The 72089-nt window shown below is 34.1% G+C and overlaps 3 protein-coding genes, 2 long non-coding RNA genes and 1 other non-coding gene across 7 annotated transcripts; 1 reads left to right on the forward strand and 5 right to left on the reverse strand.

Moving 5' to 3' along the window:
* Positions 1-2082: 2082 nt before the first annotated feature.
* Positions 2083-4974, forward strand: LOC141709409 (uncharacterized). The gene is made up of 3 exons (XM_074513011.1): positions 2083-2346; positions 2850-3476; positions 4366-4974. The coding sequence occupies exons 1-3, from the start codon at positions 2083-2085 to the stop codon at positions 4972-4974; spliced, it is 1500 nt and encodes a 499-aa protein (XP_074369112.1).
* Positions 4975-10751: 5777 nt separating this feature from the next.
* On the reverse strand, positions 10752-10858 carry LOC141681241 (small nucleolar RNA R71). Its single transcript, XR_012558687.1, has one exon. It is a non-coding gene; the product is annotated as a small nucleolar RNA R71 (small nucleolar RNA).
* A 24175-nt stretch (positions 10859-35033) lies between these two features.
* On the reverse strand, positions 35034-37595 carry LOC141669568 (large ribosomal subunit protein P1-like). Of its 2 annotated transcripts, none has more exons than XM_074476108.1 (7): positions 37375-37595; positions 37203-37280; positions 36768-36977; positions 36375-36444; positions 35888-36184; positions 35454-35638; positions 35034-35339 (listed from the first exon to the last, which is right to left on the reverse strand). In XM_074476108.1, the coding sequence occupies exons 2-5, from the start codon at positions 37269-37271 to the stop codon at positions 36156-36158; spliced, it is 378 nt and encodes a 125-aa protein (XP_074332209.1). In that variant the 5' UTR covers positions 37272-37280; positions 37375-37595; the 3' UTR covers positions 35034-35339; positions 35454-35638; positions 35888-36155. The 2 variants fall into 2 exon arrangements, with proteins under 2 accessions (XP_074332209.1, XP_074332208.1); XM_074476107.1 differs by having other exon boundaries at positions 37203-37277; positions 37375-37585.
* Positions 37596-40716: 3121 nt separating this feature from the next.
* LOC141709470 (uncharacterized) lies at positions 40717-42752 on the reverse strand. The gene is made up of 3 exons (XM_074513012.1): positions 41895-42752; positions 41655-41780; positions 40717-41538 (listed from the first exon to the last, which is right to left on the reverse strand). Exons 1-3 carry the CDS (start codon positions 42750-42752, stop codon positions 40717-40719), a joined length of 1806 nt encoding a protein of 601 aa, XP_074369113.1.
* Positions 42753-48687: 5935 nt separating this feature from the next.
* LOC141669594 (uncharacterized) lies at positions 48688-50733 on the reverse strand. The gene is made up of 2 exons (XR_012553868.1): positions 49323-50733; positions 48688-48983 (listed from the first exon to the last, which is right to left on the reverse strand). It is a non-coding gene; the product is annotated as an uncharacterized LOC141669594 (long non-coding RNA).
* A 1955-nt stretch (positions 50734-52688) lies between these two features.
* On the reverse strand, positions 52689-53299 carry LOC141721550 (uncharacterized). Its single transcript, XR_012574783.1, has 4 exons — positions 53278-53299; positions 53130-53189; positions 52868-52961; positions 52689-52752 (listed from the first exon to the last, which is right to left on the reverse strand). It is a non-coding gene; the product is annotated as an uncharacterized LOC141721550 (long non-coding RNA).
* Between the last annotated feature and the right edge of the window lie 18790 nt (positions 53300-72089).

Genomic DNA, 72089 nt, shown 5'->3' on the forward strand with positions numbered 1-72089 from the left:
ATATCATAAAACATGTCTAACTTATTCTCTAAAACATATAATTAGAGTAGAATATATCTACATTATACTTTTTCATTAAATAGGTGTCATTCATAATTTATTTGTTGGAGTAAATTGTGGTCAATGTTCAAAGATTGATAATTTCACTACTACCATGGTATGATAACAAGTCAGACAACGGTTTTCCCCATAGACAACGTTTTATGCTTATATAATCGTTGTACTAGGGGTTGTCATACAACAGTTTCAAAATGTTAAGATTTTAAAATTTCATTATTTATGTTAATCATTATGTCATAAGTTGTTAGACAACAGTTTCTCAGATAGACAACGTCTTATGATTATTGAACTGTTGTACTATGTTTAGTCACACAACATATTGACGACTTCATTTTCAAAAACCGTTGTAGATATAATATGAATACAATGGTTTATTATTACTGTTAAAATGTTGTGTAGTTAAAATTAATATTTAACGAAACAAAACTATGAGATTATATAATTTGACGAACCATTATCTCAGAATTAACGAGTTTTAACAAATATTTATAAATAAATATTTAGCGAAATGAAAACTAAAAAAATCTAATATCACGATATTAATGAAATTTTAAAAATATTTATTTTGAAATAACGAAGGTTTACTATTGTATATATGTATTTAAAAAATTATATTAAAAAACTAGCAATATTAATTAATTATCAAACTCTAAAAAAGTAATCCACGTGTTTTAACAATCCAATATTATTTAATTATCGAAATGTAAAAACTAATTAACGAGTTTTAACGAGTCAATGTTACTTCTTCATTTAATAATTAAATAGAAAATTAAATGCTCGGTCGTGAATCTTTGTCTGAACTCCATCTCCATTACTCCATCTCCATTTCTTCATTTCTTCCTCTACCTCCGTCATCTCTGTCTCTACAAGGAAGAGCTAATTTTATCTCTGCAAGGAAGAGTTTCTTTCATCTCTACAAGGTATTTTCACTATTTTTATGAAATTAGGATGAAATTAGGGTTCATAAATTCCCCCAAATTTTGAAACTTTGAAATTAGGTATATATCGCCTACATATGAGCTCATTATCTTAGTTCACATTAACAAGGAACTATTATATGCTCATTATCTGTGAAATATTCTATAAAATTGAACTTTAATTTTACATTACTAATATTATGATTATTTTATTCTTAAATTATACTTCTACTTGCTTATATGCTAGGAGTTTTTTGGTACAAGAAAAGTTTGATTAGATTTTTAATTAACAGTATAGTGGAAGGCTCTGAGAGTTTTGCATACATCTCATCTCATCTCATCTTAGGAAGATCCTACAAATTTTAATTAGACAATGCATATTGGTAGCATCTTGTGTTTTTGATTATATCTTTCGATCAAGACACATGTTGATCAAAAGTCATTCACAGGGCATGTGCTAATACAATGTGTTTGTACAAATCAACAACATGGGATCCAACTAATATAATGACCAAAATATATTTCTAACTTTAATATCCAACTTAGGGCCTGGTGTTCTGTTTCAATGTCCTCATATCCAACTTGTGTTTACTTGGTGGAACATAATTTTGACATATGTTAAAATTTGAAATTTTAGGTTGTGTTGCCTATTTTGGAGTAAGGATAGATCATGGATGAGGGCTGATAGAAGAACACAAGAATTTAAACTAGGTGTGGAAGAATTGTTGAGGTTTGCGTTATAGCATGGGCATGATGTAAACAAAATTAGTTGTCCATGTGTACAATGTGTACACAGTAAATCATGGAAAGCTCAAAAAGTGAAAGAACATCTTTTCCAATATGGTATCGACGAGACCTGCACGTGATGGATTTGGCATGGAGAGAATGATAGAGAACAAAGTCCAATTACCGCTGAACAAACCGATAGTTCATAATCTGTGGAACAGATCCCCATAGAAACAGATGGCGATGATGATGTGTCCCTGGATTCCTCAGATTTTTGAACCATCTGCAATCTGAAAATGAACCGCTATATCCGGGATGTCGAGGATTTACTAAGATAAAGGCTTTAGTGAAATTGTACAACTTAAAAGCAAAATTTGAAATGTCTGATTCGTGTTTCTCTGAACTGCTACTTGTAGTTGGGACAATGCTTCCAGAAGGTAACTGCCTTCCTTCTCCTTATAGTGAGGCTAAGAAAATCTTGTCTTCTTTAGGAATGGAGTATGAAAAAATACATGTTTGTCCGAATGACTGTCTTTTATACCGTGGTGAGATAAATGAAGACGAGACTAGCTGCCACATTTGTCAAGCCTCTAGATGGAAGAAGAACAAAAATGGAGATGAAATTGAAGGCATTCCGGCGAAGGTTCTTTGGTATTTTCCTCTATTACCGCGATTGAGAAATTTGTTCAATTTACCTAAAACGGAAAAGGACCTGACTTGGCACCACATGGAGAGAGTCAAGGATAATAAAATTCATCATCCGGCAGATTCAAAAACATAGAATGAAGTTTATGAGAAGTGGCCTGAATTTGCTTCTGATTCCAGAAACCTGCGGATGGCTTTATCATCTGATGGGTTTAATCCTTTCCATGGAAAAGGAACGGATCACTCCTCTTGGCCTGTATTGCTATCAATTTACAATCTTCCACCATGGCTATGTATGAAAAGGAATTATATAATGTTATGTTTACTGATATCCGGACCGACACAGCCCGGAAATGATATTGATGTGTTTCTTCAACCATTGATAGACGATCTGTAGAAATTATGGCATGGAAAGCAAGTGTATGATGCATATAAGCGCGAGTCCTTTGTATTGAGAGGAATATTATTATGGACAATTAGCGACTATCCTGCCTTAGGTAGCTTGTCGGAAACATTGTGAAAGGCTATAACGGTTGTCTAGTATGTGTTGATCAAACAAAAGCTACTAGGCTACCTAATTACCGAAAGACAGGAGTTATGAGGCATCGAAGGTGGTTGACACGTGACCACCCATATCGAAAACAGAAAGCGGCTTTTGATAACACTATTGAGAAGGGTTCTGCACCTATACATTTAACATGGGAGGAAGTGTTTCAAAGAGTACAATATCTACAAGACCATGTCTATGGTAAGACACAACGAAAACCTGGACGAAAAAAAGGAGATCCTCGACCAGTTTTGAAGAAACTTTCCATATTTTTTCAAGTCGAGTACTGGAAGTTCTTGCCGGTGAGGCATATCCTCGATGTCATGCATATTGAGAAAAACATATGTGAAGCTTTGATAGGTACCTTGCTAAATATACCAAAAAAGACAAAAGATAAGGAATATGTTCGTCTTGACATGGATGCAATGGGAATAAGATTGAATGTGAGGCCCGAAACGGCATGGAAGAAGGAGAAATTACCGCTGGCATTTTGGAATTTGACACATTCTGAAAAAAACTATTTGCTCATCATTTTTGGGAATGAGTTGCCTGATGGGTTTTGTTCTAATATTAGGAGCTTGGTATCGATGGAAACTCTCTGACTTACCAGAATGAAATCCCATGACTGCCAAATGATTTTGCATCACCTACTCCCAATTGCAATTCGATCGACACTGCATAAAAAGGTTAGGGACACCGTTATTAGATTTTGTCTGTTCTTTAATGCTATTTGTAGCAAAGTTATTGAAGCCGATAAATTGGAAAAAATGCAGTCTCAACTAATTATAACAATTTGCCAACTTGAAAAATATTTCCCCTTCCTTGTTTGACATAATGATTCACCTTTCGATTCATCTTGTGCGAGAGGTTGAGCTATACGGGCCAATTTTCCTTAGGTGGATATATCCGTTCGAAAGGTACATGAAAACATTTAAATGATATGTAAGGAACAGGGCTCGCGCGGAGGGTTGTATTGCTGAGGCATATATTGTTGAGGAGGCAGTTGAGTGTTTGGTTAACTTTGAGAAATCGACTGTCGGGGTTCCAGAAAATGGCAGATGTACAAAGGATACAATATGCAGACCACTATCTGGTGTAAGAATGATCACCCCGAGCAACAAAGATTTGCACCTTGCGCATTTGTGTGTCCTACAAAATAGTACGGATGTTGTGCCATATTTTGAGTAAGTATTTTTATTATCCTTCGTGCGTAATTTAGTTATAACCATACCTATATCATAATTCTTTACATCTGCCATTTTAATTGTAGTGAACACTTGTCATTTTTGATGGACTAATTTCCGGAACGTGGAAATGACGAAATCTGGCTAAAGAATAAGCAAAATGAAACTTTCCCAAAATGGTTTAAAGAAAAGGTTTTACGTTTGTTTAATTGTTAATATTCAGTCATTTACCTCCATTGTTATTATTGGAAACCTTGCAAATTATGTGTAATTTCATTTTTCACAGATTGTATCAAATTTACTAGATGGAGAGGAGGTACCGCAACATATAAGGTGGGTCGCAGACGGGCCTAAGAACGATGTGCCTACATTCAGTGGCTACAAGGTGCATGGGGTTACATTTAGCACCAAGTCTCATGATGATGCGCATCATGTTCCGCATAGTGGAGTGTTTGTAGATGCTCACACAATGGTTATGCAGGGTACGGATAAAAATATTCAGCATACATCACATACATACTACGGTGTTATAAAATTTATATGGGAGTTGGACTATAACAGCTTTAGGATCCCTCTTTTTCTCTACAAGTGGGTGGATATGAACAGAGGAATCAAGGTCAATGAATTAGGATATACATTAGTTAATTTGAATAGGCCTGGTTTTTTTAATGATCCATTTGTGTTGGCAACACATGTTAAGCAGGTCTGTTATATCGACGATCCTCTTGAAAAATTATATTCCGTGGTGTTGAAATTTCCCGAAAGAAAACACTATGATGATAGTGAAGATGAAAATGAGGGATCCGTGGAAGTAGAGCTTGGGTCTGAGTTTTTTTTATGCCCAACTTACCAGATGATGATTTTGATGATGATGCTAGTTACATCAGGGATGTAGATGACCAAATTCAACTAGATTGATTTTTTTTATATTTCATTATTGCTATGTATAACTTTAAAATTTTGGTTTGGTGATGTTTTTTGTTCATGATGGTTGTTATGTTTTCTCCAAAGGCATAATATGTTTGTTTTCCTATCCATTAATTGTTTGGCAATGAAAGGGATGCACTCTTTCTGTCAATTTTTTTAAAAAGATATAGTGGTATAGACAAGTGTTTTATATACAAAATCTTTTCTGAATATTTCATAAACAACAAGGCAAAAACGGTTGTGTGATTAAAGACAACACTTCCATGACTGTTGTGTGATATGTTAAACACACAATGCAAACACAACCAATTGTGTGAAACGGAATACAACAACGGAAATATAAAACCATTGTCTCATATTTTACAATGGTTTTATATTTTCATTATATGAACCATATTAAAACAATAGGTTTTACAAATTATTGTGCATTGTTTAACAACAGTTTTCTGAACTATTGTGTGAAATATCTACCAACAACAATTTTTTAAAACCATTGTCTCATGTTTTACAACGGTTATTTTTTCGGTTGTATAAAACATATGAAGACAATAGTTCTTAAAAACTATTGTGCAAACTCCTTTTTTGGTGATTTTTTTCACAACGGTTCATAAAACCGTTGTATGAATCTGGTTTACACAATGGTTATTGGCGGGTAAAATAAAACTATTGTCTGTTATTTCGGGACAACGGTTTTTTTTCATCTGTTGTCTGACAAGTGTTGTCTGATGCTATTTTTCTTGTAGTGATGTGTAAGTTAGGATAAGTGTATATTTGATGTATTAAGGTATGACTAACGAGACCATTGGAGATTATCAGAATGATGAGGAGAAAAATTAGAATCATATTTGATTTCGCAAGGATATGGATGTAGAACTTGGAGCTGAGTCTTCAGAGCATTTGGGGTAAAGACGATATTACCAACACCATATGTAAATTTTGATGACACGAGCCTTGTTACCTGTAGTTCTGTGTAGGTTGCCCATGAAGGGGCATCACATGTGAGAACCATAAAGTCTAATTATTAATATACAGTTGAGGTTATTGACCCAGACTAGTTGAAGGTGTCATTTTACCAATGAGAAGGTGAATATCGTATTAATAACGAATTCAGCAGAGGTAGTGTCTGATATACCCTTGAGGATTTTTATTCCCATTAAGGAAGATTTGAATATGATATACAAATATCATCGTAAGACAAGTACACTACATAATATTATTAGTACATTTAACATGTAAGGATATGATGGTTTAGATTAAAAATTAAGAGTATCGATAATCGATGGCATGTCTATAATTAAATGGCGTAAGATTTTAACGAGCGATGGTTTGATCTTAGAAACTTTTTAAAAGGGATAGACCAGTGAGTCCAGAGTAGAATTCTTCGGTAGATACGATGTCAGAGGCTACGTATATATACTCATAGACCTCTAATATAGTCAGTAACGTATGTTCAATTACACACACATGCCACTGAACTTATGGACTGCATTGAGATCCCTAAGAGATCTCTTTGATTTGTTCCCAAGGGGAACTGGCCACTTATAGTTAGTAACGGATGCGTGTAGCAGGCAACTATCGGCTTAACAAATGTTTTTAGAATATTTATGAGTGAGGTCTTTGAGGTAAAACACCGGAATGAAAGATATACGTGTGATAGTCAAGTTAGTAAGCTATTTTAAAGTGATGATGAAAGAGAAACTATTTGAAACATGGAATTACGAAGAAGAAGAGGTGGGATCATCCTCAGATGGATAATGATGAAAGTTAGGATAATCAGTGAAATATTTTGGCACCTACTCACTGTCACGTTACTCCCTCCAAATTGTTGATCATTCGTATTGTCTTGATAAGTCATATCAGGCAATCATTTTCGTTCCCTACTTTGAACTTCTGATGTGACCATCTTGAATAGTCTTGCTCCGCATCAGGACTTGTTCAATTCTTTTAGTTAATCCATGAACTTTCATTCATAGATTATGATCTTTTTGTTCGACTCAGAGCTATTTATACTTCATTTCAATTATCCAAGAGTTTTTTTTCATATATATATAAATTTTCCCTCAATTCATCGATGGATATTCATAATGAGTATCTTCAATTGATTCTTCTTTCTACTTACTCTTCTCAGTCGAGATTGTAAATATCTAACAAATTGTTAAAAACATGGATGATCTAATATCCATATATTCCTCGGAATTCTTTTCCTCTAATCGGGATGAAATTATATATTGAACTTTGAAATCATAGTAAGGGTATCAATTTGATATTGGTATTCCGATTCAATTCTATTTAAAGATCTGATAAAGTATGTGAACTAAGGCACCTATGAGTGTACCCTTTATTTGGAAAGAAATATTTGATAAAAGGCTATCGATTGTTTTGATGCCAAGACCACTCGATTCAAAGTTATAATTGTCTTTCTCGGCCCAAATTTAAAAACTCTTTATTTTAAAATCGTCATCTAGGTAGCCACAATTTCTTTAGTGGTTACGATGTTGAGATTTTTTACAAACAAACTGAAATATGCCTAGTTTCATATGTTCTCATGAATGACTAGTTAATTGTCCTAACTAGTCAAAATTTTAATTAATATGACAAAAGCCTAGCTAATCGTCCTAGCTAGTTGCTATGGGTCAAACCAATTGTGCTGGCCATTTTCTTAGCCGGTTGATAATATTGCTTGATATGGACTAGTTATTATTTTGCTAGTTCCACTTCCAATAAAATTCTGATTATTCCATAGTGCATTATATATGCCAGATTTAATTGTTGATGAAATTTTCAAAGAATGATTTAATTGAGACCTAACTAGGTCGCCCACTCAAACGAGAATTCATATTCAGTTTTATGAAATATTTTGTTCATAAACTATTTTATTCTTTCGTTTGTATAACGAATATCCAACTAAAATTACAAAGTGATTGAAGAACAATATACTTCCTAATTTATTAATCATTGGATAAAATTCCTTCTTTCAAAATAGCACCTCTTAGAGACCTCAATGGTTAACCTTTGGTTGAGGATGTCATTCGATATTTCTTTCATTATTCGAGAAGAAAAGTATTCTTTTAATGGGAAAATCTTACAAGTATCATTCGTATGATGTTATTATTCCGCAATCATAGCTTTCAATGGATATTCTCCATAATATCACAATATAGAATTCTAAGGACATGGAAGGATAATCCTTGTTATATTCTTCCTTCCAAGTTATAAATCTTCTGAGTGTTGCGACTCTTTTATTCAGAGCTCATTATTTGTTTAGATTGTATAAATTTCATCGATATCGTGAAAATCTTTTTCCAAGGCTAATTGCCTTCCCAATAAAGAGAGGTATAGTTGAGAACCGATTGTTGTAATATGAGACTGAAAGCTCAGTGCTATGATGGTGCAATCGGAGCATCGTGAGGAGTAAGTTATTTTAAAAGAAGAATACCATGTTTAGTTATTATCATAAGTATCTTTAATATGGTTATAGAAGAACGAAAATAGGGATACGACGTGATTAGTGAGGTACACTTATATGAAACATTATCGGGAATGGTGCTAATAAATTCGGGAAAAACCAAGCATGTATGCATTTGAGGAATAAGATTTTCAAGAATTGAAGGCAAAGTTAGTAGCAACCCCGTGCTAGAATTACTCGACGATAAAAATAGGATATTGCGTGAAGTCTAATAATATGTCTACGCAGCTTAAGGACCGTGACATAAGGCTCTCTAATAATAATCTAGAATAATTGTGATAAGGTTCGAACTGAAAGGGACAAGGAGTTTACTTATGAGAAAATTTTGGAATTTTTTTTACACTGAACACGAGATAGAGGCTATAGTCAAATTGATCAAAGGCCATGATTGAGAAATATATTATCATCAAGGAAAAGCCAATGTGGTGGCCGACACTTTAAGTAGTAAAAGATATATTGAGGATGACAAATCTCAGAATAACTGACGAGAAGGATCGTATGAAAAGAACGCTTTATCACTTAACAAAAAAACTTAAAGATGCCTAAAAACATAAACGGGTATTAGTCGTGACAGAATATGAAAGGGGATGTCATCGAGCGGCCGCCAAGGAGCTTAGCGCCCGCTCAGGAGAGCTAAGCGGCCGCTCAGGGCGCGGCTGGTCGCTGATTTCGCTGAAAAAGCCTTTTTGGAGTGGAATTTGACGATTTTAAGGGTCCAGGTCCACTATGGGCGTATATATACTTAAAAAAGGGTTTTCATCATCCGGGAAGATTGGGATACCAAGAAGAAGACCTAGAAGCACCGAACAACTCTTGAAAAGAAGATCTTGTTTTCAACTTGTGATTCTTTGAATTAGTTGTAACTTTGGATGCTCGTTTTTGTTCTTGTTGAACCTAGATCTCGTTTATTCGTACTTTAATCACTATTAAGTTTATTAAGACCTTGTTTTATACCATGATTTCATTGGAAACCCTGGTGACGATGAGTTCGATTATGAACTAATCGTTGTCATAGGATTCTAGCGGATTTACTTATGGATTTCAATAATTAATTTGTTTCGATATCTTGGTGTGTGGTGATTGATTAATATCCTAGTATTGGTTGTGCTTATTCGTCTTATATGCGTAGCTAACATATAAGATAATGTGTTAATCTCTATTGAAGAGACAGTGAATATAGAGGTTTAGAACTTGCCATGCTAGCATAGGTTCATGTATGTGTATGCATGATTCGTAGGTAACTCTAACAATTTTACTTGCCCTATGTAATCATTATGGATAACTTGTGCTTAAACCGTTATGTTGTCAAATTATAGACATATAGGGTCTCAATATAATTGGTGCCTATTCAGCTTCTATCTCTTTTGTGGATTTCTGGTAGAATGGTACTCGTGCAATGAAAGTTGGCGTTTATCAGTTTCGTGTTATCGGATTAGTGTCATTATCATCACATGCTAAGGTTAAGAACAATAAGGCTATTGAATGAAGTATTTAATGAAGTTAGAATCCCATGTTTGTCATATATAGTAATTCAACCTCAATTCTCTTAGTTAATGTTATTTAGTTTAATCTCTTAGTTTAATAAAAACCCAATTTGTTATTTGTCTTAGCATTGAGCGATAACCATACATTGTTGCATAGGTGCATAAATTGAACTTAACCTAAACCATTCTCTGTGGGAACGAATCTGATTTATATCTTATACTAATTGCGAATGCGTAAACTTGCGTGAATATTAGCGCGTGTATTCGCCCTAACAAGTTTTTGGCACCGCTGCTGGGTACTCGGTGTTTATTTTTAGTTTATATGCTTGTCATCAGTGGTCGTTAAAGTTCACTGACTCGGATTCTTTTACTTTCACGGTTTATTTGTTTGTGTTTCAGGTACTCATTATAATGTGAGATCCAGCAGCACGAATGAGAGCCTTGTTGGATTTTTCTCAACCCAAGATCAATGACATTCAATCTAGCATTGTCCGGCCAGCTATCACAGCTAATACCTTTGAGATCAAGCCTGACATAATTCAATCGGTACAGACTTCAGTCCAGTTTGGAGGTTCTCTAACGGAAGATCCCAATACACACATTAGGGATTTCATAGAGATCTGCGACACCTTCAGGTTCAACGGTGTTTCTGAAGATGCTATAAAGCTGAGACTATTCCCATTCTCTTTAAAGGGACAAGGCTAAGAGCTGGTTACACTGTCTACCAGCTGGTTCGATTACTAAATTCTTGCTCAGAAGTTTCTTACTAAATTTTTCCCTATGGCGAAGACAACTACAATTAGGAATGCTCTTACTCAATTTGCGCAACAATCAGGAGAATCTTTATATGAAGCTTGGGAGCGCTACAAGGAGATGCTTAGGAAGTGTCCTCATCATGGAATGCCTGATTGGATGATCATCAATTGTTTTTTATAATGGGTTGGAGCACAGTCCAGACCCATGCTCGATGCAGCAGCAGGCGGAGCATTATGGGCAAAGAGCTATGAGGAAGCTTATGATCTAATAGAAATGATGGCTGCTAATGAATATCAGTATCCAACCCAGAGATATCCAATGGCAAGGTAGCAGGAGTTCTTGAAGTAGATACAGCTACGGCTATCACTGCTCAACTAAAGGCGTTGTCTATAAAGATCGATTCTATGGCTAACTATGGTGTTAAACAAATAATTAGTGTTTGTGAGCTGTGTGCAAGTCCGCATGCAACGGAACAATACGCTATATCTAGTGATTCAGCTCAGTTTGTGAGCAACTTTCAAAGATCGTAACAACCAGTTCCAGACACTTATCATCCTGACAACTGGAATCATCCTAACTTTAGCTGGAACAACAATCAGAATGCGATGCAACAGCCATTCTAGCAGTTTGGAAATAAGCTGTTCAACGCTCCTGGTTTTCAGCAACAACTCCAACTTCAACAACAAACTCATGTTGCAGGTCTATCTTCGAATGAAAAATATGAATTGGAGGAGTTGAGGCTTATGTGCAAAAACCAGGCTCTTATATGCCAAAGCCAGGCTATTTCTATCAAGATTCTGGAGAACCCAATAGGGCAAATTACTAATGCCTTATTGAATCGACCACCAGGAACACTTTCTAGTAATACAGAAGCCAATCCAGGAAAGAGGGAAGTTGAAGAACATGTGAATGCCATCACCTTAAGGTCTGGAAAGGTCGCAAGCCCCAAAATTCAGCAAGACGAAGAGCCTGAAAAATCTCAAGATTCAGAAAATGCAGTTGTGGCTGAAGAGGATGTGCAGAAGGAAGTAGAGGTGGAACCAAGGAAGACAACTGTGGAACACACTCCTCCTGAGGGTAATACAGGGGAGAAATAGATCTATCCTCCACCTCCTTTTCCAAAGAGGCTGCAGAAAAAAAGCCTGATAAGCAGTTTGAGAAGTTTTTGGAGGTGTTCAAGAAACTTCATATCAACATACCTTTCGCTGAAGCTCTTGAACAGATGCCTAGCTATGCGAGGTTTATGAAAGGTATTCTCTTTCAGAAAGTGAAGCTCGATGACTTAGAGACCGTTGCTCTCACGGAGGAATGCAGTGCTGTGCTGCAACAGAAGTTGCCTCCGAAGCTTAAAGATCCTGAAAACTTCACTATTCCTTGCACCATCAGAAACTTATCATTCGACAAGTGTTTATCTGATTTAGGAGCTAGCATCAATCTGATGCCCTTATCTATCTTCAAGAAGCTTGGTCTGCCTGATCCGAAACCAACATAGCTGACCGTTCCATCACTTATCCACGAGGTATAGTGGAGGATGTCTTGGTCAAACTGGATAAACTCATCTTTCCTACTGACTTCGTAATTCTTCATTTCGAGGAAGATAAGAAGATTCCCATTATCTTTGGAAGACCATTATTGGGTACAGGACGAACTATTATCGATGTGCAAAAAGGAGAGCTTTCGATAAAGGTTTACGACCAAAAGGTCACTTCTAATGTGTTCAAGGAAATAAAGTTACCCACAGCTAAAGAGGAGTGCTTTAAAGTAGAGTGGGTCGACTCTGTAGTAAATTTAGAGCTTGAGAAATTTCCAGAGTCAGAGACCTTAGAGAGATCCTTAATGGGGAAATCAGTTATTGATGACAAGGAAGGAGCAGAGCAACTGCAGGTTTTGAATGCACCTCCGTTGAATAGGAAGTTGAATTTACCATGCGATTCTCTTGGGTTAGCAGAGCTGAAAATTTCTCAATAGCATTTTGAACCATTTATTCAAGAAGCTCCCATACTTGAGTTCACCCGAAAGCCAGATCACTTGAGTTATTCATTCTTAGATGCACCCCCTGACAAGGGGTTGGGATATATCTTTGATATTATAGAGGGTAGCCGAACAGATCCTCCAGTGCCTACAAATGGTTCTTCTCATGTGCAGCAGGTAGTTGATAGGACTGGTATTGGTGATGAGTAGTACAGGCGAGTAATTAGGCGTATGGAGGCCATGCACGACATTCACCGTCATTTTGCTGCATATTTGACACATGCTTTCGGTACTATTGTTCGAGACACTGGTGGCGAGGTTGATTGGCCACCTGATCCTCCACCCGACGAGGCTGATTCTCCCGCTAATTAAGTATGCCTGAAATCCTTATTATTACCTTCAATTAGGACATTAAAAATGGGGTGATAATGTAAGGATTAATAGTGTGTGTGTCCATATAGATTCATATAGATTCATATTGCATGTTTAGTTATAGTTCATTCATATTTTTGTATGATTGTTCATTTAGGACATATTTGTTTATTTTTATGTGATTTCATATAGTTGCATTTACATGCATATTTAGCATGATCCCTTAAGATGAACTATGATATTTGATAAGTTGATATTGATTTCAGTGTGGTGATGACGAATAGAGGGATGTTCAAGTCTTAATGAATTGATTTATATGCCAGAAACAAATATTTTCACAAAGTCTTATAGAGTTGCTTTTAATCTAGATCATGATCATACTTGTTTGTTGTTGAGATTTAATCACTTGGTTATATTTAGAATTTGTGATATTCTCGTAATGACGTAAAAATACTGATTTTTTTTATTTGGAGAAAAACTTAGATTTCATTGCTAGTTGTTGTAAGGCTAGGCGTCAAATGGCTATTAGTCGACTCATATTTTTTGAGTAGTCTAGTGTTGAATGAGATGGAGCGAAATGCACTCATTCAGAAATTGTTGAAAAAAAAGAAAAAAAAAGAGAAAAAAAAAGAAAGAAAGAAAGTATGTATTTATGCATAATTGATCAAGAGTGAGCTCTTTAATACTCGAGTTATTAAGTTTTAGGGGACTTTGTGGCTAGTGATCTAAGGCTTTTATAGTCAGGGATCCAGTAACCTAACGCTCACTACATGGGTATTATTGTATAAGTCTTTTGGGACCTCATTCATTGCACGATCAAATAAGCATCTTTGTTATGTTTTCAATAATAGTGTGAATCCTTGTATAACTCTAGTAGAAAGGAGGTGTTGTGAGTCATAATGCGTTTATTGTCTATTATGTTTATAAACTTTTGATTATTTCGATGATAGATAAGTTATGGTTATTGATCTAGTATCGAGAGTATATCTGTTAAGCATCCACACACGCACGTTTCTGGTTTGTGAGTTGGTTTGTGGGATTTATTCGAGTTCTGTTTAAAGTCATTGCATTCTTAGAGGCATTGGCTTATTCATTTGGTTATGGTTATTCTGAGGGGATCGATTGCATTATCATTTAGTTGCATTCACGTAGTTACATTCATGCATTAGGTTTGTTTTGTAGTTTTAAGTCTGTTTATGCTTGAGGACAATCATCGATTCAAGTTTGGGGGTGTGATAAGTGGATTTTATATCCACTTGGAATGCTTTATTACAAGCTTAAATTGGTATTTTGGACTCAAGTTATTGGCATTTTGATGTGTTTTTGTGTTATTACATTTCAGGTATCAGTTATATGAAGAAAAGAGCTTTTAAAGGAAATATGATAAAAAGTGATTAGATTTGGAAGCCAATGTCATTGTCAAGTTGTAGAAAATCTCATTAGTTTCGCTTGGGCAGTTGAATCGCCTAATTCTGACAAGTAGAACTCAAGTTATGGCCAAAACAAGATTCATCAGAATTTTTCCTAGACAGTAGCTGAGCGCTGAAAAAGCCTTTTATTAGTGGAATTTGACGATTTTAAGGATTCAGGTCTACTAGGGGCATATATATACCTAAAAAAAGGGTTTTCATCATCCGGGAAGATTGGGATACCAAGGAGAAGACCTAGAAGCACATAACAACTCTGAAAAAGAAGATCTTGTTTTCAACTTGTGATTCTTTGAATTAGTTATAACTTTGGATGCTCGTTTTCGTTCTTGTTGAACCTAGATCTCATTTATTCGTACTTTAATCATTATTCAATTTATTAAGACCTTGTTTTATACCATGCTTTCATTGGAACCCCTGGTGATGATGAGTTCGATTATGAACTAGACGTTGTCATGGGATTCTAGCGGATTTACTTATGGATTTCAATAATTAATTTATTTCGATATCTTGATGTGTGGTGATTGATTAATATCCTAGTATTGGTTGTGCTTATTCGTCTTATGTGCGTAGCTAACATATAAGATAGTGTGTTAATCTCTATTGAAGCGACAGTGAATATAGAGGTTTAGAACTTGCCATGCTAGCATAGGTTCATGTATGTGTATGCATGATTCGTAGGTAACACTAACCGTTTTACTTGCCCTATGTAATCATTATGGATAACTTGTGCTTAAACCGTTATGTTGTCAAATTCTGTAGACATATAGGGTCTCAATATAATTGGTTTCTATTCAGCTTCTATCTCTTTTGTGGATGTCTGGTAGAATGGTACTCGTGCAACGAAAGTTGGCGTTTATCAGTTTCGTGTTATCTGATTAGTGTCATCACCATCACATGCTAAGGTTAAGAACAATAAGGCTATTGAATGAAGTATTTAACGAAGTTAGAATCCAATGTTTGTCATATATAGTAATTCAACCTCAATTCTGTTAGTTAATGTTATTTAGTTAATTAATCTCTTAGTTTAATAAAAACCCAATTTGTTATTTGTCTTAGCATTGAGCGATAACCATACATTGTTGCATAGGTACATAAATTGAACTTAACCTAAACCAGTCTCTGTGGGAACGAATCTGATTTATATCTTATACTATTTGCGTACGCGTATACTTGCCTGAATATTAGCGCGTGTTTTCTCCCTAACAACAGTCAGACCTTAGTAAGGGCAGAAACGCAACAGAATAACAAAAGAAAGGCCACAGTACTTCGTAAATAGCAAAGAATTAAGAAATACCATGCCCGCTCAATGGAAGAAACAGGAAGAGAAGTGCAAGTAATTGAATCTAATCTGGATCCAAGAGCAACCAAACCAAGTTCGGAATAACTGAAAAGCAACCAAGTTATGGTAGTTATTGAAGCAAATCTGGCCCTAGACCAGGCCAATCCTACCATGCAAACAATCAAAGATAAAGAATCAGCACAAGCTAATGTCTACTTGAAGAAGAACACCGAAGCCCGGATTCATCAAATGGTCTCGACCCAAGACCAAGTAAAAATTGAGGCCGCAGTAGAAATAAAAGAAATTCAGATTGATGAGAGTTGTGCTACAAAGAAAGTGAAAGTTGGGTCCGGACTCAAAGAAGTCTTTAGAGAAGAATTGGTATCCTTGCTTCGGGTGTACAGAGATGTGTTTTGTTGGAGTCCAAGAGATATGCCCGGATTGCACGAGTCCATAACAATGCATAGCTTGGACGCCAACCCGAACAGAAAGGCGGTCAAGCAATAAAGAAGAAACTTTGCCCCAGAAAGGCAAAGGGAAATAGATGAAGAAGTAGAGAAGTTGCTCAAAGCAGGAATCATCTGTGAAATCAAATACACGGAGTGGTTGGCGGATGTGGTCATGGTGAAGAAGTCAAATGGAAAATGGAGAATGTTTGTCGACCACACCGACCTAAATGATGCCCGCCCAAAAGATCCATACCCTCTGCCCAATATTGATCAGCTGATAGATGCCACATCCGGACACATCATGCTAAGTTTCATGGACGCATTCTTCGAGTACAATCAGATCAAGATAAACCCAAAAGACATACCTAAGACAGCATTCATAACTCAAGAGCAGTCTACGCTTATATGATGTTTCCATTCGGACTAAAAAATGCAGGATCCACTAACCAAAGAGAAATAAAAAAGATATTCAACTCCCAGATCATAAGAAACTTGGAGTCTTATGTTTTTCGATATGATTACAAAATCAAAAACCATCCCAGGACACATCGAAGATATGAGAGAATATTTTGATAACCTAAGGTTGCATGAACTCAAGCTGAACTCGGAGACATGTACCTTCGGAGTTGGAGCAGGAAAGTTCTTTGGGTTCATGACCAGCAACCAAAGAATTAAAGCTAATCCGGAGAAAATAAAAGCGATCCAGGGGATGAAGGCTCCTAAGACCAAGAAGGATGTTCATAAGCTAGCAAGATCACTAATAAAACTTAGAAGATTTGTTTCAAATCTAGTAAAAAGGTGCTTACCCTTCTTTGATCTACTCAAAGGAGCAAACAACAAGAAAGAAGTCAACTGGAACCCGGAGTGCCAAAGAGCATTTGAAGAAATCAAGGAATACCTCTCACAGCCACGAGTCCTAACTAATGCCCAACCAGGAGAGCCTCTCTACCTATGCTTATCAGCCGGAGCCTTAGAAGTTGGGCTTCCCTAATCCGAAAAGAGAATGGAAGATAACAACTAGTTTACTATGTGAGCCAAGTACTCAAGGACGCGGAGACCCGGTAACCAAGTCTAGAAAAGTTTGCCTTTGCCTTGGTCATAACATCGAGAAAGCTCAGGAACTACTTTCAAGGAAGATAAATCAGGGTAGTCACAAACCAGCATTTAAGTAAAATATTTCACAAGTCTGATATCTCGGGAAGGTTAGTTAATTGGGCAGTGGAGTTAAGTCAGTTTAATCTAAAGTTTCATTCCCAGGACTGCCATCAAAGCTCAAACACTTGTTGATTTTATAATCGAATGCAACTTTCCGGAGGCATGATCAGAATCTATGAACATAGACCTAGAGAGCAATCAAACTACAAGCCCGGGAGCCTAGACCTTAAAAGTAGACATTTCGTCAATAAGCGAAAGGTCGGGAGTCGGACTCATCCTAAAGAGCCCTGAGGGATTCATGATACAGACAGTTATATCATTCGACTTCCCGAAAACAAAAAACTAGGAAGAGTTTGAGGCATTGATTACAGAAATGAAGCTTTCAAGGACTCTCATAGTTCGGGACTTAAACATCTACAGAGACTCCCAGATAGTGGTCAAGAAATCAAACAGAGAATCAATAGAAAAAGACCCAGTTCTAGAAAAGTATGAGGCACTGGTTAAAAGCTACGTAGCATCAATCCGAAGATATGAAGTCTTGCATATATGTCGAGAAGAAAATGAAGAAGCGAAAACTTTGTCCATGCTAGTCCGGAACTCATCAGATCTAGACTGCTCGGTTTACTTCGAAGAATTGCAATGGCCATCTATTGAAGCTGAAGAAGTCCTCGAGAATGAAAAAAACCAAAACTCCATGACTCCTTTCATAAAGGACCCTTAGAAACTATCATCCTCGCAAATTTCATATCAAACTCGGACTCATCGTAAACACCAGGACCACTATTCGGCTAACGAGCATAGCCGGACCTAAGGCTCCTAATATACCATTATCCTCAATCTCTGCACTCTTTGTAATGAAATAGTTCTTGATATTGATCTAATATCCCTCCGGGTGCAGGGTACCTTCCTCGGATATATTTTCCCCGTACTAAATTTCCTAATGACGTTGGACTCCGAAGTCGACGCCTTCTTACCCATCTCTAAATGATCAATATTTGAGTCCGGATTGTCAGAACTAGCCTTAGAATCAGAAGGCCTCGGATAGCAGGAGAAGTAAGCTTTAGCACGCGCTTTAGTCTGGACCATATACCTAGCAGCAATGAGACCGGTTAGTCTATATCCCTACAAATTCTTTAATTTGTAACCTACAATGGTCCGAACTACCCTATATTAAATTTTAGTAAGTTGTAAGCCATTAGTCCAGGAAAATATCCCCTTGGACGCAAAATACCCCCTAAAACCCAAAACCAAATACAAAGCCAAACACAAAAAATAAAAATCAGCTAAACATAAACAAACCAAATCCAGACTCATACTACAAGTTGGGACACAAATAAAAAACCACAAAACCAAAAGACTCTATATTTTAGAAGCAAAAGCAGATACAAAAGTCTGGAACAAGTTCAGAAGTCCGGACTCAGCAACAAAATTCTAAACCCAAAAACACCCTAAAACCAAAATCAAACACCAAAACATAACACAAAACATATATATATATATATATATATATATTTATATATATATATATATATATTTCTTCTACAACGAATACGAAGAACACAATCATATATATCAAAAACACTAATAAATAAACCTATAAACCATAGCAATCAAAAAGAAAGAAGTTAAACAGGAGAAAGGAAGAAAAATTCCAAGAAAGGAGAGCATGGGCAAGAAAGAAGCAAAGAAAAAAAGCACTGGAGATCTTTGGCACCACAGAGAAGAGGGGTGAAGATGAAAGTTTTCGAAAATAAAAAATTTCGGAGATGCAGTAAAAGAAAAAGAAGAAGGGATAGGGGTTTTTATAGGGAGGGACGGATGTGAACAGCCATGCCACGTGGCATCATCCCAACCGTTGATTTCCAAGATCTACACATGCATACAATTATATATGTACACGGTAATAAATAGCAATTATGAATACGAGATATTTTTTTGAAAATGACAACTGTAAAAATTTAAATCATTGGGGGAAAACCCCAAAACCGTTTCACCTTCCAGTCCAGACTCCTTACCATAGCATAACCCGGACTAGGTGTAAGGAAAGCTCAAATTCTCCTAAAGTCAATCTACCTTAGTCCGGCTCCGCCTACCTCCACACAACTCGGACTGGGGGCAAGGAAAGCTCAAATTCTTCAAAAGACAATCTACCTTGGTCCGGCTTGACCTACCTCAACATAATCCGAACTGGGAGGTAAAGAAAGCCCAAATTCTTCTAAAGGAATTCTACCTTAGTCCGGATTGCCTTACCTCAACACAATTTGGACTGGGGCAAGGAAAGCTCAAATTCTTCTAAAGATAATCTACCTTAGTCCGGCTTGGCCTACCTCGACACAATCCGGACTGGGGGGCAAGGAAAGCTTAAATTCTTCTAAAGATAATCTAACTTATTCTGGATCACCCTACCTCAACACAATACGAACTAGGGGCAAGGAAAACTCAAAATCTTTTAAAGATAATCTACCTTAGTCCGGCTTAGCCTACCTCAACACAGTCCGAACTGGGGGCAAAGAAATCCCAAATTCTTCTAAAGAAAATCTACCTTAGTCCGGCTTGGCCTACTTCAACACAATCCATACTTGGGGGCAAGGAAAGCTCAAATTCTTTTAAAGACAATCTACCTTAGTCTGGATCGCCTTACCTCAACACAATCCGGACTAGGGGGAAGTAAAGCTAAAATTTGTCTCACAAGCAACAAACTACAAACATTATTAGCCTTACTCCCACATCTAAAAAATATGCTTAAGGTAGTGGGGGGCACATGATAGTACATATGACTCCTACAAGGACTGGGTCTGGACTCCTACCTTCTTCTAGTCCCGCATGCCACTATTCAAGGCTACCTAATCCTGGTGGCCCAACCTTTGGAAGCCTCAGCATGTGAGCCACGTGACCAACCACACGATAGGAACAACTTTTAATTATCACCATGAGAACAACCAGGGAACGTGCCAGGAGATCCTTAGAACATTCCTCAACCATTCCCATTCCTACACGTGTAAGGTATCCACCCCAGCCAGATGTCCTCTACTCTTAGAACCAACGACTATGATTTAAAGGTACCAACCCTAAATCCTATCATTTGGCTATAAATAGCCCAAGGAGGATAGGTTTTTGGATTAATCACTCTCTCACACTCATATACACACACAGCCTCCTTTCATTCCAATCTACCTTCATCTTCCCCAAAAGCGAGTTCTTACTCTCACACCGGAGGCGTCACGGGACCCAAACCCCCTTCCGGTGTTGTTTTGTAGGAGCCCCATGACAGCTACACCACCACCGCAGCAAACGATCCAGGCACGGCTTTGAAGGAGCAGCCCCGCCCCTAGGAGTTATCAATTGGTATCTGAAGAATCCAGTTCTGAGAAAAAATTTGAAACATTGATGATATATCTTAAATGGGTTAAATATCAAATTGGTCACTGAAGTGAAGGTGATATATCAATTCATTTACTGATCTGAACAAGGTATCATTTTGATCACTATAGTCATATAAATATCAAATAGATACCTTCAAAAATGTGATAAGAATGTAAATATTATATTTTATTAAGTTATACACATTTTTCTTCAACGCTGCTATAACCAAATGAAATATGAACACTAGTATTTTACATAAAATATCTAGACTTTAAAACTTTTATTTACTAGTTATTTTTAATTAAGTATGATAAAATAACTGTATAATTTAAAATAAATAATAAATATTTTTTTTAAAATCTAGATATATTATTTAAAATACTAGAATTCATAACAGTTCATTTGGTTGTAGTTGCATTGATGACAAATGGATAGATCTCAACAAAATAAAATATTTATTTTCTCATCACGTATTTTGAGTTATTTATTTGATATTTAATTGATTATAGTTATTAAAATGATACTCCGTTAAGATCAGTGAAGGAAGTGATATATGGCTTTCACTTCATTTAGTTATAATAACAATCAAGAAAAATGTATAGAACTCCATAAAAATGATTTTTAATTCTCATGCACTTATTTTGAGGTATCCGTTTGATATTTATTATCACTTTAGTGATTCAAATGATACCCCATTACATTTGATGATGAAACTGATATATGACTTTCAGTTGAGTGACTGATATGTCAATATTATTGCATATTATTAATACCTATTTTACGTCCATTTTCGTAATTTTATTAATAAATAAATTGTTTTACTTTGTTTTGTAGGAAAATAAATAAAATCAGAATTTGAGTGGAAAATGAGCAAATAAGGAAGGAGGTGGACTATTCTAGAAGTCAAGGGAATTGGAAGATAAATTGAGTCCTTATTGGAGAAGAAGAAGAAGAATTTACTTTAAGAATCCTACTTGTATTCCAAGAACCCAACCCTCATATTTAACCTATATATATGGGTCTCCACTCTTGTATTTTACACATTCAACATTCCAACACCCAAGACATTCAATTAGTTATTTGTTTTGTTCATCTTTTTATCATGTATAGCTAAATTTGTTCCCTAGGATGAAGATTAAGTTAATTTAATTGCTTTGATATCTTCTCTTTCCTATTATTTGATTCTCATGATTTTTCTCGGTGCTTAATTGTTTAATTGACAAAGTGATTTTGATATATTATTTTTACTGGATTTATTTTTTCATAGCCTATGCTTGCTCCATAAATTTCGATGGGGTATTGTTAGATAACAAGTTTCATAGTATATGCTTATCTCATTATTTAAAATTTATTTGTGAAGAAAAGAGAATTGATTTTAGGGCGAGTTGATATTAATTGTGATTGTTAACGGATTTGGATTCCTAGGTTTTCCATATTATTCGATCGATTTGCTAATTAGGTTAATTCAAACTCCTCTCAAATGTTATTGTCTAGTTCGCCTAATTTAAAGTGTTAGTGTTTTGAAAATTCATAGTCTTTATGGATCGACCTGTATTTGCTATAATTAACCGCTATGCACTTGCGGTTATTTTACACATCAAGTTTTTGGCGCCGCTGCCGGGGACTATTGTTAATTTTCACTCCTTGATATTTAATTCTTCGGACTAGTTTTTTTTTGTTTTCTCTTTGTTTTTTTTAGGAAATCGTGAAGCGGAGGAAAGTTTAGACAAGAAGATCGCTAGGAGGCCTCGCCGTCTCTTTTGGAATTTTTGAAAGCACTTTTCGGTATTCCGTATCACCTCTCTATTTTTTTCTCACTTTTATTATTGAAAACTCCAAAAAAAATATTTGAAAAATTCAAAAAATATTAGTTAGTTAATTGTTAAAAACCAATTTGTTGCATCATTCATTATCTCACGTAGGATCACATCATCTGGATTTTCTTTTTATATTTATTGCTTTCCATCTTATACAATTGTGGTGATTGCTGGAGGAAAGAGGTACGTACAATTTAGAATAATACACGTAGTGTAGTGCATCCATAAGTGTTTATTATCTTGTTCTTTATGTGATGCATCATCTAATCAATCTTAAGGGCGCCACCCCATTACAAAATAAGGTGAAGGATTTCATCACCCTTTTTTGGCCCACAAATCAATAATTCCTTCATCTTGCATTAACCCACCTCAATAAAATTAAGTAGACGTTGGCCCCTAGGATTTTGAGCTCAATTAGGAAGGTACCTAAAAGAGGAAGTAAATTTGGAATTATTTGAACTTTTGGTGACAAGGCAGGTGTATCACTTACCTGGCCAATTTGGATTGGTGACTAGGCTAGCTGTTCTCTAATTCAGTGCCTTATCTACAAGGAAGTGCCCCCGCTTACCTGGCCAATCGGTTTGAATAAATCTAGATTATAGACTTTTTGGTGGTCCAAAAGTTAGGAGTTGTCTAGATTATTTTTAGGATTACCCATAGATCAAAGATTTTCTTTTTGATTTTTCAATTTTTTTTTAGGTGTTTACTTATAGCTTTTGTCTGCTACGTGAATATTTGTCTTATATGCAAAGTAATTGGGTTCGAGACCATTCATCTAGATTAATAAGACACTCTAACCTTTCATCTCCTAAAGTAGTAAGGCAACTCGACTTTTCTTCACCCACTAACTTTTCTTCACCCACTAAAATTGAGTCAAAAAAAGAAGTAGAAATTCCACCTGTAATCATGGCTGTCTCACTCAAAGACCGTTGTTATCCCGCTCGTTCCGCTGAACCCTCGTGCATAGTCCTACCTGAAGTAACCGTGAATAATTTTGAAATTAAACATCACCATATTAGCATGTTACCTAGGTTTTCTGGGGTAGAGAGAGAGGATCCATATCTTTTCATTCGAGAATTTGAGGAAGTATGTGCTTTACAAAAACTCCAACAACTTAGCTCAGACTCCATTAGGCTCAGACTTATTAACTTTGCTTTAAAAGAAGAGGCTAAGCAATGGTTGTATAGTCTACCCGTTAATTCTATATCCACGTGGGATGGATTTGTTTCTATCTTTTTAAAAAATATTTTCCAAACCATAAGGCAAATATACTTAGGAATGAAATTAACCAATTTCAACAAAATCGAAATGAGTCTTTTTGGAAGTATTTTGATAGATTTAAAAAGCTTTTGTCTAAGTGTCCTTAACATGGTATAGAAAAATGGAGACTTTGTAAAATTCTTTATGAAGCATTAGACAGTCAAACCACTGCTTTGCTAGAGTCTATGTGCCAAGGTAAATTTATGGATAAAATTGAGGAAGAAGCTTGGCAATATTTTGAGGACTTAGCTAAAAAAACAATGTTGTGGCAGTCAACTAGGGAACCTAATCCGGAACCTGAAAGATCTAAGGGTTTACACGTAGTTAGTAATTCTATTGCAACCGAAGCTAAGTTAGCTACACTCACTAAACGTCTAGAGGCCTTAGAAACCAACAATGTGTCTTCTCAATTTTCTATATGTGCACACTGTAGTTCTCCTAATTATGTAATAGATAATTGCCCTGAAAGTGAACAAGTCAATGCTATGTTTCAACCTAGAGTTAGGAATGATTCATAGGCACCCACATACAATCCTGGTTGGAAGAATCACCCAAATTTCTCATGGAACCAAGGTCAATACAATCAGTTTAATCAAAATTCTCAACCTACTTTTCAAAAGCCCAGTCCTGGTCCACACCCAGCTCAAAATCCCAACACAAATCCTCCTCAAAGTCTTGGTCATTATCCTAACTCAGACCCCTTAAACCCTCTCGGTTTTAGTGAATCTGATAAGAAATTGAATTCCGTAGAAAAAAGTATGGAGGCTTTACTTAAATCTCAACAATCTTTCATGCAAGCTATGACCCAAGATAGGCAGTTGCTAAATTCAAACACACAAGCCATATCTAAGCTAGAGGTCCAAGTTAGTCAATTGGCAAACACAATCAGTGAGAGAGAGAAAAATCATTTCCCTAGTCAACCCGAGGTTAATCCTAAATTTTATCAAAACTAAAAGTCTCATGAAAATGTGAACTATGTCATCTCTCTAAGGTCTGGAAATCAATTCAACAATCATGCTGGTGTTAATACTCATCAGGAAGATAAACTAACATCGGAACCAAATCCTCTACTCTTGAATCCTAGTCTTACACAATCTTCAAATCCTGAAACTTCTGAATCTAATGAGTCATCACCATCCAAAGAACCACCTTCAAAACCCCATTCTGATGCATTTAGTAAAAAATTCTTTAAGCCAAAAGCTCCATTTCCTCAAAGACTTATCTCAAACAAACAATTTGCTCAGTTAGATAAGATTTTAGAAGTCTTTAAGCAAGTCAAGATCAACATTCCTCTTTTAGATACAATTCAACAAGTTCCCTCTTATGCTAAGTGTCTAAAAGATTTGTGTACTCATAAAAGAACCACTCATGTTCCTAAGAAAGCTTTTCTAACCTCTCAAATCTTATTGTCTAGTTCGCCTAATTTAAATTGTTAGGGTTTTGACAATTCATAGTCTCTGTGGATCGACCTGTATTTGCTACAATTAACCGTTGTGCACTAGCAGTTATTTTACACATCAAGTTTTTTACGCCGCTGCCAGGGATCGAACCCGAGTCACCCGCGTGACAGGCGGGAATACTATCTTGTCAAATCAAATCCCTGTGAAGTATAAGGATCTTGGTTGTCCTACCATCTCTTGTGTCATAGGTAATACCCTCATTGATAAAGATTTACTTGATTTAGGAGCTAGTGTGAAACTTCTTCCATTATCTGTCTATCAAGCCTTGGGTTTAGGTGAACTTAAAAAGACTAGTGTTACTCTTCAGTTTGCTGACCGTTCTGTCAAAACTCCAACGGATATAGTTGAAGATGTGTTGATTAAGATTGGTGATTTTGTCTTCCCCGTCGATTTTGTTATTCTAGAGACCGAACCAGTCAAAAATCTGAAAAATCAAATTCACGTCATTTTAGGAAGACCTTTTCTTGCCACGTCTAATGCCTTGATCAACTGTAGGAATGGATTAATGAAACTTACTTTTGGAAACATGACAATTGATCTCAATATTTTCAATGTAGGAAAACAACCCAATGAGCTTTTTGACCAACCCATAGATGTTAATATGTTTGATGAGTTAGATAATGAAATCATGAATGTTGATGATGTCCATAGCTTTTGTCAAGATCATTTAGGTCAAGATTGGGATGATACTAGTCATAAAAATGAGGTCAATGAAATGTTAGATTCCACCATTCCTAGTTCCAACCAAGAGTTAGAACCTTTTCATTTGCCACTTTTTGAAGCTAGTGAATCCGTTGAGGCAAGTCCACCAGAATTAGAACTCAAACCTCTTCCTGAAACTCTTAAGTATATATTTCTAGGTCCTTCTAAGTCTCTTCCAATCATAATTGCATCTAATTTAACACCTTATCAAGAAGAAGAACTCTTATATGTACTTAGAGAGAGTAAGGAAGCCATAGGGTGGAGCGTATCCGACATCAAGGGCATCAGCCCTGCCATTTTCCAACATAGGATTCTCTTAGCTGATGATGCTAAACCGGTTAGAGAACCACAATGGAGGTTAAACACGACTCTTAAGGAAGTTGTTAGAAAAAAAATCCTTAAATGTCTGGATAATGGAATCATCTATCCTATATCTGATAGTTCATGGGTCAGTCTTGTTCAAGTAGTGCCTAAAAAGTCAGGGATCATTGTCGTTGTCAATGAGGATGATGAACTAGTTCCCACTCGTGTTCAGTCTGGTTGGAGAATGTGTATTGATTATAGGAAACTTAATGCTGCCACTAGGAAAGATCATTTTCCTCTACCCTTCATTGATCAAATGTTAGAAAGATTAGCACGTCACTCTTACTACTGTTTCCTAGATGGTTTTTCTGGATATTTCCAAATTCCCATTGCTCCTGAGGATCAAGAAAAAACCACTTTCACTTGTCCTTTTGGAACTTTTGCTTTTCGTCGGTTAGCTTTCGGTCTCACTACTGCCCCTGCCACCTTTTAAAGATGTATGATGAGCATTTTCTCTGATATGGTAGGAGACTTCCTAGAAATATTTATAGATGACTTTTCCATTTTTGGTTCCTCTTTTCATCAGTGTCTTAATCATCTTGACTTGGTTTTAAAATGATGTAAAGAAACAAACCTTGTTCGTAATTGTGAAAAGTGTCATTTCATGGTTAAAGAAGGAATTGTTCTTGGCCATAAAATTTCATCAAAGGGAATTGAAGTTGATAAAGCTAAAATTGATCTCATTACTAATCTACCTCCAGCAAAATCTATCAAAGAAATCCGTTCATTCTTAGGACATGCTGGTTTTTATAGGCGTTTCATTCAGGATTTTAGCAAAAAGGCTAGACCATTGACCAATCTTCTTTCTAAAGACATAAAATTTGAGTTCTCTAATGAATGTCTTCAATCTTTTGAACATCTTAAGAAAGAGGTAACCTCAGCCCCCATCATTCAATCCTCTTATTGGAATCAACCTTTTGAGCTTATGTGTGATGCGTCTGACTATGTTGTAGGGGCAGTTTTAGGACAAAGAATCAATAAGTTACCTCATGTCATATACTATGCTAGTAAGACACTAAATGATGCTCAACTTAACTACTCCACCACTGAAAAAAAACTTCTAGCGGTAGTTTTTGCTCTTGAAAAGTTTAGGTCATATCTGATAGGCTCTAAAATCGTTGTTTACACAGACCACTCCGCTCTTAAATATCTCTTCTCTAAGAAAGACTCGAAGGCCCGATTGATTAGGTGGGTCTTGTTGCTCTAAGAGTTTGACCTAGAAATCAGGGATAAGAAGGGTTCTGAAAATGTTGTTGCTGATCATCTTTCCCATTTAATAGTGGAGTCCACCATTGATATGCCTTTGAATGAGTCTTTTCCTGATGAACATCTTCTTTCCATATCTACCACTCCTTGGTTTGCTGATATTGTTAACTACCTTGTCACTAGTGACATTCCTTCTCATTGATCTAAACAAGAAAAATCCAAATTTCTCTCACGAGCCAAATACTTCTTTTGGGATGATCCCTATCTTTTTAAGTATTGTCCAGACCAATTCCAAACTATGAGTTTATAAGTATACTTTCCTTTTGCCATGATCAGGCTTGTGGAGGTCACTTTAGTGCTAAAAAGATAGCTGCAAAAATACTTCAATGTGGTTTCTATTGGCCTAGTTTGTTTAAAGATTCTGCTGAATTTTGTGCCGCTTGTAGTAGGTGCCAACACTTAGGAAAGATAACTAGAAGAAACATGATGCCAATGAATCCAATCTTAGTTATCGAGATCTTTGATGTTTGGGGTATAGATTTTATGGGTCATTTTCCTAATTCTTTTGGTAACCTCTACATTCTCTTAGCGGTTGATTACGTGTCTAAATGGGTCGAAGCCATACCAACTAAGTCTAATGATAACAAGGTAGTTTTTAAGTACTTGAAAGAGAATATCTTCTCTAGATTTGGTACGCCTAGAGCTATAATTAGTTACTAGGGTAAGCATTTCAAAAACCATCAGTTTGAATCTCTTTTGGGGAAGTATTCCATCACTCATAAGTTAGCCACACCTTACCATCCTCGGACTAGTGGTCAAGTAGAGGTCTCTAATAGGCAAATCAAACAAATTCTAGAGAAAACTGTCAATTCAAATAGGAAAGATTGGTCTGTTAGGTTGGTAGATGCACTTTGGGCTTATCGTACTGCTTTTAAGACCATTTTGGGTATGTCTCCTTATAGGCTTATTTTTGGTAAAACATGTCATCTCCCTGTTGAACTTGAACATAGAGCTTATTGGGCCATTAAAAAGTTAAATATTGATTTACCCACTGCTAGTAGCCATAGGAAATTACAACTATCTGAGTTAGAAGAAATTAGGAATGATGCCTATGAAAATGCTAAGATATATAAAGAAAGAACTAAACTTTTGCATGACAAATCTATTTTGAGAAAGTCTTTTTCTCCGGGTCAAAAAGTTCTTTTGTACAACTCTAGGCTGCATTTATTTCCTGGGAAATTGAGATCTAGGTGGGAGAGACCATATATTGTTAAAGTTGTTCTTCCTCATGGTGCTATTGAAATTGAAAATCCTAAAACTGGTGAAACTTTTAAAGTTAATGGTCAAAGGCTTAAGCCATTTTTTGAACTGCCAGTTGATTCTGAGGAAGAGGTGATTCACCTCATTGATGCGTGATCAAAGTAAGTTTTCTTGTTATATAATAGTTAGTTCTATTCCTCTGTCATGCCCATATCAGGTATTCTCTTCCTTTTACTTTGTCATTTTTCTCTCATTTACATTCATTGAGAACAATACATGTTTTAGGTATGTGGAGGGGTTTAGTAGTATTTACATATATATAAAAAATCCAAAAAAAATTGAAAAATAAAATCAAAAAAATCAGAGATATTTTAGCTAAGTTGTCCATTCCACTCTTGTAGTTTAATACTAGTTGGTGTTAGCAGTTTTTCAAAACTTATATATATAATGCCTTGAGATGATTTGTACGTATTTGAGTAAGGTTTTCTTCATGAAACTTGTGTCGAACAAATTTTTGCTTAAGAGTCCAAGACGGCACATTTGCACAAGGTCTTTGTAGGAAAGATTGTTTAGGGAAGTTTTCGATATCTGAGACAGAGCCCACATGTTGAAACAATGTCGAATAAAATTTTTGCGAAAAAAAAGAAAAGCAAAAAAGAAAGAAAAAAGACATGCTTGAATAAACTACTTCAATACCCAATATTCCTCACAAATAAAAAAAGAGAAAAAATTTGAGATGATGGGAAAAAGTAGTATAATTGACTAGTCTTGTTTTCTGACCTTTGTTACTCGAGTAATTAAGTCCGTTGGGGTATTTCAAAACCTAGTGCCCTAAGACCATCTGGTTTGGGAGTCATTGTCTCAAAGCTCGCTACATGGGTAACATAGAAAGCCTAAGAAAACGGACATTGCACAGTCAGTTAAAAAAAAATTAATAACCGTGAATTTTGGCTAGATAATTGTTTTCATAGAGATTGGGTTCGTTCAATATTGGTTGAAAAAAAGGAAATGTCCTTACTCAATTGATTCTTCATAGACCTATTTTCATGACACACCTTGGGATTTTTTGTAAACGTTCAGAGTCGATATAAGTGGATTGTTGATACATATATCTTGGCTATAATTAGAAGAGTCTTAAAGGCATGTATTTTCCTAAAAATTCTTGTGTTCACACCGATGAATATTATTGTTGATAGAGTTTGCACACTTGCTAGAGTATTTCATAGATTTTATGGGTATATCTTCTGTAAACCCTTAGGAGATAATACTCCTCTTGTAGAGATCGTCTATGAGTTTTTTGGGTTGGTAAACCTAAAATTTCCCGTCACGTCTACGAAAAGGAGCATAGGACTTTTCTTAGTTAGCATTTTTCTTTTTGATTTTTCTCGAGGACGAGCAAAAGATAGGTATGGGGGCATTTGATAGGTCCATATTATTGCATATTATTAATACCTATTTTATGTCCATTTCATAATTTTATTTTAAATAAATTGTTTTACTTTGTTTTGTAGGAAAATAAATAAAATTAGAATTTGAGTTGGAAAAGGAGCAAATAAGGAAGGAGGTGGACTATTCTTGAAGTCAAGGGAATTGGAAGATAAATAAAATCCTTATTGGAGAAGAAGAAGAATATACTTTAAGAATCCTACTTGTATTCCAAGAACCCAACCCTCATATTTTCCATATGTATATGGGTCTCCCCTCTTGTATTTTACACATTCAACATTCCCACATCCAAGACATTCAATTATTTATTTGTTTTGTTCATCTTTTTATCATGTGTAGCTAAATTTGTTCCCTAAGATGAAGATGAAGTTAATTTAATTGCTCTGATATCTTCTCGTTCCTATTATTTGATTCTCATGATTTTTCTTGGTGCTTAATTGTTTAATTAACAAAGTGATTTTGATATATTATTGTTACTGGATTTATTTTTTCATAGCCTATACTTGCTCCATGAAGTTTTGATGGGTTATTGTTAGATAACAAGTTTCATAGTATATGCTTATCTCGTTAATCAAAATTTATTTGTGAAGAAAAGAGAATTGAATTTAGGGCGAGTTGATATTAATTGTGATTCATTAACGGATTCGGATTCCTAGGTTTTCCATATTATTTGATCTATTTGCAAATTAGGTTAATTCAAACTCCTCTCAAAACTTTATCTAGTTCGCCTGATTTAAATTGTCAGGGTTTTGAAAATTCATAGTCTCTGTGGATCGACCTGGTATTTGCTACAATTAACCGTTGTGCACTTACAGTTATTTTACACATCAGTGACCACTTTGAAATTTAAATCCATTATTTAATACGCATAGATTCACCTCTTTATATCCTACAACCTAGTCACAATACCATATTTTAAATGAGATGTACCTCACAAATGCTACATGCCTACAAGCACTTCTTTACCTAAGAAAAAAAGAGGCAAAAAATTCTAAAGTTATTGAGAAGAAGAAAAAAAATCATTTAGATACTTGAGGCAATGATGTGACAATGATGGCCTTAGGAGAGCCACCAAGTAAGTATCTTTGAACAGCATGAGAAATTCTTGATTCTTTAAACTCATTTGGTAACTTAAAGTACTTCAAGTTAAAGAATGGAGAAGAAAAACTTGCAATAAATTTGGAAATCTCCAAAAGTGCCTAGAAAATTGTTAAATAGTATAAGATCTTATTCGAGCTTTCCTCTACCACCTTAAGGTTTTAGATGAGTTGGTTACTTAACATGGTATCAGGGCACGTTATTAGGAGAGACTCGGGTTCGAGTCCTCCCACCCCCATTTATTTAATTTAAATATTTGTTACTGGTATGGATATTGGCAAATAATATTTATACCAAACACAAAACATCAACAAAAGAAATGTATTTTGAATGAGCATTTAAAAATGCACCAAAAATATAAATAACAAACCCTAGTGCTTATGTATTTCTTTCTTAAAGCATCAGATTTTGCAGGTGACATAATTAGTTTTGTTATGAAACCGTCAACAAGAGGAGTTTAAGAGTAGTGAGTACAGATGTTATCTTAAAATAAGGTCAACCTAAGAACTTAAATAGGATTAAAGTAATAATTTATTTTAAAATAAAAAGATACTTAGCATGCACTATAAGTATAGAAATAACTATTGCTTGATGAGCATAGCAATTAGCAAGTTTAAAAATATCACAGGCATATTTAAATGCAAAAATCCTCAGTTGTACAAGGATGAGTAAAGGCTTCTTACAACTTGGAGTGTGATCTAACAGGTAGGGAGCACGAATGTGGGTGCTTGTGCGGGGTGCATAATACGTGGATACCAGAATTAGTAGATCTAAAAAAAATATGTGGATTCGGGTGCGGGAGGAATTGTCAAATACTAATGTATTAAAAATATTATATAGATATATAATATTATAGAGTTAAGTTATATCATATTATATATATTATATACATATATATATATATATATATATATATATATATATATATCAGAGTTTCATTTAAATTAAACTATACAGTGAACTAAATAAGTTTATTATCTGTTCATTATCGTTAATAATATATAAAATATTACTTGATAACACAATTAATGCATGTTAACATAATTAACAATAAAATTCTTATGATCTACATTACCCTTCTCTCACTTATGGGTGAGTGAAGAATGTTTTCCCTTGTGGGTGAGAGAAGAATGCCCGCACAACAAGAATTCGGTGCTCGGTGCGGCGGGTAAGTAAAAATTACCTGTTTATTTTTTTAATATAGATCAAATTGAATGTGCATAGTGCATTGAAGGGCTCAATCTGTGATTATGGTTAAATATTAATAGGGGTTGGGGTAATTACCAACTAGGTCACTTACTCCGTCCAAATGTATCAAGTGAGTCACTCATTACAAAACGGACTCAAATGAGTCACTCATTTAAAATTTTGTATCAAAAAAATCAGTCTCTCGTTAGTCGAAATTCTTAAAAGCATTATATATTGAGTTTCACACATTTTTTATAAATGATATTACATCTAAATGAAAGATTCCAAGTTCTAGTATTTTAAATAATATTTTTAGATTTTTAAAAATTTATCTACTATTTATTTTTATTTAAATCAAATAAAACAATCAAAAAAATAAAAATAAATAGTTGATAAAATTAAAAAAATCTAAAAAAATTATATAAAATAGTAGAACTCGGAACCTTTCATTTGGATGTAATATCATTCATAAAAAATGTGCGAAACTCAATATATAATACTTTTAAAAATTTCGACTAACGATAGAGTGATATTTTTGATACAAATTTTTAAATGAGTGACACATTTGAGTCCGTTTTGTAATGAGTGACTCACTTGATATATTTGGACGTAATAAGTGACCTACTTGATAATTAACCCAATATTAATATATGTTATACGTAAAGAAGCTATATTCGGAATTCAATTTTAAAAACGCCACAAGTTAGGGGTGAGCATAAAAATCCGAAAACTGGATTATCTGAAACTGGTATCCGATTTAAAAAATCTGATAATTAGAATATCTGGTCCGAATAATTCAGACCGGATACCCAATCCGGTTTTTTATATAGATTCAGATTCGGATCCGAATCAAAATGTTTCATAAAACCAGATATTCGGATCTGATCCGATTTTTATTTTTTTAATAAAAAAATAAATTATTTATATAAATACATGATAAATTATATTTATATTAGATTTTAAAAAAAAATTGGTGACATTATGACGGTTTCTCTCCAGGACTTTCAAAGTTTCAGGTTAATATCTAATTGACTTATCATTCCTTCATTAGTATAATCAACAAATTTGATATAAGTATATAATATCAATATTAACAAGTTTACATTGACCATGCTTGCAAATTTGACATAAGTGATAATAAGAAATAATAATATACGTTTGACGAGTCTTCTAAAAACTAGATAACAACAAATTTAATATAAGTGTGCAATAAGCAATATATTTATATTGATCATGTTCGGTAATTTTAGTGATGTTTATATTAAATTAATTTATGTGTTACCATTTTTCCCAAAATAATAATATGATGACAGAAGTATAGTTTCATGCATTATTAGTTTCACAACTCGAATATGTATTATTTATCCCGTAAATCATAATTTTCTTAAAAAATAGAAGTTTTGAATGGCTCCGGATAATCCGATTTGCGGTCCGATCCGAATATCTGGATATCTAGTTAAATCAGATCCGTAATATAATTTTAGCGATCCGAAAAACAGGATATCCGGTTTGAATTTTAAAATCGGACCAAATATTCGGTTTTGCTCACCCCTACGGAACAAGTTACACAATCAAGAATCAATACTATCATCAACTATCTTTGACCAGAAAAGGAAATAAAGGGGTTGTTGATTATATGAAATGATAATTTTAGGTAAATTTACCATAATGCACTCTGAGGCAAAAGCAAAGATTCTTGGTAACACCAGGTCCAAAAACATTTCAACTATTCCTATCATGTCATTTAAACTAACGCTGTAACTTTACATTAACATTCTCCAACTCAGGATTCCCAAACATAATTCAACACAAAGCAACAGAACCGAAATTAGATGGTTTTGGTTCAGAAACTTGTTAACGTAGAGAATCTCTATGTTAAGTTTTATGAACAATTATATAAAATGTGTAAGAGAAAGTAAGACAAGAAGGAGATGAGAATAATAGAGAGAAGAAGATGAGAAATTAAGAACACAATGTGTATATTTTTCTGAATGCCTGAATGTGTTACAAGACTTGTGCCTTATACAATTTTTCCCCAGCTAACAATTTGACGGCTAACACTACACCATAAAATGCCTACTGTAACACCAAAAATATGTTGCATTAGGGGGTAAATATATTGCTCTTGCCCCACTTTTAAGCTAAGGTAACATTTTCTTAAAGATAGGTTTTTCCATGTTGCCTTAGGGTCTAAGGTAACATCTTTGGTGCCTAAGGCAACATCGTGTTTTAACTTGTTTATATGTTGCCTTAGCTTGATAATGCAACATAAAGAGAGATCAGTTGTAACCTATTTTATGTTACCTTAGAGTTTTAAAATGTTTTTAAAAAGTGGGCCCCACGATGGGACCCACTAGCTGACATGGCAAGTGTGGGGCCCACAGTGCTGAGTTGTCTTGATGACGTGGCAAATGGGCCCATAGAACCTAATGTAACACTTTGAACAGCTGTTGTAATATTATAACTAGCCTAATAAAACAATTTAGGAGGCTGTGGTAACACTTTAGCACAAACAAATTGAAATGCTTATTCTATAAACTGAAGAATCCCAATTATACAATTTCATAACTGCAAAATAAAGCATTCAACCCAAATATTAAACATCCAAATATACAACCAAATTAAACGTTCAAACTAACTATAAACTAGTTCACATTCTTTACTTAACAACAATCAAAGATTATAAATTTAAAAAAGTACTACTAGAAGCTAATGCTTGAATTTGCTTCACTTTCTCCTCGACTCCACCATCCGGGCCTTTCCTTTTTAAAACATGTGAATCTTTCTTTTGTAAGTCTTCTTTGTTCCCTGAAATATTAACCAAGTGAGTTAAAAAAAAATTATATGGTCATTAAGAAAAAGAATTGATAAATAAAGAAAGCAGGTGTTAATAAGGTAATTTACCGACACTTAAAAACTTACCAATCACACTCCATTGCATATCCTCTCCTTAATAGTACTTCAGGGGCAATGTAGTCTGGTGTTCCTTAAGAGAGGATCACTGTAAAAGTAAGATGTCACACTCTTCGCTACCCTCTTAAACTCTACCAGAAAGGTTTCCTGACTAACAATTGGCTCACCATTGGATCAAGTACATTACTTATAACCTGCAGCAGGAAAGTCACCAAAAAAGAAGAAACACATGAATCGGTAAACTATAATTTAATTGCTGATTCTGCCTTCGGGAATCTTGTGCTTGTATATCTGTGCAGTTTTTCTCTGGGACTTGCATATATAAGAAAGTCTCTTTAGAGGTACAATTAGTACTGCGGAAGTCCATCCGAATAGTTTACGGAAATCAAGATTGAACACATATTTAAGTAAGTTAGTGTATATACATAAGGGCATATACTTACCCAAGAGTCTGAAGCAGGATGCATCCCTTGTTCAACTTTAAGTTTCTCAAACACCTTTACAATATGTTCATGCACTGATAGTTCAGGAGAAGCTATCTCAGAAAAAATGCAAATCATCTCCGGTTCATAACAAGGGTTCTTAACAAACTCTAGCAAATCCTCTCCATCTATCCGTAATATTACAATTGGATCACGCTTCAAACCAGTAGCCATGCCTAGAAAAATATCTGATAAGACTTCTTTAAACACAGGTTTGCTTACGTTTTCTTCATTTCCATGAGTGAATTCCTTTAGAACCTGAAATATATAAACATGTGAATACAAACAGACTTGAACAAAAATTTCGATACTGTGACAAAAATTTGGAGTGTTGATGACAAAAATCAAACTACTATCTGAACTTACTGTCTGACTATTTTAAGTGTAACAGGATGCACTGATGTAACTATTTTAAGTGGACTAATTGATATCATTTTTATATAGTTACCTGAAGGCCATCTGAGGTTTTGCCCCAGTAAATGCATCTGAATCCTCCCTTTCCATGTTTGTGCTCCTGACTGAAGCCATTTGTTGCCACATTCATAGATCCACAAGGAAAGCACATCAATAAATCACAACCAGTAATTTTGCCTTCTTTTTTTCAAGTTAAGTAATTGTAATCGGGTGCAGGCTAACAAGATAAGTTTTTACTTTTGAACTTAACTTTAATCAAAGAACTAGCTGGAGTAGCTAATGTCAAATCATTAAATCACAAGGAGTAACCCATATAGTACAAAGAACTAAAATAGATAAAGCTATATTATCTAAAAACATGACAAGCCTAAAATAATGTAGTACATCACAGCAATCGAATATAATCAAAGTGTGTATGGTTATATACCTTCTTCTCCTTAACGGGTGCTTTAGCTTCGGCAGCACCACCACCGGAAGCCTGAGCAGTAACGGCAACAGCACCACTGCCACCACCAGCTCCGACATTCATAACTAAATCATCAATGCTTCTGTTCTCCGCAAGCTTGGAGAACAAACTTGGCCAGTAAGACTCCACATTAACATTAGCAGCCTTCAATATTGTCGATATCTTCTCCGACTACACAATTAAATCTACCAATCAGCCCCTCAAAATAAAAACAAAATCAACCTCTCTCTCAATCTCTATATCTATCTCTCTTTCTCTCTCAATCTCTCTATTTCTCTCTTTATCTCTCTCACACACAGTCATCTAATTATTCTGAAAAAACACACGCACACACCAGAAGCGACTAATTAATATATAGATACAAATAGAAAGAGAGAGATATGAATATGTGCTTACAGTGACGGGGATGCCGTCGTCGGAGAGTATCAGGCAAGCGTAAGTGCAACCGAGTTCACCGATAGACATTGTTAACTACTAAATCAATAATCAAACACATTATCGTAAAAAATTAAATCGAAGAAACACTGTAAATTAATGAATCAAAAAATAAAAATATAAAATTGATTACCTCTTGAAGGATTTGAAGACAAAGTTATGTGATTAGCTCTCTTGGCTGCTGCTGCTATACAAATATTAGGGTTTGTGGAACGCTCGTGTTTATTCAGTTTATATGGCCACACCTATTGTGTTTTGGGCTCTCTTTTCTGCTCTTTAATCTCGGACAAGGCCCAAAACTACAGGCCCATGAGTTTCTTTTTTTTTGTTTTGAAAATAGGCGGCCTTTAACCCAAAAAATTGGGGGCTAGGTTTGAATATTTTCATAAATTTTACCTCCTTATCAAATTTCTAAGATTCCATAAATCTATTTTCAAATATTTAAATATTATTTTTATTATTTTTTATTTTTTATATAAATATGTATATTTTAATATTTTAATATTTTTATTTTTAAACTTATATAACAGTGCTCATATCAAGAGGACGACAATTTATATGTTTTATTATTTTCAAAATTTTATTTTAAAATATTTATTTTAACTTCTTTTGCTAATTAATTCCTCTTTAAATTTTTTAAGTTTTAATATGTACGAAATTCGCATATCGTCACAGATTTTATTCATTCTATTTATATGTCACCCAAATTCTTGAAAATGAATTTAAATTAATAATTAATAACTAATGTAACACCACAGTTTTGGCTAAGGTAACATAAAAATACAATGTTAAAGTAGCTCATAAATACCCTATCTAAGGTAACATATTAGGTAACATTCTTTAGGGAGGGGGTTGCGATAGGCCATCTATGGCTTAGTGTAAGCATCTAACTAATAGGGAGGGAACTATTAAAAATTTTGTTTAACTAACTTTCCGGTCAAAGCTAAAACAATCTGATCTTATGGTTTGAAACTAAGTAAAGTAAATGTTATAGCTTAGACTATAACAAATCTTCCCCGTTCCAAAGAAGACTTGACCTCAAGTCTGCATATAGGCTTGTACTAGAGCTGAAAACTTTTGATATATCAATTCAGCTTTCTCCCAAGAATCATCACTGGGTGTACAATTCTTCCACCTAATCAAATATTGTACTTCCACAACATTATTAACCTTGGCCATCATGTGGTTCAAGATTAGTTCTGGTTCAAAATTTTTACTGTTAGAAACATTCTGGAACCAGTCTGGAAGAGTAGAAGTGACAGGGGGAGTGCCATGAAATGCCTTCAATTGAGATACATGTACCACATTATGAATTCTAGCAGAATCTGGAAGTTTAAGCTTGTAGGCAACCGAGCCAACTCTTCCTTCAATTTGAAATGCACCACAATATTTAAGAGATAACTTTTAATTTCTTTTCTGCTGCAGAGTGCCTTGTTTATAAGGCTGAGTTCTCAACCAAACCCAATCCCGTGTAGAGAAAGATCTCTCAGATCTGTGTTTATCAGCTTGCACTTTCATTCTGTTCTGCGTATTAGCCAAATGAGCCTTAAGGGTGGTGATCATTTGTTCTCTTCTGACAAAACTCATGTCTATCTCAGCATTAACGGATTTCCCAGGTAAATAAGGTAAGTGTAAAGGAGGTGGTTGATTATAAACAACCTCATAAGGAATGAGATCGATAGCAGAGTGATAATGAGTATTATACCACCATTCTGCTAATGGTAACCAATGAACCCAATCCTTCTCATTTTCTCCACACATACATCTAAGGTAAACCTCCAAACATCTGTTTACCACCTCTATTTGACCATCTATAGCAGGGTGGTAAGTAGAAGACATCTTAAACTGTGTTCCATGTAGAGAGAAAAAAGATTGCCAAAAATTGCTAAGGAACACAGTATCCTGTCAGTGACATTTGTGTGAGGCCAGCCATGTAACTTCAAAACATTATCCAAATAAGCTTGTGCAACAGTCATTGCAGTAAAAGGATGGTTCAGAGGGATAAAATGACCATATTTACTCCATCTGTCAACTACAACTAGAATGACTGATTTACCTTGTGAAACCGGTAGCCCTGTGATTAAATCCATGCTGATATCAGTCCAAACTTCTGTAGGAATTGGAAGAGGATGCAATAACCCTGGATAGGCAGTTGTATCAGATTTAACAGCCTGACAGATGTTACAATTCCTGATCATACTAGATATATCCATGTTTAAGCCTTTCCAAGTGAAAATGCTTTTAATCCTCTTAAGAGTCATGTCCCTTCCTGAGTGTCCCCCCTCAGGAGTACTGTGATGCCAACCAAAAAATTTTACCTTAAGATCTTCATCAAGTCCCACCAAAATTTTATTATGTTTCTTAATCAATCCATTATGGATACTAAAATGAGGTATTAATATTCCCTGTTGCAGTTGATCAGCAATCTCCCTCAAATTAGCATCATTTTGATAACTCAATTTAATCAACTCTTCTAGATTAGAAGATACTACAGTAATGGCCAAATAAAGCACTTCTGAACCCTGCACCCTGGATAAAGCATCAGCAATACTATTTTCAGCCCCTTTTTTATATTGTATCTTATAATCAAATCCTAATAGCTTTGATATCCAAAACTGCTGAAATGGTGTTTATATTTTCTGTTCTAGTAACCATTTCAATGATTTTTTTTCAGTCTTAATAATGAAATGAGAACCAATCACATACTGTTCCCATTTTTGCACAACAAAAACTATAGCCAGCAATTCTTTCTCATATACAGATAAAAAAATCCATTTTGTGCCTAAGGTTTTACTGATGAAGGCCAATGGATGACCCTCCTGCATTAGTACAACACCAATACCAGTATTTGAAGCATCAGTTTCAACAATAAATGTTTTAGTAAAATCAGGTAATGCTAAAACTGGTACTGAAATCATAGCTTCCTTAATTTTCTCAAAAGCTATTTGAGCAGTTTCATCCCACGAGAAAGCACCTTTTCTCAAGAAATTAGTCAAAGGCCTACAGAGTAGAGCATAATGCTTCACAAATTTCCTATAGTACCCTGATAATCCTAAAAAAGCCTTAGCTGCTTAATATTCCTTGGAGTAGGCCATTCAGCCACTGCTTTGATTTTAATAGGATCAGTAGATATACCTTCTGCTGAAATAAAGTGACAAAGGTATTCAATTTTAGATACAGCAAATGAACATTTAGACTCCTTGGCATACATCTGATTTTCATACATTAACTGAAAAACTTCTCTCAAATGCATCCAATGATCCTCCAGGTTTTTGCTGTAAACTAAGATATCATCAAAAAATACCAACACTGATTTTCTGAGTAATGGTTTGAAAACAGTATTCATCCACCTCTGAAAGGATGCAGGAGCATTAGTTAAACCAAATGGCATAACTAAAAACCCATAGTGACCTGCATGTGTCTTAAAAGCAGTCTTAAAAACATCTTCTGGATTCAACCTCATTTGATGATACCCTTACCTGAGATCCAACTTACTATATACTGTAGAACCAGCTAACTCATCCATTAATTCCTCTATTATAGGGATTGGAAATTTGTCCTTTATTGTTCTCTTATTCAATTCCCTATAACCAATACAAAGTCTCCAAGTTCCATCTTTTTTCCCTACTAGCACTACAGGAGATACAAATGGGCTAGCACTATCTTGAATGATCCCTCTATCAAGTAGTTTTTGTACCAACTGTTCAATCACATCCTTCTGTTTCAAGGGATACCTATATGGCCTAATATTTACTGGTGCACAACCAGGGAGTAAAGGTATCTGATGATCCAGAATTCCTCTGCTGGGAGGTAAGTCCAATGGTTCTTCAAAAACTGCTTGAAATTCAGATTTCAATTTCTGTAATTCCGGATGTTCAGTGTCATTGTTTGAACACTTTAATGTCATGTCAATCTCAGTAGAAGTGTGACATAGTTGTATAAAACATAGTTGAGCAGCATTATTCAGCATTTTAGCAGATGGTTGTTTTTCAATTACCTTCAATTTTCTCGGCTGAATTCCTTTTAAAACTACTGGTTCATTGTCAACCAAAAAGTCCATTTTCAATTGTTGAAAGTCCCAATATACTGGACCCAAAGTGCTTAACCATTGAATCCCTAATACCATGTCACAACTACCCAAAGGAATTAGCATTGCTTCTGCTACAAATTCCTTATTACTCATTACCCAAGTAAAATTCTCACAGATTTGTTTACAAGTGATATGGTTGCCATCTGCTACTGTGATTGCTTGAGAAGAAATTTGTTTTGTAGAAATGTTCAATTTCTTGGCCATCTCCTGATCCAAGAAATTGAGTGTACTTCCAGAATCAATTAAAATATGTAATATTTTTCATGTACAGTACCCTTAACCCTCATAGTCTAAAAATTTTGGTTACCAACCAAAGCACTTACTGAAATACATGGTTCCACCACCTCGTCAACACCCACTTCCTTATCCTCTATAATACTCTCCCCTGGAACTTCAATAGTAAATAACTGAGGTTCCTTGAATTTACATTTATGTCCCCTTTCATACCTCTGATCACAAAAATAACACAACCCCTTAGCAATTTTTTCAGCTCTAACATCTGCAGGAATATATCTTATATTTCTACCTTGGTTTTATAAGGATTGTGACTTAGTTTGAACTACAGGAGTTGGTAATAAGGGTGGTTTAGTATTAGCCAACAAAGGGGTAATTCCATTGCCCTTAGGAGTAAACTGAGGTTTTGTGACTTTGTTAATCATCAAAGATTCCTCTTGCAACCTAGCATACTCTATAGCATCACTGAATGAAGTGGGTTTAAAAGCTTTCACAAAAGGTTTTACTGCAGATTTTAACCCTCCAATGAAACTATCCAGGATATAACCTTCAGGCAACACATGATTACTCTGAAGCATAACAGATCTCAAATTCTCAAAATCATCAATGTATGTCTCAAGGCTATCTGTTTGTTGCAACTTATTAAATTGTTCTACAATATTAAACCCAGACTCATCCCTAAATCTACTAGTCACATCAACAATGAATTTATCCCAATTCACAGATTTCCTAGCAGACAAATAACTAGTAACCCAACCTTCCGCTTTATCAGTCATATGTAAAGAAGCTATATCTACCTTTTGATCATCATAAATTTTACACAACTCAAAGTACTTACTGCATGTCTTGATCCAAGTTCTTGAATTAGACCCATTGAACTTAGTAAATTCAAGCTTAGGCATAAAAGGTAAGTTCCGAACAGAAGAATTACCTGATTCAAGATTAAATCCACCAGATCCTTGGCCATGATCTAATCTTACTGGAGTATCTTTTTGTTTCTGCAGATCATTGATAGCTTGCACCAATTTTCTTAAAGCTTCTTCTACGTTCTTGTTCATTGCTTCTTGACGTTTAGAAAATGAATCCAACCTTTGATCCACAAATTTAATCTGTTCATCCATTGCAGTAGCCGTTTTTCTGGTTTTATATGCCAGACTTTCTCTTAAGACTTTTATCAAACACCTCATCTGTACTACTTAATTCGTGTGTTCTTCCTCGCAGGCCAACCCCAATTATACTAAGAAAGACAGCTCTGATACCATTGTTAACGTAGAGAATCTCTATGTTAAGTTTTACAAACAATTGTATAAAAAATGTGTAAGAGAAAGTAAGACAAGAAGGAGATGAGAATAATATAGAGAATAAGATGAGAAATTAAGAACACAATGTGTATATTTTTCTGAATGCCTGAATCTGTTACAAGACTTGTGCCTTATACTAAGCATCTAACTAACAGGGAGGGAACTATTGAATTTCCTGCCAAAGCTAAAAAAATCTGATCTTATGGTTTGAAACTAAGTAAAGTAAATGTTATAGCTTAGACTATAACAAAACTATAATGCAACTGGTGTAATTACGATAGTTCGGAACCATACCGACCAAAACCAAGATAAAGGAGAGTAGTCCAAATAAACTTCCATCATTTCGAAAGAACACTGCTTTGTACAGTTTGTTTTGCATCCAAGAATGAGTAGATCTTATGAATAAGTTCATCTGGCAATCCTCTAATTCTGTGTTCACATTCATATTCAGGTATTATTCTCCTTCCTTTCTTATTGGCCCAAGATTCGATTTAGGGGTAGTTTGGTTCACTAATGTTGAAATCGAGAATCAGGTTAAGTAGGTATGGATTTGGAATTTGATTCCTGATATGGTTTAGAAATAGAATGGGAATGATACCTTTACATAGTATTTGTTTGATAAACTCATAATTAAGAATCAAAAGATACTTTTATTATTTTCTTAATAACTAAAAACTAAATAAATACACAATCACATAATTTTAATCATAAATATTAAAATTTGAGATAATAAATATTTTTACCTAATATCTAAAAATGAATTTTACACTCACATTTTTCTATTCATTAATATTGAAATTTGAGCAAATAATTTTTTTAATCTAATTTCTTAAAAAATAAAATATACACAAGCACATTATTTAATTCTTAAAAATTGAAAGTATGAGGTAGATTTTAATTCTCAAAAAGATATTAATATTGAGGTAGATTTGGAAATAAGTGTAAACAGAAAGAAGAAACCATCTTGAAAAACATTTCATACTACCTTTACATTGATCCTCATGACCATAAACATACATAAATCACATGGAATAATCGAAAACATAAGGCAGCTGCCAGGGTACTTTTTTCTTGGAATAACCTTAATTTTTAGGAAAAGTTTAAAAGCGTGGCCCAATGCAAACAAAATTTGACAACAGGTAATTTACAGGGAAAAAATTCATACCTGATTTTTGGAGGCAGCACGTAAAAAAGAGAGACGGCAGAGTAAGAAAGAAACGTGCAGTAAAGAAACATGTACCAGTATAAATGATACCTAAGCTTCTAAACACAGCCCAATACAAGCTCAGTAACAACTAAACACATCCAAAGAAAACTACAGCCAACCAATATAACTGTTTACAGTTTTGAGACAGAAATGAGGAAGAAGAAGAAGTAACATTGTATTGACTTAAAGTTAGTTACAGCAATGATAGATGAAATGCTTATATACTAGACTAAGTTCCTAATTCTGTTACAAATTATAGTCAACATTTCTTGTTGAGACTTTGACTGTTTTGCTTAGTGACAGTAGATGACGTAACAGCCCCCCTCAAGTTAGATGGCCGAAATAAATCACAGACATTCAACTTAGCACAGAGAGAACTAAGAGCAGTAGATCCGAGTGCTTTTGTGAAGAGATCAGCAGGATGCAGTGAAGTGTGAATGTACTGAGGTACCAGAAGACCTTTATCAAAATTTTCTCGCACTAGATGACCATCGATTTTGATATGCTTGGTTCGTTCGTGGTATACGGGATTAGAAGCAATGTGCATAACGGATTTGGAATCACGGTAAAAAGCAACAGGTAACTGAGGATAAACCTGCATATCCTTAAGAACAGCCACCAGCCAAATAACTTCACAACAAGAATCAACCATAACTCGATACTCAGTCTCAGCAGAAGATCGAGAAATGGTGTGTTGCTTCTTGCATTTCCAAGAAACCAATGAGTCACCAAGATACAATACCCTGTCAAAGAATGCCTAGTAACATGATCACCCCCCAAACTGAGTCGCAATAAGGCCGGAGATTTAAAGGACTATTAGCTGACAGAAATAGTCCTTCACCAGGAGATCAGAGTTGTTCGCGAACAAGCTCGAGCTCGGCTCGTTAAGGGCTCGGTTCGGCTCGGTTCGTTAAGGACTCAAGCTGGCTCGACTCGGTTTGACTCCATCACGGCTTGGCTCGGCTCGAAAAAAAATTAATTTTTTTTTAATTTTTTATATATTTAATTATTATGAATTTTATTCAGATTTTTTATAAATATTTTTAAATTATTGAATTATACGAATTTCAAAGTATATATTTTAGTAATTTGAAAAAAATCAGATATTTAAAATAATTTTTTTAATTTGGTATTTTAATAATTAACAATTGATTTAGTAGAGTATTTATTTCCTGATTGGTGTTTCGATGTTTTGAAATTATTTATAAATGATCCAACCGTATGGATGTCAAGATCTATATATTTAAGTGATATAATAAAAAATTTAGAAAAAATAAATATATTTGGTTTGCTATTTTAATAGTTAACTAGTAGTTTGACCAGTACTTCTATTTAGTCCCGTATTGATGTTTCGATTTTCTAAAAATATTTATGAATGACCCAACCGTACGGATGTTAATATCTATATATTTTAGTGATATGACAAAAGTTTTAGAAAAAAATAAATGTATTTGATTTGTTATTTTAACAGTCAACCGGTATTTTGACATGTACTTGTAACTAGTGTTTGGTCTCATATTAATGTTTCAGTTTTTTTAAAATATTTATGAATGATCCAACCGTACGGATGTTAATATCTATATATTTTAGTGACATGATAAAAATTTTAGATTAAAATAAATTTATTTTGTTTGTTATTGTGACAATCAACTAATTGTTTGAATAATACTTGTAACTTGTGTTTATTCTCATATTAATGTTTCAATTTTTTTTAAAAACATTTATGAATGATACAACCGTACGGATGTTAATATCTATATATTTTAGTGATTTGACAAAAGTTTAAAAAAAATGTATTTGGTTTGTTATTTTAACAGTCAACCGGTGTTTTGACATGTACTTGTAACTAGTGTTTAGTCTTATATTAATGTTTTAATTTTTTAAAAAATATTTATGAATGATCCAACCGTACGGATGTTAATATCTATATATTTTAGTGACATGATAAAAAATTTAGAAAAAAATAAATTTATTTTGTTTGTTATTTTGACAATCAACCAATTGTTTGAAACTAGTATTTATTCTCATATTAATGTTTCAAATTTTTAAAAAATATTTATGAATAATCCAACCGTACGGATATTAATATCTATATATGTTAGTGACATGATAAAAATTTAAAAAAAAAATTAATTAATTTTATTTATTATTTTGACAATCAACCAATTGTTTGAACACTACTTATAACTAGTGTTTAGTCTCATATTAATGTTTCAATTTTTTAAAAAATATTTATGAATGATCCAACCGTACGGATGTTAATATTTACATTTTCAGTGACATGATAAAAATTTTAGAAAAAAATAAATTTATTTTGTTTGTTATTTTGACAATCAACCAATTGTTTGAACACTACTTGTAATTAGTGTTTAGTCTCATATTAATGTTTCAATTTTTTTAAAAATATTTATGAATGATTCAACCGTACCGATGTTAAAATCTATATATTTTAGTGACATGACAAAATTTTTAGAAAAAAATAAATGTATTTGGTTTGTTATTTTAACATTCAACCAGTGTTTTGACCTGTACTTGTAACTAGTGTTTAGTCTCTTATTAATGTTTCAATTTTTTAAAAAATATTTATGAATGATCCAACCATACGGATGTTAATATATATATTTTTTAGTGACATGAAATTTTTTTTGGGAAAAAATAAATATATATTTGATTTGTTATTTTAAGAGTCAACCGGTCTTTTGACATGTACTTGTAACTATTGTTTAGTCTCGTATTCATGTTTTGCTTTTTTTAAAAATATTTATAGATGATCCAACCGTACGGATGTTAAGATCTATATATTTTAGTGATATGACAAAATATTTAGAAAAAATAAAAGTATTTGGTTCATTATTTTAACAGTCAATTGGTGTTTTGACTAGAATTTTTTAATTCGGCTCGGCTCGGCTCGACTCGGCTCGGCTCGTTTTGATGGAGAAAGCTCGTGTTCGGCTCGTGTTCGGCTCGGTTCGACTCGGCTCGATTTTGTTCGATAAAAGTTTGTGTTCGGCTCGTTCGTTAACGAGCTCGAGCTCGAACACGGGTTTTTGTTCGTTAAGAAAGCTCGGCTCGGCACATCAGAAAAAAAATGAAAGCTCGGCTCGGTTCGATCAAAACTCGGCCCGCTCGGTTTGTGAACAGCTCTACAGGAGACTACTTGAAAAATCGAAGCACCTTAAAGACTGCCTGGTGATGATCATCTCTAAGAGAATACATGAATTGAGACAACACATGCACAGAATAAGACAAGTCAGGGCGAGTAATGGTGAGATAGATGATTCTTCCAACAATTTGTCTATAGGTAGTAGAATCAGAAGGAGAAAGAAGAGAGGATTGATTATTAAGCAACTTATGATTCTGCTCCATAGCAGTCAAACCAGTATCTTGTACAAACCAACACTTACTTCCTTTGATTAAGATAGAATCCAGAGGTGGATCTGGCTAGTTCATCCCAAGAAAATACTTGAGAGGTCCTAGATCTTTGAGTTTGAACTGGGGATGCAGATAATATTTAACTTGATGAATCAGCTACTCTGAGGAGCCAGTAATCAAGATGTCATCCACATAGACAAGCATGACAACAAAATAACCATCTTTAGTAAGAATAAAGAGACTATTATCACTTTGAGACTGCTGAAATTGATAAGTTTTTAAAGCAGATGACAACTTAACAAACCAACATCGAGGAGCCAATGCTTAAGACTATACAGAGATGTCTTGAGTCTACAAACATAATATACACGATTTCGAGGACAATTAGGGGACAGAAAAGAGTAACCAGGTGGAAGCTTCATGAAGACTGTCTCAAGAAGATCTTCATTCAAAAAAGCATTATTAACATCCATTTGTGAGACATTCCACTTGTTATAAGCAGCCATGGCTAAAACCAACCTCAAGGTTATCATCTTGGCAACAAGAGCATAAGTGTCAAAATAATCAACACCACATGTTTGGGTAAAGCCTTTAGCAACGAGACAGGATTTAAATCATTCTACGGAAGCATCAGGAAAATATTTAACTTTGAACAACCATTTATCATCAACTATATACTGATTTGGGGGTTTAAGAACCAAGTCCCAAGTGTTATTCTCCTCAGGAGCTGTAATTTCTGATTTCATAGCTTGAAACCAATGGGGTGAAGTAGCTGCTTGATTAAAAGTATAGATTGTAGTGATTTAGAAGATGTGTTGATGTGAGGACAAAATTACCCCAAAAAGAGTTAGGAGGATTGGACTAGAATTTTAAGGCTCTGGCAATGTTTAACAAATGTTGGTATTTTCTCTCAGCTTTGCCATTTTCCTGAGGTGTAAAGGGACAAGAGGTGTGGTGAATAATTCCAAGAGATTTAAAATGATTTTGAATGTCATTATTAGTGAACTCTGTCCCATTATCAGATCAAACAACTTTTACTGAGGTATGGAAGTGATTTGAACAAAAGACAATAAATTCTTGATCAAAGAAGGAACCTTACTTTTGTGATAAAAAAGAAAGATCCATGTAGCTTTAGAACAATCATCAACAATTGTTAGAAAATAAATATAATTGTTATGAGTTAGTTGTCTATATAGCCCCCAAACGTCAAGGTGAATCAAATCAAAGATAGCCTCACTATGATGATCACTACTAGGAAAAGAGGTATCACAATCATCAAAATTGACTGAATGAGAACCAACATGAGAAATTTTATTGATAATAAATATGGATGGATGACCCATTCTACAATGCCAAAACAACACATTACTGTTCGATTGAACAGTATTACAAGTAAAACTACCGGAAGGACTAGAAATAGAGTTACTGGTGAGACTCATAACAGGAGATGACTGATGGTGAGCTAAACTTGAGATATGGAGTTTATGAAGCCCATCCTGCAGTTTACCAATCTCTTTCACCTTCTTCAATGTAAGGTCCTGCAAAATACAAGCAGTGGAGGAAAACACAAGTGTAGAAGCAGTCTTGAGAGTCAGTTTACAAATAGCAATGAGATTGCAGGTAAACTCAAGTACATATAATATTTCATAGAGAACAATATCATTGGTCAAATGAACAATGCCAGTGTGAGTAATTCTTGCAGTTTTACCATCAGGTAAGTACAAGTCAGCATTTAATTCTTGTACATGAGATATAAGAGATATATGACAAGTTATATGGTTAGTGGCTTCAAAATCCAATTTCCAGGTATCATAGGTAGACTTGTCATTAGATAAGACCGAATGCACAAGAATTAAATGCTGAGAAACAATCATTACCAGTCATTTGAGAGGTAGCATGAGACACATTCCAGAGATAGTTTTGGCGTATCCAGAATCATCTTTGGCAATTGTTGACATTGTGCATCAATAAATGCCATACTAGAAGAAGTTACAGAATCTCTCTGAAACTCTAAAGCAGAGATGATGGAAGCATTGGACACTTGAGCTACAAATTTGACATTAGAAGTAGAGACTCGCTTAGGCTTTGGCTTTGGCTTGCCATACAGCCTATGCCACTCAGGAAATCTATGAAGGAAAAAACACTTGTCACGCAAATGACCAGTGTTATGACAATAGTCAAAGTAGAGAGAACCATCAGCAGGTTTCTTCCGTGGTACAGTAGGACCAGAAGGCTTGAATTTAGGCAGGTTGTACTTAACATTCATATCCATACTTTCAGCAATTGGAGTATCAGATAACTTGGAAAATTATCATGGAGATTCCTCTTGCAATAATAGAGAAAAGGCTTGACTGATAGTTGGAACAGGTTTCATCATGAGTAGTTGACCTCTTACTGTTATATATTGATCATTCAAACCATAAGGAACTGACTTAGCTTTATCGTATTCTCATATTTTTCTAATTTTTGAGCATTACCACACTTACAACCACTAGTAACACAGATGCACTTAGTTATAGAACTGAGATTATCTATTTCAGCAATGAGAGACCTGAATTTCATAAAATAAGCTGTAATAGTCAGAGATCCTTGTGACATTGAGTCTAAATCCTTTCGTAACTGAAAAATCCGAGGCATATTCGGTTGAGAGAATCGCACCACTAAATCATCCCAAATTTCTTTAGCAGTAGTAAAATAAGCAACGCCATTACGTCTCTCTGCCGACATAGAGTTTAACAACCAGGATAGAACCATATTATTATATCGAGTCCATACAGCATAATAAGGTAAATTAGAAAGTGGTTTTGGCAAAGTTCCATCTACTAAACCTAGTTTCATTTTAGCAGATAGTGCAATAGACACAGATGACTCCATTGATAGTAATTCCGATCAGTGAGAAGTTGTGTAACAAGAGAAGTAACTGGATTATCAGAATTTTGCAAGTAATATGGATGATTTGCATCAATTACCATAGTTGCAGATGATGTAGATTCGGATGTGGAGCCAATTGTTGTTACAGCGTAAGATGCCATTATTATACACCAGTATTATCATTCAGAGAGATGAAACTCAATTAAAATATAGATCGAGATTGAAATCAATATTCAGGGAGAGAAAGATCGAGATCGAGAGAGATTTCAACAGAGAACAAGTATCTGAGAAGAAATAACAACTCACAGATGTGAGACACAATAGCGGAACACAGAGAACGAGCTTATAAGGCTCTAATACCCTGTCAAAAAATATAACTGTTTATAGTTTTGAGAGAGAAATGATGAAGAACTAACATTGTACTGAACTGAAGTTTGTTACAATAATGATAGGTAAAATGCTTATATACTAGACTAAGCTCCTAATTTTGTTAAAAACTAGAGTCAACATTTCGTATCGAGACTTTGACTATTTTTCTTAGTGACTAGACGACGTAACAGTCAATTTCCAGGAAACATAAATTTTCAATTTAGAAATAGAGGACTGATTATTTCAGTTAGTCAAAATATTGCGAATAAACATAGTAAATCGGGAAATATCAGTTTTAGGATAAGAGTCATCATACAAACCAAAACGGAGAAAAGCACTACAAGAAAAAAGTCAATAGACATCGTTTTTTGACTGATGTCTATGTTATTTGTCAACCGATGTCTTTGTCGGTGATGTCTATTCTAGACATCGGTTAAACACCGATGTCTGTCAGAACTTACACATCGGTTTTAAGCTTAATTACTGATATATATAACCCTCGTAGACATCGTCTTTTTTTATTTTAGACATCAGTTCTTAGCCAATAAAAGTGATGTTTAATAGTTTTCAGACATCAGTTTTTATCTAATAAAAGTGATATAATCCTAGTATTTATACATCAATTTTTTCTTTAAAATTATGATGAATTTAAATCCAACAAGCACCAAACCAAAAAAAAGGGAAAAATGAACTAACAATACACTTATATTAACCAACATTATCAAGTATAAATTGTTCTTACAAAACCAACCAAAACCAAAGTAATAATTATTGACCAGCTCAAATATTAAGTACATTAGAAAACTAATAAGCTCAAAATCAAAATCAATGTTGAATTCTATTATCCCCAAAGGTAGATATGGAACTGAAATGATTAACATAACAAAGCTCTCCTTACAAATGGTTCGCCCATGTCCTAAAAATTCATTTGCTGTGAGATGCATATCGATATTTTCAGCATATTCATGTCATCAATATCCCGCAGAACAATCATCAGAGCTGGGTGTCAGTGATCGCACTTGTTCTTAACATACCTGTAATTTTAAATGACATACCAATAAAGGATTTTGGAGGTAGATAAGTGTGATATATGACCAATTAGAAAGACAAAGATATATAAAGGAATTGCAAGCCGAGTTACACTCATTCCAATAATGTAACTAGGCTGTAGTGGCTTTCTTGGGTCACGAAAAACATTTGTGGCGATCTGAGGTATCCAGTAGGAGTGCACAACCAGAGTAATAACTGGAAGGAATTTAGGGAACTCATACGTGCACAGAATAACTCCCAAAAGGATACCACCTGCAAAACGTAAACCATAAAGATGTGTGAGTGTGAAGTAGCACTACTTCCCTACTAAGAATAAATATCCATAACTTTTATTCCACAAAAAAGTTATACGCCATCAAATGTTTTTATCAGGAATCTTATTTTACAAGTACACAAATGCTTTTCTTTCAAATGCAGAAGAAGAGTATAGCTTAGGATTGCAACTGTTCTAGAGCAGAACTGGCAACTGTATATATCCTCTCAAAAGAATCATGATTATGTTTTCTGGTATAATAATATCTTCTGTTACTAGAATGAACCTTACATATACTGCCAAACACTACAACAGCACAACGTTGCACAAGCTCATGCAATAAAATGATCATAATCTTAGCATTGCATGTACGAATATCAGAACACGTAATCCAAGTAACAGAGATACATGTTAGATTGGGGAAGCAATTCAAAATTTAAAATTGAAAAAGGTATCTTCCTATACAGAGTGGCCCGAGATTCAGGTATAAGTGCATTCATAGTGATAAATGTTCAATGTGAATCTCAAGTTATGAATTTCAAAGGTATGCATACAGAACAGAAATTCATTACAAACAGCTAAGCAAAATTTTTACTCACAGAAATAAATATAAAAAACTGAAAGTTCACGCCTCGCTTCCACACTCTGTATGTAATTTGTAGGCCTATTTGCCTTCCATATATGGAGAAAAAATCTCAACTCACAAAAAGAGAAGACAACAAACTTGAAGAATACAGCAGTGGCAAATGCGTTATATAATTGTTCTACATACATGAAGAAGTGACGATTATGGAGAATACAAGTAGTGAGAAATAGTTTTTTAAAAATAATATAATTTGGTCAATGCCAAAGACAGAGAATAAGTTTTATTCTAATTACCAACTGTGATTCCTGCAGTCAGATGTAAAAGACAAAGGTATGCATCCATGATAGCCTGTTGTCCAATTGTGAAACTTGAAACTTTGACAGCTCCCTGACAGTAGGATGGAATATCGTTCAGCTAGTATATAACGAAACTGCAGATATCCATAAAATAATAACGGTACAAGTGTCTCAAAACAACAAAACTGCAGTAGCTGATCATTGGCACAAATTGAGAATCCTACAGAAGCAACATATAGGATCAAGATGGAACCCTTACAGATTGCGTGTTGCTATGTTTCCTTTGCTGAATTAACAGGAGAACTTGAAGGATAGAGATCTAATATATGGCAGACGGTTAAGGAAAATCAACCATTCTCAATCTATCAATACATAATGTTTGATCAAGTAATGTTAGAGAAGGATACAAAAGTGACCATCAGGTTGTAACTAAATGCTTTGTCAAAAAACATCTCATTGTTTACAGAAGTTGCATTCAATTGCATGGGCGGCAGACAATTTCCATTGTCATCCATCAAAAATCTTACTATTGCAGCTTCATCTAAACAAAGTAAAAGCACATGATAAAATGAATAACATTGTAGGCCACTACACCCAGCCGGAAATTATTTTCACACAAATTTTGAGCAATTATGCCATTAAAAAGATTTTTTTTATAAATTGCAAAATTTTTAGGATCCTAAATATAACTTACCATTGGGGCACAGTGCAATGGAAGACATAATACTTTGCATTATTTATATTATAATTTCTGAAACTGAAAAAGTAAATAACATTGAGAGTTTACGCTCCATGGAAAAGGACGTACTACTTTGCATGGACGGGACACGTGATATCCGAGCCCTTACTGTGATGTTACAATGTTTCTCTATGTCGATCACAGGTGCTACAACAAAAATGAATAAGTTAGTAATTAGTATGGACTCTAGCCAATACAGAGTTAGAAAAAAAATTACAAATAATGAAGTAGATATCACACAGAGTTTTCTGTTCCAAATCTTGACCCATTGAAACTCTTCAAAATCCTGGGATGTGAGAAGTCCAAACTGTTTCAAGGCATAGCACGTCATGTAAGTTAAAAAATTTCAAAACTCCAGTCGAACACCCCCCCAACTCAAAAAATAATTATAATAACAAAGTGTTCTTAGGATGGTCACCTCAAAAAATCAAACATGAATAATTAACTAAAAAATTAAACAACTTAAAATTAACCTCAACAATCTTAGAGAAATCTTACTTGTCAGTTCCATGATTCCGGATTTGCTCCAGTAATATATCATCTTTCTGATACACAAACATTATACACCAAATCAAAATCGAGTCCAAGTACAAAGGTCCGGTAAAAAAATAAATTTAAAATAATTAGGGTATAACAAGTAAATGAAATCCCCAATTTAAGAAATTAGGGTTTTGATTTTAAAACCCCCAATTTAAGAAATAAGGACTTTAATTTAAAAAAACTTACCAATTAAAAGCAGGAGCACAAAGATGGTGAGTAAAGAAGACCCTATTGGTGCAAAGCAGAAACCCATCGATGGTGAGTAGAACACAGCAGCGCAATGGTGATGGTGATAGTGATAGTGAGTAGCAGCAAAGTAGAGCAGAGCACGAGTAAAAGAGAAGCATATGTGAGCAGAGCATCGATGGAGGTGGTGAAGGTGATTTGTATGGAGGTAATGGTGGAGAGAGTATGGTGAGACGCGAGAGAGATGTGCGAGAGAGGGGTTTTTGCGAGAGAGAGATGTGTGAGAGAGAGGGTATGGTCAATTTTTTAGTTTTTAATTTTTTTTGTTTTTCTACTTTTTATTCGATGAGGGAGAAAAGAATAGGTATAAAGGGCGGAAATTTTGAGAATATTTCATTAAGGGGGGAAAAAAAGAAAGGAAAGCGCGCTGAACTTTTTTTGGGAACTTTAGACATCAGTTGTTAAATAATCGATGTCTTCAAACAACAAAGACATCAGAAAAACACGGGATGATGTTATTACATCTTTTAACATCAGTGGCATCAGCAACCGATGTGTAATGTGTGATGTCTATTTAACTTTTTCTTGTAGTGAAGGGAGAGTAGTCCAAATAAGCTTTTATCAGTTCGAGAGAACGTTGGATTGGACAGCTTTATCTGCATCCAAAACTGAGTAGATTTTATGAATAAGTTCATTTCTTCTCCTCCAGAGATTCCATTTTGAGATTAGTTAGATACTTTTTTGTTTCTAGTTATCTGAAACCCCAACTACCGCTCCCAACTACGGCTCCCAACTACCGCCCAACTTTCTGAGAAACCAAAAACAAACCCCCTATTTTGTCCAGCTGAACTCCCGCTCCCAACTACCGCCGATTCTTCTCATTTCCTGCCTTTTCACTCGAATCTATGTTATTTGGAGTATGTGTGTGTGTTGTTTGTTTTGATTTTTTTAGTAACTTCTAATTTAAAAACGGGAAATTCACGTAACCGTCATCATCATCTTCAACTTTTCTGCACTACTTATTACAAAATCAAGGGCACCGACAGTTCTTTATAGGGATCCAAATCAAGTTTGGAACAAAAGAGGTTATCTTCTCCCTTATACAGTTTTATTCGGAAGTAACTTTGACAATAGAAAAGTGCATCTTATTCATGTAGAGGAACCAACTTTATTTCGAGTGGTTACTTTTTGTATTTACTGACACTACACCAGAAACTGAATCAGACAACACCTGTTACACAATGGTGGCCAAAAAAACTGTTGTCCCAAAAAATTAGATAACGGTTAATTGGTAGTTGACCAAAAAGCCTTGTATCATTCTGTTTCACACAATGGTGATTCAACTTATTCAAAAATGTTGTCTAAATGGTGCCCCTGTGCTCCAATGAGACAATGGTTGTATTCATCCTCATTGTGTGACTTCTATTGGTACAAGTGTTGTTTAGGTCACAATAAACCGGTGTGTTTTCTATTATTTTACACAATGGGTTTTAAGGACTGTTGTGCAACTTAGACAATGGTTTTCCGGTACCAATGTGTTATTTATTTGAGACAATGGTGCAGAAAAACCAGTGTTAGAAATAAAGCATAACAAACAATAGTTTATCACCTCTGTTGAGTAAAAGAGTTTCAGACAATGGTGTCTTACTCGTTGTCTGAATAACCTGCATTAGAAAATATGTTACAACAACTTTCATGAAAAATCGGTGTCTAATTTTCAGAGGGCTTGAATTATTTTTACTGTAAATTTTATTTATATAAAATTTAAAAATGTCACATTTTCTTTATCATTGGATTATGAATAGACTATTCTGAGCCGTTGATTTACAAAAAATTAAAATTTTTGTTTCCCCTCTATTTTATTTAGATTCCCGCCTGAATTTTTAAAAAAAATTTGAATTTTTTTTGAAGGTGATTTAGGTTTGGAAGAATGATTTTCTAAAATATAAGACAATAGTTTTAAAATTAAACCATTGTACGAAAGTGTACAAACAAGCCTTTTTTAGGAAACCATTGTGTCATGACATCAACCTTTTTGACAAAATATAAGGCAACGGGTTGGGCGAAAATCCACTGTAAGAACCTATAACAACAAGTCTTTTTCGTTAAAGCCATTGTCTATTGACATCAAATTTCTTGACAATCCCAAAGACTTGAATGGGACTTGAATCGATACCGTACGCTTTCAAAATGTGCTACAAGAGAAGTGATTGGCATGTAAAAACTCACATTATCAAACACATGTTTAAATATCACTAAGGTTATACGAAATAAATAACTTATATTTTTTCGTTATAATATGTTGTATCGTAATCATATACATACGTAGATCCCGTCATTACTTTCGAAATATAGTCGATAACTATACATATGAATGATTCGGGACTTGTTAAGTTTAAAATATTACAGACAGACAATATATGAGTAAAGAAAAGTCAAATGAGCCATTTAATATCTATCCATTTGAATATATTGTTTTTTCTTAATTTATTTCGATATAGGGGTTACTACCACATAAATGGTCTTTAACAACACCCAAACAACGAGACTCGTTCCCGATTTACTAGATAAATTTTTTAAAATGAAATTTTCAAAGATCCAACTGTACGGATGTTAAGATATATCAATTTTATTCATATGAAAAATTATAAAAAAAATTAAATTCATCTTGCATGTGAAGATTAGAAAAATTTAGTAAAAGTACAACTCCAAACAACGAGACTCGTTCCCGATTTATTAAATAAATTTTTAAAATGATTTCTTGGATGATCCAACCGTATAGATGTTAAGATATATCAAGTTTAGTCATATGAAAAAATTATTAAAAAATTTCAAATTCATCTTACATGTCAGGATTAGAAAAAATCTAGTAAAAGTACAACTCCAAAAAACGAGACTCATTCCCAATTTAATAGATAAATTTTTAAAATGATTTCTTCAACGATCCAACCGTACGGATGTTAAGATATATAAATTTTAGTCATATGAAAAAATTATTAAAAAAATTCAAATTCATCTTGCATGTCAAGATTAGAAAAATCTAGTAAAAGTACAACTCCAAACAACGAGACTCGTTCCCGATTTACAAGATTAATTTTTAAATGATTTTTTTGACGATCCAACCGTACGGATGTTAAGATATATCAATTTTAGTCATATGAAAAAATTATTAAAAAATATGAACTTCATCTTGCATGTCAGGATTAGAAAAATCCGGTAAAAGTACCCCTCCCAACAACGAGACTCGTTCCCGATTTACAAGATTAATTTTTAAAATGATTTTTTGGACGATCCAACCGTACGGATGTTAAGATATATCAATTTTAGTCATATAAAAAAATTATTAAAAAATATGAACTTCATCTTGCATGTTAGGATTAGAAAAATCCGGTAAAAGTACCTCTCCCGACAACGAGACTCGTTCCCGATTTACAAGATTAATTTTTAAAATGATTTTTTCGACGATCCGACCGTACGGATATTAAGATATATCAATTTTAGTCATAAGAAAAAATATTAAAAAATATGAACTTCATCTTGCATGTCAGGATTAGAAAAATCCGGTAAAAGTACCCCTCCCGACAACGAGACTCGTTCCCGATTTACAAGATTAATTTTTAAAATGATTTTTTCGACGATCCAACCGTACGGATGTTAAGATATATCAATTTTAGTCATATGAAAAAATTATTAAAAAATATGAACTTCATCTTGCATGTCAGGATTAAAAAAATCTGGTAAAAGTACCCCACCCGACAACGAGACTCGTTCCCGATTTAGAAGATTCATTTTTAAAATGATTTTTTCGACGATCCAACCGTACGGATGTTAAGATATATCAATTTTAGTCATATGAAAAAATTATTAAAAAATATGAACTTCATCTTGCATGTCAGGATTAGAAAAATCCGGTAAAAGTACCCCTCCCGACAACGAGACTCGTTCCCGATTTACAAGATTAATTTTTAAAATGATTTTTTCGACAATCCAACCTTACGGATGTAAAGATATATCAATTTTAGTCATATAAAAAAATTATTAAAAAATATGAACTTCATCTTGCATGTCAGGATTAGAAAAATCCGGTAAAAGTACCCCTCCCGACAACGAGACTCGTTCCCGATTTACAAGATTAATTTTTAAAAAGATTTTTTTCCGATGATCTTGTAGAATGTTAATGTTATTACATTTAATACTGTAAAAAATAATTTTCAATTTTCAATTTTTATACTGAAAATTATTTGATGTTATTATTATTTAAATGCAGCTACTTGTAAATTTGATATTTTTTTACTAAATCATGACTAAGATTAGGTTCCCTCCACCGGCTAATATTTCATTTCCCCCTTCTCAGATTTTGGTTTCCCCCCTTCTTTCTCAATCCCTAAACATAATACCCGGCCGCCGCTATTCAATCTCATCATACAATCTCCCTTCTCAATGTTTCCCCTTCTCTCCTTCTCTCCGTCTCTCTCCCTCTATCTCCCTCTCTTTCAATCTTACAACCAGAACCAATACACTTCATACACACCCACATCGATTTATGTGTACTTTTCTTCGATTTGGGGCTGTTTTCTTTTTTTCATTCTCCTATTTGTAATTGGGTTTTAATTTATGTTTCGGCATAAAGTTATGGAGGTTAAGCATTTTGGGTGTAGTAGAAGGACGAAATGGACACTACTGATTGCAATAACCCGGTATGTTCATCACTATTATCTTAAACCTCTGTTTCAGTTATCCAGAGTAATTTATGACTTAAATCCAGAGTAATTTTTATTTCAAATAGCCAATTTATGTGAATTACAAGAAGCTTGGCATCTGTAGTAGTACTACATACATACTACTTTATTTTAAGCAGAAGTACATAAGTACAGTGATAGATTATGTAGGGGTTGCAGAGGAATGCCAATCAAAGTCAGTCCAGAGGAAGGCTCCATGGCGAAGGCTCTCTTGTAGGCAAGATCCCCGTGGGGCGACAGCCCATACGCAGCTAGAAGCATGTCAGAGAATTGATTCAGGCATGTCTTGGTAGTCTTTCTTGGTGTAGCGTGGGTAATGTAATTAGTTTTACAATTAGTTTGATTGGATGTTTTTAAGAGGAGCCCAATCTTTAATTTGTTGGAATTAGTAAGTTAATTGAGTCCTTTACAATTTTATGTTATATTTTGAGATGGTTTTTTTAGAACTAGGTGTATAATAAGCTCTGTTTCTCCTCTGGTTGGAGATGTAGCTCTGGATTTCGAAGCTGAGGCTATTTTCGATCAGGAACTCATCAATGTAAGTAACTAGATATCAGAGTTTTCGTACCATTTTCAAATTTTCGGCTAGAGTTGGTTACTCTCGAAATAACTAGTTTTTATAAATTGAGCGTCTCTTTGTACTTGGAGTTGTTCTAATTGAGCACGATGCCTTTTTCTGGCTGATTATTATATTATTATTGTCTTATAACACTTTTGTTTTGATGTCTTGTTTAATTGAGATGTATGTTGTTTATCCCAAATTGTGAAATCTAAATACTTTACTGAAATGAGTACTAGGGCAGACCCTGTTGAATATCAAGATTCTATTTCTGTAATGGTTTAATCTACTCCTGGATTACTTGATGAACCGATATTTGATTTGTATCTTCTGGATGATAACACTACTAGGTGGACAAAGAAGAGCAAGGTTGAGTTTATCACATAAAGCATCACCTCATTCAGAAAAAAGTTGCAGCACAAAGGTGATCCCCTCCCTCTCTCTACCTCTCTCTGTCCACATGAAATAAATAGATAAAATATGAATCATTACAGGTAAAATTTTTATCTATTTTTTTTATGAATAGAGTAGCATTGACAACTGATTTTTTACACTACAAGAAATTTGCAATCACACAACACCTATGAAACAACGGTTGACAAAAAAACTGTTGCCCCAAATTCGTAGACAACTGTGAATTTCCTTTCCTTGAAAAACTGTTGTTAGTGTACATGTAGAACAACGGTTATAGCTGTTTTTTGAAAGACTTGTCTCTGTGGCATCCTCTTACCGAGATAGACAACAGTTCGGTTTCTGCACTGTTGTCATAAATCTTTCACATAACAGTCAAAAACCGTTGTTAATAAGCTAACTTATGGTAGTGTGAGACTACAGTTTTTGGCCTTATATTGTGTAATTTAGACAAGTGTTTATTATAACACTTATCTTATTGAACATCAAACAATGGTTTTTACATACCATTATTAAAAGGAAAGCTCACAGACAATGGTTATTAGTAGTGTTGGGTAAATGACGTTCAAACAACCGGTCTTGTGTCTTGTTGTCTGAACACCTTATTTAGATGATTGTTTTACACATTGTGACAGTAACCGTTGTCTGTTGAGTAATGGTAAAAAAAATTGACTTGCAAATATGCAAGTCCCCACAAAACAGATCCAAAAACATTTAACCAAGAAATTTCCAAACCATGAATCATTCGACCAACAAACTAACAATCAAAAAATCATGAGCCAAATCAAAAACCAAAAATACTACCTCAAATGGACGAGTTCAAGTATTAAACTAAAAGTTTGGCGATAAATACATACAAATCAAAGTGTACTCTCTTTATAGTAATACAAAGCTGCAAAATGCAATCTCCATTTCATGGAGACCGCATTTTGCAGCTCTTGCATTACTATAAAGAGAGTAAACCTGGACACGTATACATTCATCAACAAACTAACTATTTTTACAAATTTACAAGTTCATCTATGAATTGAAAAATACACAAATTAATCACAATGCCATAATACTACAAGTCCAGTGAAGAGCCTCCGGTAATTGGTTTGAGGTAATTATCATCATCACTAGTAACAAAAACTCTGGTTTGCCAAATAAATGCTATAACAGAAACTTAACATTCCAATAACCTGGGAAGAAGCTATAGGAGCAGTCTCCCTCATATTGATTGCCTCTGTTCGTGAAGTTGCTGAAGACCGAACAACCATAAAACCTCCACCACCAATCCCACTAGCCATTGCATTAACAACACCTAGGCATAAAGCAGCTGCAGCATCAACAGCATGTCCACCCTGTCCAAGAATCGACACTCCAGTTTTTGAACACCGCGCATCATCAGCAGCAACAACTGCTTTATCCGATTCAACAACTTTATCATTTCCAAATGACAAGAAGCTATAGGAGCAGTCTCCCTCATATTGATTGCCTCTGTTCGTGAAGTTTCTGAAGACCGAACAACCATAAAACCTCCACCACCAATCCCACTAGCCATTGCATTAACAACACCTAGGCACAAAGCAGTTGCTACTGCAGCATCAACAGCATGTCCACCCTGTCCAAGAATCGACACTCCAGTTTTTGAACACCGCGCATCATCAGCAGCAACAACTGCTTTATCCGATTCAACAACTTCACCATTTCCAAATGACAGACCCTCATTACCATGCTTTCCGCCTCCCTTAGTTATTCCAAATTCCAAGTAGCCAGTTAAAGTGAGGCCGGCAACTACATCAAATAGAATGATTAGTCCTTCCAACTACATCAAGATTCCAACTATGCTAGTGCCAGATAGTTCAAATCTTTTCATCTTATGTTTTTCTTAATATGATTAATGATTGACTATCTAAAATTGGAACATAACAAATGAACTAAACAAGTCTAATCTAAGCAGTTCTTGAAACCTGAAGACTTCGATTTTTGTCTTGAAGAAGGACTAATACACATAACAATTTACAAAACTAAAAAAAATAAGTTGCACATCCATCGAACAAATTTATATAAGATCCTACATTGAAAAATATAATAAATTAACAACAGGATAGAGCCGAAAAGCTAAGATAAGATATGCTAAATAACTTACTTATGAACGGTATCTTTGAATTTCTCCTCGTCCAAGAATTGTTGTATCAGGAAAACTAGTTCCCGACTCAAAGATGGCATGGTACCTGCTCCCGGGATCCGGAGATACTCCAGCAGAATGTAAGACTAAATTATAGTGTCAGGTGTATTTATCTCGCATTTCATATACAACCTTTATGTTTTGTTAAATAGGAATATGGGCTGACTACTCTCATAGCATAACATAGAAATTGTCGAGTGTCGATGTAAGTCAAGGTGTTTTGTACAATCACTTTACTGAACTATATTTATTTGAAAAAGCAAGTGTCACTTGGTCACTAGATCTAATCTTGTTGGGAATCTGATATTCAATAGTATCATTTATCTTGAATCATGGAGATAGCCTTGACCAGTTGTGACATGTTACTTGACTGCATATTTAGACAAACATAGATCAGGTTGAAAGTGAGATAAACAAAGTAATAGTTTGCATGTCAAGAAAATCTTAAACCAAATTGAGAGTGAGATAAACAAAATCATTGTTTAACCAACTAGAAAACTGTAATGCCACTTGCCAGGATACCTTAATAACAAATACAGGCAGCTTTTGAAATTTAGCTACAATGCGTATCCAAGGATTCTGTTTCAGTTCAGGACTAGTTGCTAGAAGGCATCTTCCAGGACAATGTCCTCTGTGATATATATTTCATCCTCTAGTCCCATCACTGCTGCTACCTGTTGTAGCTCAGCTTCCAGGATCTAAAAAACAAATACGAAATTTAGTCACTTTTTCATATGATTCATATTTAAGTAGAAAACAACAGACTCCGTTATTCGACCTTTAGTCTTACTTATAACAACTACTAGCTTACAGCCTGCTCCAAACTATCACTAAACTCCAACAATTAATCTCATCGTAACAAACAAATAAACAATACCAACTAACCACAATCAGAATCTACCTTACCAAGAAGAAAGACACAAACTTTCCTACAAAATGAGCCTGTAAGCAACCCAAGATTTATCAAAAAAGCATTAAACAGAAAAACAAACAAAACCAATTAACACTAACTAAAATGGGTCATCAAAGAATCAATCTTTATCTCATTTCCACATACCAACAAAAAAAAATTATTTGCTCTAAATTAGCAAGAAACAATAAAAGCCCATTTCAGATCCACACCCGATAATTCAAATTGCATGTAAAATAAAGATAAGGATTTGAAAAAAGAAGCTTACCTAGGAGCACCAAAAGTAACAGAGCTGGGGTCTTTACTTTCTAAAGCACTTGTTTCTTTTTATTTAATCGGAGCCCCAAATCGGAGCCATAGACATGTCCAGTGGAGAGAAAGAATTTCGGAGTCCTGAAACACCAAAAATTCATGCTTTCATAGAGAGAGTGGGAGAGAGGGAAAGAGAGCATCGATAGAGAAAAGACAACGGCAGAGAGAGAAGTATTATTGAGGAGTTTTTTGTTTTGGGGGGAAAATGACTGCCCAACAATTCACTATAGAACCCATCACTATGTTATAATTGAAGATGAGGACTGAGATTGAAAGTAAAAGGGGGAGACATTTTATCAGATTTACAAGTAAAGGGGGGGCAAAAAATTTGTGAAGGGGGAAATGATTGAGTGACCCAGGGAAAGATAATATTGGTACATAATTATTAAAAAAATAAATTTTAAATAATTATTTTTTAGGTAATTATTTATTTATTTAACTAAGAATTAAATGAAAGTGAGTATAATTTTTTTTTTATTTATTTATTTTTTATAATGATTAGTGTCAAAATATTTTAATATTTTTATTTATATCATGCAAGATGAATTTTAATTTTTTTAATAATTTTTTCATATGACTAAAATTGATATATCTTAATTCATCTTGTCTTCAAGATGAATTAAGATATATCGATTTTAGTCATATGAAAAAATTATTAAAAAATTTAAAATTCATCTTGCACATCAGGATTAGAAAAATCCGGTAAAAGTACCCCTCCCGACAACGAGACTCGTTCCCGATTTACAAGATTGATTTTTAAAATGATTTTTTCGACGATCCGACCATACGGATGTTAAGATATATCGATTTTAGTCATATGAAAAAATTATTAAAAAATTCGAAGTTCATCTTGCACGTCAGGATTAGAAAAATCCGATAAAAGTACCCCTCCCGACAACGAGACTCGTTCCCGATTTACAAGATTGATTTTTAAAATGATTTTTTCGACGATCCGACCGTACGGATGTTAAGATATATCGATTTTAGTCATATGAAAAATTATTAAAAAATTTAAAATTCATCTTGAACGTCAGGATTAGAAAAATCCGGTAAAAGTACCCCTCCCGATAACGAGACTCGTTCCCGATTTACAAGATTGATTTTTAAAATGATTTTTTCGACGATCCGACCGTACGGATGTTAAGATATATCGATTTTAGTCATATGAAAAAATTATTAAAAAATTTGAAGTTCATCTTGCACGTCAGGATTAGAAAAATCCGGTAAAAGTACCCCTCCCGACAACGAGACTCGTTCCCGATTTACAAGATTGATTTTTAAAATGATTTTTTCGACGATCCGACCGTACGGATGTTAAGATATATCGATTTTAGTCATATGAAAAAATTATTAAAAAATTTAAAATTCATCTTGAAAGTCAGGATTAGAAAAATCTGGTAAAAGTACCCCTCCCGACAACGAGACTCATTCCCGATTTACAAGATTGATTTTTAAAATGATTTTTTCGATGATCCGACCGTACGGATGTTAAGATATATCGATTTTAGTCATATGAAAAAATTATTAAAAAATTTGAAATTCATCTTGCACGTCAGGATTAGAAAAATCCGATAAAAGTACCCCTCCCAACAACGAGACTCGTTCCCGATTTACAAGATTGATTTTTAAAATGATTTTTTCGACGATCCGACCATACGGATGTTAAGATATATTGATTTTAGTCATATGAAAAAATTATTAAAAAATTTGAAATTCATCTTGCACGTCAGGATTAGAAAAATCCGGTAAAAGCACAACTCCCTAAAACAAGCTTCGTTGCTGATTAACGAAATGATTTTTTGGACGATCCAACCGTACGGATATTAAAATATATTGATTTTAGCCATGTAAAAAAATAATTAAAAATTTCAAAATTTATCTTGCTTGACTTTATAAGAAAAATGAGGTAAAGGTACAACTCCGTGAAACAAGATTCATTGCTGATTGACAACATAGTTTTTTAAAATAATTTTTTGGACGATCCAACCGTACGAATGTTAAAATATATTTATTTTATCCATGTAAAATTCATCTTGCATGTCAGGATTAGAAAATTCTAGTAAAACTTACACTCCCGACAACGAGACTCGTTCCCGATTCACAAGATTATTTTTTAAAATGGTTTTTTCGAAGATCCAACCGTACGGATGTTAAGATATATCAATTTTAGTCAAAAGAAAAAATTATTAACAAATTTGAAATTAATCTTGCATGTCACGATTAGAAAAATCCAGTAAAACTACGATAAATATAATTAAAATACGACAAATATAATTAAACTACGACAAATATAATTAAGTATAATACGATAAATATATAATACGATAAATATAATTAAAATATTAAAAAAAAAAATATAAATTAAAATATTTATTAAATTATTTTCCCATTATCACCCAATTTTTCCATTCCCTCCAATGAAATTTCATTTCCCCTTCCTCCAAATTTCATTTCCCCCCTTATCTCTCTCTTTTTTCCTTTAATTCATTTTTTGTGTGATCCCCCAATTTCCCTTTCCCTTTCCCATCTTATCTTTGACCGCCTTCATCTCCCTCATTGTTCCTCTGCCACTCTTCTATCTCCGGTTTCTTACCTTTTTATTTTCAAAATCACATCGATTAAGCCCAGCCCATTCCCTACTCTCACCAACCTGACCCGAAATCCCCTCTCAGTCTCCTCCATTTCACCCTAACTCGAAACCCTCAAAACCGCCGCAATCGCCGTCATTGGAACCAGCTCCGTCGCCTCCGTCGCCGCCATTGTCGTCATTTGAACCAGCCCCGAGTTTGAGAGTCGTGGTTAGGATTTTGGGGATTTTGTTAGGGTTTTATGATTTGGAGGAGTGGAAGGATGTTAAATTAGAGTTCAAGATGCTCATTAAATTCTTCATTGATAGACGTCCCAAGGTATTTATATTTTCACAATTTACAATTTGTATTTTTTCAATTTGCTCTGTTAAGCTCAAATGAAATGAAATATGGTATCATGATTGATGTTTTTTAGCTTTAATTCTAATGTCTTTTGTGTTTGTTAGGCAATTGTAGTTTTTTAGTTGCATTTAGTTTAATTTGTTACAAATGTTAGCTGTGGAGGACTGGAGGTGCAGATATGAAGAGGCTGAGAAAGAAGCTGAGAAAGGCTTGACACTTCTGCTAGAGTGGGGAAGTCCATGGGACAAGAGAATGTCATGGGAAGGATGGATTGCTTGGGCTAGAGTTTTGTTGATGAAGGCCAAGAAGAAATCTTGACCACAGACTTCTTGGTGTATACTCAATTTGGGCCTTGTCAGGTAAAAGCCTGTAACTGCTCCTGTTAAATTGTTGTAATTCTAATAATCTAAGAGATGCAAGCTTTAATGTAAGCTAGTCTGCAAGAACATTATAAACTATTGTCAACTTATAACTTAGTATGTTTGCATATTTTGATTATGTGTTTCCTTGTACCAAATTCTGATACATTATGTTTAGCTTCTTTGAATTGAAAACATATGATTGTCGTTGCGTCGGTCTTAAATTTGATCTCTCTCTCTCTCTCCGGGTAAAACTTGGGTGGTCTATTTTAATGGCAGAAATGTGCTGCTAGAGTTGTGTTGAATTAAAACAAAAACTGCGATACATGCTGCGAGTTGGGTTCTTTTTTTTATGTTAAATGATATTTGAGTCGTGAATAGTATAAAAGGAGCATGCACTGATTGTAATTATATGCTGGTTATTTTTTTCTGTTGTAGGTTCTTAAATGTGCTCAAGATTGTGTTGTGAATGTTGAAAATGATGGGTGATTTATCAGCCGCAAAATCATCAAATTTATTGCATTGTGTGCTTGCCACTAACCATTAGTTTTGACATTCAAGTTTGGTTATAGGCATAGCAGAACACATATAATATTAATCTATATTCCTCTGAATAATAGCACAATTTAGTTGGTAATCATCTTACACATACTTATGTCAAGCCATGTGTTGTGTGTGTGCTCACAACCACTGCTAAAAAAGGGACTGGGGAACCTAAATAATTCCTGTAATATGCTGTAGAATTGTGCGTACTGATTCCATTAAGAACACCAGCTGCTACAACACAGAACTTCCATCCTGATCTGTTATTAGGAGAATGAGGGTTTGGGAGGGTGTACAAAGGACAGATAACACACACTAGTAAAGTAATTATTTTGTTTCTTCTTCCTCCATCTGTGCACCAATTTTTTTCAATCTTAACTCTGCTTTTGGTTGTGTCCTTCAGATTGTCGCAGTGAAGCAACTTGACATAAATGGATATCAAGGAAATCGAGAGTTCCTAGCAGAGGTTTTGACACTTAGTATTGTTCACCATCCAAACCTTGTCAATCTTTTGGGATACTGTGCTGATGGCCAACAAAGAATCTTAGTCTACGAATACATGCCAAATGGTTCCTTAGAAAATCACCTTGTAGGTAAGATTCTGAATTTGGATTGCATTTATTTGAATTACGTCTCTATTTAATAAGCATTGATCCATTCTGTAATCTTCATTTTATATTGAACACGTTCTTAGACTCGTAGATTATCAATTCATCCTTATTATATATTTACATGATTTGTTACACAACTTTATATTTTTTATTTATTATTTGCAGAGTTCAGCATTGCAGCTATACAATGGTTATAAAGCATCTGAATTGAAATATTCAGATGGTTAGAGATTGGAAGTAATGGTCAAGACTTAAAGTTTCCCCCGCTAAGAGAGCTGGTAGAATCAAAGGTGGGAAATAACTAAGGACTAGCCAAGGTGACAGAGCCCCCAGAAGTGGAAAGCTGCTTCTCAAGTTAGTAACATTCTATTTATTGATGAAGCTTATTATGGAGCCAGTTTAATGCATTTTAAAGAACTGGACCTAATTGGCGTGAAAGTGAATTTTACTGGTAACTACCAACTTGTTGGTGAATTTTAATGAAACTTTGTTGTACTTGTAATTCTTGTAGAGAACCTTTGTATTGTAAATTTAATTTCAATTGTGAAATAACAATTGAATTATCATTATATAATTTTATTTTAAAATTGGTTTATTTTAAATAATGAGATTAATTTTATAAACAATTGTGTGAAAGTCACTTAAAAATGATAAAAACCGTTGTATGTCTCACTGCACATATTTTTTTTAAAAAAAACTGTTGTCTTTTGATATTCTTTGCAACAGTTTAAATTTTTTTCACTATTGTCTTTTAAAAAAATATCCAGAAAAGAAGTTTATAAACTGTTGTTTATGATAATATTAAATAAGTTAACAACAATGGTTTTTCTACAAAACTATTGTTGTTAAGTTAGGTAGACAACAGTTGAATAAAGAAACAGTTATTTTAATAAAGTTCCAACAATGGTCAATAAAGAGTAACTGTTGTGCCTTATTGATTGTAACCAGTATTGAAAAACCTTGTTGAATCTCCCTTATTACAACTGTATTAACAACCGTTGTCCAACCTTCGATCACACGAGTGTTGGATAGACAACGGAAATTCTACCTGTCAGACAACGAAAAAAAACAGTTGTATGATTGCAAAAATGTTGTAGTGTTATGTAAAATTTATGTATAAATTTTATACTCCTATTTTTGGTGCATTGGTTTCATGTGTATTTACCTGGTGGCTATGTGTTGTGTAGATGTTGATGCACACGGGGTGCATCCAAGCCAATGGATGTTGCTAAAAAAAAGTAAAAGAACAGAGAAAAACCTTTTGTTTCTTACACTGAACTCCAAGCCGAGGATGGTAAGTTTATATATATATATATATATTTAACAGTTGGAATTTTTTCAAAAACTCTTGTAAGCAAGTCATTAGTATTGGCAAGTTGTGTCGAAAATGTACACAATATGCATGATTTATTGTATAAATTAGCAAATAAAAGTAAGATGACGTATTGCAAGTATGACTTGCCCTGATGGGTGTTAATGTATTATTTTGTGTTGGTAAGCCTGAGCTTAATTAGACATGGATTGAGAAGGGAATTTGGCTCTGCAAGGGTCATGTCAATTCTAGGTGTTTGGCAGCATATCTTTGGTGTTCAAGGCATCATTTTTTCTTTGTGGTCATTGACTTATGATCTAGTAATACGATGTCCATAGATTTGCCACTTATAAAAGCTTTGTAGGTTTTGATAGTTGATCTTTTTCCGTGAATTCATAATTAAGAATTCACTTTTTCCTCTTTGTGTTTTAATTTGGAAGAATTCACTTTTTCCACTTTTTCATAATTTTTTATTCAAAATTATGAGAGATGTGTATTTGTTTTATGTTATTGTTCTTGGGTAAAAAAGAGCATGTATCTTGGATAAAAAATAAGCATGTATCTTGGATAAAAAATTAGATTGTCCTAGTATACATCTGAAATTGATTTATTTTATACTAGTACCTTGTATATAATGTAAAATTTGTGCAATTTTGATTAAACTTTTTCTGATGCATTCAATTTGATTTAATTCATGTACTAACTCCAACAAATAACTAATATTGCAGGTAAAAGGATGTTAAGTTTGAAGATGGAAGAGAAAAGGAGGGGAGCTCAAGATCTCAATTTCTTAATTGAAAAATGAGTGTGAAAAATAGATTTGTAGCTACAATTATAATTCTTCTTTATAAATTTTGAATATTAAATTTTAATTTTATTTATAATTTTTACAATAGGATTAAGACACAGTTTTATTTTAACAATACTATTTGATTTGTTTTAAATGAGTTTGATCTGGTACACAATTGTGTGAAAGCCATTAAAAATTATTAAAACCATTGTATGTCTTACTTTATAAAATTATTTTCTTGTAACAATATCTTTGTCATTACAAAACTATTGTGAGCATAGCTGAAACACAATACCCCAAAAATAAAAAACTGTTGTCTAAAGTATTGTTTTCTTAATAAAAACCATTGTTTAACTAGATGAAATTTATACATAAACTGTTGTAGGAGTAAATTCGCATAACACTATTTTTAACTATTGTGCCTCTAAATTGTTACAACGGCTAAGAAACTGTTGTTTGTAGAATATTAGAAAGGGTCATATGCGTTGTGCGAATAAAATGAGACAAAGGTTTTATATTCAGTTGTGTGATGTATTTGTTACAATGGTGCGTAACCATTGTATGAGTGCCAAACACACCGCCCCCGGATAGACAACGAAAAATTCATCTTTTAGATAACGGTGGAAAACCATTGTCTCATTCAATATTTCTTGTAGTGTGATCACACACATATACGTACTTGTTCATCATTACCCATTTCAAAATGGATTTCCAAACTTTTTGCCCAAATTGGTTGCTACTTGATGGCGATCAAGCAACAAGCAACAGATAAGGTAAGTCCCGTGTGAATTATACCATGGGCTAAGGTTTGTTTTGACTATTTTTAATTTAAGTGATTAAATTTTTTGTTTGTTATTTATTCTTGCGTATATGTTATATTATTCTTTTCATTTTTACGTATTTTTAACACGCACACACAAGCCGGAGGACTTTCGGGAAACAGCCTCTTCATTCTTCGGAATGAGGGGAAAGTTGTGTACATCTTACCCTCCCCAGACCCTGCGTTAAGCGGGATATAATGGGTATGTTTGGTTTGGTTTGTTTGGTATGACAAAAATATCACTTTTTCAAACTGTTGGCCAAAAATCCGAGTTCATTTGAGAAATGGATAACCTAAAACGCATTTGATGAATATGTATCATGTAAAAAAATAAAAAATTAAAAAAACAGTGAAGGAGACAGGCATTACCAGAATGCGTATCAAAGCTTTTGAAGTCATGATATGCAAATACGTATCATCATTTTACATTTTTTCGATTTTTTTAAAAAACTTTTCTTAACATTAGTTAACCCATTTCTAAAATATGTATTACTAATAACCATATTCTAAATGCGTATTATAGTGGCATTTTTTGCCAAAATTTTTAAAAGTGGTATTATTGTCATATAATATAAAAAATTGTATTTTGTCGTTTTTTAATAAAAGCAAGCAATCATGTTACAAATGGAAACAAGTTGCGTCATACTTCATTGAATCGTAAAATTTAATCATCGAAACACGTATTTATTTTTAATTTTAATTTTAATATTTAAGTTAATAATTTAAAATTGGAATTAAAAAAAAGTTCTTTTTTATTATATTGTTGTTAGCTATATAAACCTATATTCTATACTAATCCATAACAAGATTCATAATAACAAAACCTAACTTTTATCTCCTCTCCCTTTTTTATCATAGTAAGAGTAGATATGGTCGTTCGATCTGGGATAGGTTGATGAAAAGCAAATTTTGATTGCTTCCACATGTTGGGTTGGTTCAATATGGGATAGGTTGATGGAGATCATATTGTGATGGTTTTCAGATGTTAGGTTTAAAATATATATTTCAATTATTGTTTGGTTTATCGTCTTCTTCTCCAAAATCCAAATCGGTTCTTTGACTTATTTTGAGTTTTAATCATGATAACTATTTTTTTCCTTCGTATTGATTGGACTTTTGGGGTACAAATATTGATTTTGGTTGAAATCTTTCTTCGATTGGTTTTACTTTATTTTGGTTGGGACTACGAGTAAGCAAACATTTCCATAACCGTCCAAACCAACCATTTCAAACCACCCAAACCGAAATTTTATCATTTTATAACGGTTTAGATCGGTTGGGGTTTCAT

The sequence above is a fragment of the Apium graveolens genome, chromosome 1 (assembly GCF_009905375.1).
Source record: "Apium graveolens cultivar Ventura chromosome 1, ASM990537v1, whole genome shotgun sequence".
NCBI classification, from domain to species: domain Eukaryota; kingdom Viridiplantae; phylum Streptophyta; class Magnoliopsida; order Apiales; family Apiaceae; genus Apium; species Apium graveolens.

Bases quoted from the DNA above. Each gene is read 5' to 3' on its own strand.
- LOC141709409 (XM_074513011.1), top strand. From the start codon at position 2,083: ATGTCTGATTCGTGTTTCTCTGAACTGCTACTTGTAGTTGGGACAATG. The intron at 2,347-2,849 runs GTTCTTTGGTAT...TGCCTTAGGTAG, and splicing joins TTGAAGGCATTCCGGCGAAG to CTTGTCGGAAACATTGTGAA. The intron at 3,477-4,365 runs GTATCGATGGAA...CATTTTTCACAG, and splicing joins GTTCTAATATTAGGAGCTTG to ATTGTATCAAATTTACTAGA.
- LOC141669568 (XM_074476108.1), bottom strand. From the start codon at position 37,271: ATGTCTATCGGTGAACTCGGTTGCACTTACGCTTGCCTGATACTCTCC. The intron at 36,445-36,767 runs GTATATAACCAT...AAATGGCTTCAG, and splicing joins CACCCGTTAAGGAGAAGAAG to TCAGGAGCACAAACATGGAA. The intron at 36,185-36,374 runs GTAACTATATAA...TATATATTTCAG, and splicing joins AAACCTCAGATGGCCTTCAG to GTTCTAAAGGAATTCACTCA.
- LOC141709470 (XM_074513012.1), bottom strand. From the start codon at position 42,752: ATGAGGTGTTTGATAAAAGTCTTAAGAGAAAGTCTGGCATATAAAACC. The intron at 41,781-41,894 runs GTAGTTCAAACT...TTTTGTGATCAG, and splicing joins CACCCTTATTACCAACTCCT to AGGTATGAAAGGGGACATAA. The intron at 41,539-41,654 runs GTAAGTGCTTTG...TTCTTGGATCAG, and splicing joins TGGTGGAACCATGTATTTCA to GAGATGGCCAAGAAATTGAA.